Source organism: Abrus precatorius, unplaced genomic scaffold (assembly GCF_003935025.1).
Source record: "Abrus precatorius isolate BTA unplaced genomic scaffold, Abrus_2018 Scaffold5, whole genome shotgun sequence".
Taxonomy (NCBI): Eukaryota; Viridiplantae; Streptophyta; class Magnoliopsida; order Fabales; family Fabaceae; genus Abrus; species Abrus precatorius.
Window position 1 is genome coordinate 6,117,058 of NW_020874395.1, and position 72,089 is coordinate 6,189,146.

Here is a 72,089-nt window from a genome sequence, read left to right on the forward strand (position 1 = left end):
GGGACAAGGATAGAATAACACATGCAACAAGTGATTTCATGCATTTGAAATCAATTTCCCAGACTCCCCTTACCTTTGCAAAAACACAAGGAAAAGGGTGAAAAAGTTGCTTTTACTTGCAATGGAAGCCCAACGCACAGTTTGTGGGTGGATGGTGGGGTGACTGAAAGTAGAAGATGAAATTGTGCACTGTAGAGGTAGTATTTGTCCCTTAGTCCTCTTGGTGTACTTAAATCAGTGTGGTCTTGTTTGTCAAGAAGAAACCAAATTAAGGTGGAATGAGTCCCTATATAGGTGAGTTGGAATGTAAGGGCGAGAGAAGGTGGAGAAGTGTCGGTTTAAAGGGTCATTGAGGCTCCTTAATTTGATTAAGTGTTACTAAAGTAGCAACCACCTAACCAATAATTAAACCCACACTCACTCTCTCTCTATCTATCCTATGAGTCTTTGCTACATGAGTATTCATTTGCCTCCACTCAACCATTAAGTTGTTGCGTCTTTCAAAGTTACCTGCACCATGCACGAAGTTGCTATTACTAGTATTAATATGGGAATAAATTGAGAGAGAGGGGAAGGGTGGAAATAAAAAAATTCAAACGCAAGCTTTTTGGGATAACACACCCGAAATTTGAATAGTCAGCCTAGGGGATGCGTCGGTTAAAGCTTCTCATTAAATGCAGCTGGCTATAATGATTTCAGTTTGGGAGGGATTAATTATATGGTCTATTGGAATTTTCTCAGAAATTGAATGCAAGGAAGAAACAAATGAAGTGAGATTTAATAGTACAATTAGTAGAGTATATGGAAGGTTTTGATCAAGTGGAATGGAACATAAAAATTAGAGGAATATGTAAGGTCTGCACCTAATACAATGTCTAATATTAGCAATAAAATCACAATAGAAGCTATTATGGCTAGCGTCACTTTCTCCTGGGCATTAAAAGATTTTTGGCTATAAAATTTAAAGTGGAGTGAAGCAATCATAGTTCTGCCTCTTGGGGTTCTCACATGTGTTCATGACATGGGAAAAGAATGATTATCTGAGAGATAAAATGCTGGTGAGTCCAACAGTCATGCTGTCTCTAATGGAATTTGAAAGGTTGGACTCACGGTGGGCATAGGAAAAGTGGTAATGAAGGGATCTTCAATTATTATCATTAAATTCAAGAGGAGTTATAAGACATTCATGGCGAAAAGAGAATTTTGAGTAAATTTTAAAAGAGAAGTGGGAAAGTCACATGTGCATGCCTTTTTTAAATAAAGAATAATTTTTTCTCTTCTCTTCCTTGTCTCAGTTTTTAGCAAAATAATAAATAAAAAGAGAATGGAGTGAGTAAAGGCATGACAATAATAGTAGGGCCTATGAAATGCACGTATTTACATAGGCTAATTTTTTGGTTAGGCATGGTCAAAATTACTAAGATGAGATTCATCTTGCTCCCCTAGTATCCCTTAGACGATTCCCTCACGTGGCCATGAGGAGTCAGAACATAAGAGAGAAAGAGTATATAAACATAAATAAAACATGAGACCTTCTTTCTTTCTAAGTTGTGTATAGAACATTTTCACGTCATCATATAGAATCTAACTAATTTAGGACGACAAGGACTCTCCATTACACTCCAAGATGAAAATAAGGATCACAAACAAAAGAAAAAAATGAAATAATAAATAAACATCACGCAATAATAACATAAACTGTAGCATAAAACAAAATCAGGGAAATGAGAAAAAGAAAAAGAGACACTAGTTAACAGTAGATAATTCATAGAAGCTGATTGAATTTAGGGATGTTACAAGAACCGTAGAAATTCAAGGTTAATGGGTAAAACTAACTTCATAAAAGTGAATAATCAAAGATAAAAATTACATCAAAGAAAATCTAGCAACTAGTATTAGATCTTTGGTTATGAATTTTGTGATTCTCCATAAAAGGTTAGTTCTCCATGAAGGTTTTTCTCAATTTGCATAAACCCTAGGAAAGGAATTTTGAGGATTAGAATTAGTCATGATTTAGATTATAAGATTAATTGTCATTATCTCACTATTAGATGATGGTTTAGGATTCAATAAACAAAAACTTTAGACGCTAAAAATGTTAGGTTGCAAATCCATAAAACGATGAATATGGTGTTTTTCAAAATTTGAAATACATGTTTGCCTATGCTCATTTGCACATTTCGGGCATGCGCGACCGAGCTTGAAGGATGGCACGACCATGCTTAAAGGTTGTGTGACTGTGCTTAAATTGTAAAGTAGAATGTGCAATAATTATTTAGGGTAGTATAGTCATACATAATGAGTGGCACAATCGTGCTTCATAACACGACCATGCATGAGGATGGCACGACTGTACATGATGAGTGGTACAATTATGTGTTAAGGGCAACAGGACTGTGCTTTTTGGCGAATTGCAGAACAAATTCCATAAAATTCATAAATCGTTTTAAAATTAAAGCAAAGAAATTTTAATCATCAAAGTGATTGAACCCAAAAGTTAATTAATTCTAAATTATATGATTATAATGAAAAGTTCACAATTTAATGCTTAATTGTATAGGTAACTTATCAATCACCAAAGTTGTATGGCTTTAATAGATTATTTAAGCATTTAATTATGTATTATTAATTGTTCAAAAATGTTAATGTTGTTATGGTGATATAAAATTTAGGATGAACAATTTAACTCATTAATTATAATACCAGAAGGTTAACCAAAGGTGGATCATTACTTATGATTAATGACATTAAAGAGACATGTAGTCACTTGATAATGTGTTTGTATATCCAAAGATAATATGCATATTGACTTGAGTGTGACTGCTTGTCTATTAAAGCTTATTTGTTTTAGCATCATTATAGATAAATTATGTATTTAGATATTGCCCAAAAGTGAACTTAAATGCATAATTGGTGTTAGTTGATTGAATCCATTAAATTTACTCAAAGCATCGATGATTAAGTGTGTATTATATATTGCAGTCTCTATGAATATGTTTGGTATGGGCAATGACATAGTCAAGTTCAATAGATTGAACTATAAGAATTGGCTTGAGCAAGTTTGATTCCAACTAGGCATTATGGATAAGGACCAAGCGATGATGATGGAAGAAAAGATTATAGCCATTTCTAAGACTAGTATGAATGATAAAAAGATTCTTTATGAGGCTTAAAAAAGGTTTGATAGGTTGAGTTTGAGCTTGTTTAAGATGATTATGGCTAATGTAAAGTCATCAATGCCAAAGACTGAAAATGTTAGAAAATTTATGACAAAGATAAAATAGCATGCATAGTTGAACATCACTAATAAGGTCTGTCTCAAACACCTTGTTGAGTGAGTCGACTACTAAAAAATTTAATTGGTCATAACTTATTTATGAGCATGTGACTGAAATGATCAATCATGTGACAAATTTATTATTTCTACTTGTTACTTGTTATTTGAATTATTTTATGTACATGTATGGTTTAAATATGATAACGGGTTGAGTGTTAAAAAACACATCAAAGTTACAGTTTATAGCATAACTTATTAAAGTCATTTTATTAGAGTTGGTTATGTGATAATTGAAAAGATCGTGTTGTTGAATGACTTGTGACTATCATGATCCAGTCATTTCAAATCAATTAAAGATGATGACTTAATAATTTCAATGTATATGCACACTTATAGTTCATTGAATTTTCAAATCATTACATGAGTCAAGTCAGAGATTGTTGGATTATTTTAATAATCTACAAGCTTATATAACTTATGGTCTGATTCTAAAATTTAATGTGATAATTATTAAATATAAAATATAAAGAGTCAATAGGATATAATTACAAATACAATTATAAGCAACCTTGCTTTTCAAGTAAATAAAAGAGTAATTATCAAATAAGAATAATGACTCTAAATTATTTTCACGTAATCAAAAGGAACTTTTTCTCTCAACCATGAAAGAGAGAAACTAAAAGAAGAAGGAAATGTTAGGAAAAATATTAAGAGGTTAAAAACATCACAGGAGAGATCACATTAAAGATAATGGATTCAAGTTAGTACTAAACCTTAAGTTTACATCAAAGTTAATGAATTCAAGTTAGTGTTCTCTAAACTTTAAGTGTAAGAACCATAAAAATTCAAAATCAATGAATAAAATTAATTTCATAAAAAATAATAATATCATCTAAATAATAAATGAGTCAATAATACGTCTATAAAGTGATGCAAAATCAAAACATTAAAACAACTTACGTCATTTGTAATATTGAAAGCCAGAAAATAATTTATATAACTTTTAAGGTAATTTATAAGTCAAGCAAGTATTTGTTTAACTACCAAAATTTTACTATGTACGCAACTAATACATAACATTCTTAAACAAAAATTTTAAATATAAAAGTTTGATCGATACTTAGTTTGCTAACAAATAGAATATGTGATAAGTTATCCAAGTAGATATTTAATCTATCAGCCTCACCACTATGCCATGTTAGTTTGCTGAGATAGCCTTTCTGCTAAGAGTGCTTTTTTACATGAACAACTTTATGAGTTATTGCTTACCCAAAAAAGAAGTTTTTAGTGTATTTGGATAAAGACTAAATCGAATGAGTAAGAATAACAACTGAATTCAAAATCCATGATAGATTTAGAAAGATTAAAAGTGATACCTAGTGATAAACTTCTTTTTCTCAGTAACATGTCACCCTAGTTTGCTAAAACAACCTTTATGAATACTTAAACATTTATAAACATAGTATTTAATGATATAATTTAAATTAATTATTTATTATGCTTGATATGATCCATGAATTTTGAAAGAAGAGATGCCAATCAACTAGCCTTTTTCAATTCCTCTTCTTATGTTTTATTATTATTTTATATTTAACTAATAAATGACATGTATTTCATAATATATTCAGCTTCGTCCAGCACATTCACTTAATTTCCTAGTCTTTGTGATGTGTAACATAATTGAAACAAGTCCTTTTAAGTTTAAAATTTTTAACATTATCCTATGAAATTAACAACTACTAATCAATTTAATTTTTATTATTAAAAGACTTTAAAATAAAATAATACAATAATAATTTATCACGTCAAGTAAAGCGTTAACATCATTTGCATTATACTCCAATCAAAATCTTTTTTTCTTCTTTTCTTCTTATGATACATCTTCTTCCTTGGAATGTCAAAGTTCACCACTCCTTTGATGATTAAATATAAAAAAAACTAGATCAAAAGTTTACAATTGTTGTTGTGGCTGACTAATCAGTTTTTGTTAAACACAAAGGGACTTAAGTTGTTACTCAACATTTTTGCCAACAAGTTATAAGTGGTTAAGATGTTTTGACAGTGGCCATGGAAAGATGACAAAGTAGAAGTAAAAAGAAAAGAAAATAAAAGGATGTTAAAGCTAATAATTGTAAAAGTCTAAAATGAAAATGAATTATTTTTTGAAAATCCTAAAATAATATCATTTCATGTTTTATAATAGACTCCAACTTGTCGTAACAAATCATCGTTCTCTTATTATATTTTAATATTTCATACGGGAACACCTCATAATCTTAAAGAATAATGTTTAAAATTTTAAATGTAAGAGACTAATTTAAACTAAGTTGCACACTTCAAGAACTAAAGTGAAAGTTTCTTTGTTATTTACCGTTGCAATTCTTAAATTTTCAAAATTTTGACTTAGATGTATGTTAAAATAAAGCCTACCTCATGCATTGTCATAAATTCCTTTTTGAATAGAACTAGTCATACATAATTCAAATGATAACCTGTCATACTTTTAGAGTAATTATAGACCAAGATTTCCAGAGACATTACAGTACCAGCAGAGAAAGTGAAAAAGAAAAGCATAGGCCAATGGAAAGAAGTTCAATCAAAATAAGAGAGCAGAGTTGACTCAAGCTGAAGGAACAGGAGTATCCTTGACTGATTCACGCCATGCATACTCTCTTGCACCATCCTTGTCAACAATTTTAATAACAAAGTTAGGTGGTGCCACAACCAGTCTCGATCTGATTTCCATAATGCACTTATCAACGAGATCAATTGCTTCTTCCACTGACATTCCACTATGGTAGTGTCTGTCCATCATCGCCAGTGAAAAATAGGAGCCATAACCAAAGGCCCCCTTTTCAAGCTTGTGAAGTGTTGCAATGTAATCAACATAGTATAGTGAAGGACCCGTCTCTTTGTCATAACCCGCAAGAAGAATGTTCACAAAGTAGGGATTCTAAAGAAAACCAAATTCAGACATAAATAAACTGACTATCAAAAATCAAAATGCAACACGGATAAACGAACTATAGCCACAGAACATAAATGTGAGAACAAGAATAGCTTGGGCCCTGTTTGGTTTCTGAAAAACGTTCTCGGTTTTCACTTGAAGTTTTCACTTTAAATTACAATGTTTCGTGTAAAAAAAATATTTGAAAACATAGAAATTAATAAAGAAAACACTTTCCAATACCAAACAGCACCTTGATCTTTAAAACCATTTTTAAATTGCCACCTCCATGGATCAATATCCCGGGGTTTCAAGTCTAATACGGTGGGAATACACATATTTTAATTTCCGTTTATAGATAATACAGATTGCAGCACTGATAGCAAATGAAACAACGGAAGTCCAATCAGAATAATCATCACAAAAACAACTACATAAAAAATTATTTTATAAATACATATTTGATTTATCAAAAAAAGGGAATAAGAAATGGGAGTTAGGGTTGGGAAAAGGGACCTTGCGGAGAGCAGTGGCGAGCTCGCCACGCGTGAAATTGGCAGCGGCGGCAGTGGTGAGAGGGATTCCGTTACGGAACTGATACAAAGCGACGTTCTTCTGAATGTATTCGGTGAATTGAACCCTAAGATGAGAGGGAAAAGGGGAATGAATTGAGATAGAAGGCATAGATAAAGAAAGAGGAAGAAGGGGAGAGTGAGGTACCTGTCACCGGACTCACCACTAGCGGCGATGAGTTTGTGGGAATCGAGAACCATAATCTTGTCCTCGTTGGACTTGTGAACCAGTATGCTGTGCACCGCCGATGTGTCCGCCACCACGATCGCGAACCCATTCCCTACCAAGCCGAATACACACTCCATCTCTCTCCTCTCTCTCTCTCTCTCTCTCTCTCTCTCTCTCTTCTCTGGCTATAAGGGTTTCTCTTCACCTCTTCGCTAGATCGATGCAATTAGACGCAGAGCAGAAGTGTTGTGTTAAATTTATTTATTTATTTTTATCAGAACCTCCCCCAATTCCTTTGTCCCTTCAGCAAGTCACTATTACTTTTTCCTTTTTTCTTTTACGTAAATATGGCACTTTTATTTTAATTAATTTTCATATAAATAAAAATAAAATTCATAATATTGTGACATTTAAAATTTATATCCATTATATTTTTAAACGACATTGTTAAATAGTACAAATGAATTTAGCACAAGTGACGAATCTACTTATTTAAATTTTATTAGTTAATCAACAAAATTAAAAACAATGTTAAAAGAAAGTGTTTGATGGAAATCATAAAAGATTATTATATAACAGTTCTCGTCAAATTTCTCTTTTTAAATGATATATAAGACTTACGTGAATGACTCTAGATTACATAATACATGTTAATTTTTATTTATTCATTTATAATAAATAAAAGTTAATTTAGAATAATAAAGTATAAAGAATAAAAGGAAGATGAATAAAAATTATTAAGAGAAATTTTTTCACACATCGGAGAATTTAAAATAATTAAGTATATAATAAAGTTTCAAGAATTCTAAATTATATTGATAGGAATTTATTTTTATATTTTAAAATATTTTATGATTGACAATAACTGAAATAAAATATTTTAAATATATATTTTAGATCAAAATAAGAAATTTAAAATGTGTGCAGTAATATTTTCAGATTACATGTAGGATAATTTTGTGAGATGATTTATTTTTAGATAAAGGTAAAATTTTTGAAAATTTATATATTTTTCTATTAAAATTAATATATTTTTTAAGTTACTAAGTTTTATAATTATAATATTATAAAAAAAGTATGTTAGATTTTAAGTTTCTTATTTCTACTCTATATTCTTATTATAATATTCTATTTCATGTTTATCTCATTTTTATTGTTTTTATTTTTATTACTTATTTTTATGTCTTTTTCTCTAGTGTTGATCCTTATTTCTGGTACAGAGACTAAACTATAGTAGAAGTTTAAGTTCTTTTGGTTCTAAGTATTAAACATAAGTAATAGTGAGAATTGTGAATACGTTAGTTAGCTTATACAGTAGTCTTAGCAGTAAGGCCTGCCTTTAATAATAAATTTGATGGTCAGTCGGGGGATCTTGTAACTACCTAATTAGTCTATATCATAAATAAAACCTTCAAAAATTTATAAATTACGATCTCTTTTGAAATCAAAACCAGATGAACAAATACATGTAGTACAATATTCACAATCAAGAACAACAAATAATAAAGAAATCCAACTTTTGAAAAATAAATTATTAGAAAAACATGTATAAGAAAGAAATCATTTCGTCCACTTAGGATTAATTCAAGTAGCAGTTTAATCTAACTATAGGATAGGAGTTGAAATGTCTATTCTTATATTATTACTAGAAATGAGGTTATACAAAATACAAGATTTAATAATAGCATTTTTAGATAGTAATCTTCATGACGGTCCTACATTATTTAATTGTTATCTTAATTTTTCAATGAACCTAAATAATGAAAAATAGCAAAAGTTATAAGAATTTTTATAAATTCTCTGATAGATGTTACAGATAAGTCTATAAATCCTTTTTATATAATTTGTAGGATATGTTATAAAGTATCAAAAGTAAATTATAATTTTAAAGCTTTAAGACAAACAAAGAAAATTGAAGCAATAATGGTAGAAGCAAACACAAAAAGAAGTCAATACAAACCCCCCACATCGCTTAGTCAAGAAGAACTAAGTAGAAGGATTCTGAAAGAATGGGTAATGAAAAAACGTAGGAGAAACACCAAAAATACATAATACAAATATAAGAGAAACTATTAAAAAATGATCAACTATTTGTCTTAGGATGAGTAGATCTAATTCTTTAAATCAAAACAAGCTCTTATAATAAAAGAGTCATCTACAAATTTAGCAGATAACTCTATTATTAATCTAGGATTAGACAACAATAGTAGACTAAGAATTTTTATTTGTTTTTATGAAAATTTTGAAGAATATTCAATCTTTAGCCCAATAGCATCACAAGTAATCAATACTCTGACAAAAGAAAAGTCTTTTGTTATAGATATGGCTTGGATTAAAGAACATTTAGATTATTTTTCTCTACTTATTCACATAAACAACAAGTGGAATTTAGAGAAAAATTTTATAATTATCTATACCAAATAGAAATTTATATTTACTTCTTTAACTGGTTAGAACAACATTTAGGAAAAGAATTTCATTTTTTAAAAGAAATATGTCAAATAGGAACATTTAGAAAAATATAGAAAACTACAAAAGAGAAAGAAGTATTTTTAGATTATCCTTCACATGAAAATATAATAAATCAAGTCAATGAAAAAGTAGGAGTAGAGGCATTACATTTTAAGAAAGCTAATTCTCAAGAAAAATAAATTGAGAAAAATGATATTAGCAAATTACATCAACAAATGAACTTTACTAATACTATATTAAGGATTACTTTAGAACAATTAACTATAATTGAAGATATGCCTAGATCCTATAAGAAAAAAGAAGGTTTAGAAAAACATATTCTAAAAATAGGTACATTACCTACAAAGCCAATAGAAACTCTCAAAAAAAAAAAAAAAGTGGTTTAGAACAAGATATAGAACAACTCAAAACAAAATATCATAGTTAATTATAGAAAAATCTTCTATGAATACAATAAAAGTAAATAAGTTGAATACAAAATATAACTGCTTAAAAATCAAACCATATTATAGGTCATTCTTACTGAATATACTTTTAAAAGAACAAGAAAAATTTGTACATAATTCTTATATTCAAAATGATTTAATAGAGTGGAATCTAGATGAACTAAGTGAACAAGCAATCTTAAATTTTACCATGCAAATGGCTATGGCAGCTACAATATATAAAATAAGAGGAAAAAGTTATAATGTCATACCTATATTTTTATATGTATATATATGTATTATTCCTTTAGTTCGTGTTGCAATTGTTTGACTATATGCATTGAAATAAAAATGAAATGTGTGAATTGTATAGTTGTTAGATGAAAGTTGTGCATATATAATATTGTTTAGTTGTTTATTTTGATACAGTAGTAATAGAGTTTGTAAGTAATTATTAAGTGTTTTATGTGTGTATTAATGTGAGAAATATAACACAGTTAACTATTCTTAACCCCTCATTTGCATTGTCTTCTCCCAAGAAAAAAATAGGAGTTTTGGTGCAGAGTTTCTCGCTCAAGCAAGGCAGAGTCATGTTGAACTGAGCATTTTGGAGCAATTTCCCTCAAGCAAGATCAATCTCGCTCAAGTGAGATAGGATAATGCTACCCCAATTGTTCTCTTACTCAGGTGAGAAGTGACATTGCTCAAGCAAGTTGAGTTTGCTCAGATGAGGAGTCGCAGGAAAAAACAGGGAACACTCTAGACTCATTCTTGCCCAATTAATAACGTTTTTCACTCAAGCGAGAATGCCTCTGGCTTAAGCGAGAATAAGAGAAAACTGAGTGATACGACTGTCTAGTTTTTTCGCCCAGGCAAGAGCAAAGCTCATTCAAACGAGAGTTGACTCGCTCAAGCAAGAACACGTGAATTTGGAGGGGTATTTAGGGAACTGTAGCCCTCAAAAACATATATTTTCTCTAGACAATTTTTCCTTCTCGTTTTCTCTCTATTTTCTCACCTTCTTTTCTTAGAGAAAACCTCATGAAAGTTGAACATGTTCTCAATTCGAGGATGAACACCACTTCCGTTCAGATATAGGTAAGTCTTTGTAGCTTAGTTCTCCTATTTCACTCTTTATTCTTTGTTTTCTTTTCTCAAGAGTTTTCTACTTTGTCATTCTAAGGAGATCTGAGTCCTTCAGATTGTATTTGATATCTAAACACTCTATCTCTCTCTTTGGGACCCATGAGGGGAGTGATCTTAGAAACCCATTTTCAGGTAAAGGGAGCTTACCTTTGATGACCATTATTCTTTATTTGGATAAATTTTAGGGTAGAACTCAGAGTACGCATGATTTGTGGAGTTCTTTATTATTGTATAGATGGTATGGAAATTGATCTTGCTTGAGACGATGTTTAGAATGTTGTGGTAAAATATAACATATTGAGAAGCCTCTTATAATGTGTTGAAAAGGTTCAATATATGCTGAAAATCTATTATGCTAAGATTGTCTGATAAATATTGTAAAGTATACATATGGCTATCATGCATCATGTTGATTTTCATCATTCTATAGCTGAATTACATGTTTAGGTGTTTAGACATATAACGATAGGATAATATTGAGTTGTGTTGTACTGTGTCTGGATCCAGATACTGAGATGAGTCGTTTCCAAACCAGAAAATTATAGGTTCCTTGTGGATTATTTGAGTTGTGAAATCAGTTGGAACTGAGCTGTTGTATTTGTATTAGATGGGCTGGGAATGAGCTGAATTGTTGCATTGATTTGCTAAATTTTTTTTATACATTTAGCTATATAAATAATTATATCTATATTATAATAGTGGTTATTATTTCGTAAGCTCACCCTTGCTTTCTTTCTGTGTTGGCATGTTTGTTGCGATGACCATAGGGAGTATGTGAGCATAGCATGTATTATAGGTGGTGCCTCCACTTTCCATGTTAGAGGATTTGGTTGAGAAAGGACTTGAGTTGATATTTTTTAGATCTGTAGCTTCATTTTTGTTAGTCTAGATCTTAGTTGTGAGTCTATACTATTTAGTTACAGGTTTTGAATTTGTATTTTGAGCTTCGTGTCGAGCAACTCTGGTGTAAATTTGGTTAAAGGATGATTATATATTCAAAATTCTATGATGGTGTCTTGAGGCTCTATTTTATTATTGAGATGTTGAATTTTTATTTTTCGTTAATCATCCTAAGTTAAATTTTTTTTTTTAAATGCCAAAAATTTATGCAGATTTTAATTGGATGGTATGTCACATATCTTTCCCAAAAAGGGATTGTGACATATAAAATTGTAGTGGAGACAATTGTTTAAGGATTTCCAAGACACTTAAGAGAATGGTGGGATAATATGTTATCTTTGAAAAGTAAAAATGTAATATTAGTATATTTTAAACAAGAAACACAAGAAGAAGATCCAACATTCACTCTCATTTTTAACATAATGCAACACTTTATCGGATATTTTAGCATTTTTAAAGAACAAATATCCATATAATTAGTAAATCTAAGATGCCCAACAATGTTTGACTATTAATGGTATAAAAACATGTTTTTATCTTAACCAATTTTAAGAGAAAATGTGTTAGTTAGGTTTTGAAAAGAAAGGTTTATTGTCGCTTCTCTACCATTATTTGCACAAAAAGTCATTCAAAATCTAGAAATGAAATGTGAAAGGCGTATGATCCCTTATGAACAATTGACTTATGGCTAAATACATAATATAATTATTAAGCAGGTATAAAAAATATTTATAGATACAAAACAATTAAGAAAAGAGAAAACTAGGAAACTATAAAGAAATAAGTTCTTTCTATAGAGATTTTGGTTTTCAACCTATTAGGGTACTTAGCAGACTTAATAGAAAAATTTATAAAAAAATTCCTAATAAATCAAATTATGAAAACAAGTAAAGAAAACAAAATTCCTTTTATAAACCCAAACAACAAAATATATCACAAATTAAGAAACAAGTAAGAAGTAATAATTGTTGGGAGTGTGGAAAACTTAGCGACATTGCAAAGCATTATTGGATATAACAAAATATTAACTCTTTAGAAAATAAATAGTTAAAACTGACGCTACAAAGAGTAATGATAAATTATGAACCTCAGCTTGAAAGTTCATGAGATGAATTTGAAAAAGATATGATAATGAAACATACCAATTAGATAATTCTTGTGATACAAATAATGAAGAACAAAAAGATTTCTGTTTAGGATCAAGACTGTGCGATTGTAATGATTATACTAATCCACAAATAAATATGTTGACCTCGAATCAAATAGGAGTCTTAACATCCATTATAAATAAGTTAGAAGATTCTCCTTTTAAAAATATTAAATTTATCGGTAAACTCAATGAACTAGTACAAAAAATAGAATCAATCGTTGAAGAAGTAAAACTAATTGAAATTAAAGAAATATTCTATAGATTTAAACAAATACAAAATCAAACGACAATAAAAGCCTTTCAAAATTAAGTGGTTAAAATAAGAATTTATAAAATTAAAATAAAGTCAGCTAACTTTCGAATATAGATTAATGGCACCAAAAGAAAAATAACTAATAGAACAACATATTAAAATAACATAAGAAAAGAGAGAAGTATTTCAAATGCAATTATTAAATTTAATTACTACTCATAAGTAGCTATGTGAAGTAGTCTTGATAATAGAAAAAGAAAAATTCAAGTTCATTGTACTAATTGATTCAAGTGTAGATGTAAACCGCGTACAAGAAATGTTCAAATCTACTAAATATTTTGAAAAAACTACAAAGAGAGTTACCAATGCTAATAGTAGTAAAATGATGATTAACTACAAATTATCTAATGAGATAATGCAAAAATATGTAAACACAAGATATGTTTTACAATGTTTTTGTAATAATAAAAATATGAACAATTAAATAATTTTAAGAACTTCATTTTTAAAATTATTATCCCTTTCTAGATTAGTAATATAGGAATTAATACACAAACATTTCTTGGAAAAACAATTGTCTTTGAGTTTCTAAAAGTTCCTAAAGTAAGGGAACTCAATTTGTTGCAAGAGTTTTCTGTAAAAGAAAAAAATATGATATATATAAAATAAAAATAAATAAAATTCCTTAATAAAGAAATTCAACATAAAAGAATTGAAGAACAATCAGAGTCACTAAAAATAAAAATAATAATAAAATATTTTCAAAAAAGAATTGAAAAAAAATCTTTGAAATGAATCATGTGGTCTTCCATAATAGAATATAACATCAACTAAGCCTTCCATATGAGGAGAATTTTAATGAAAAAGATATTGCAACAAAAAAGAGATCCATACACATGAATAAAGAATAAATTAAATTTTCTAAATAAGAAATCCAATAACTTTTAGATAAGGGATTAATTATACCATCAAAATCACCTTAGAGTTGTATCATGTTTTATGTTAACAAAGTTTGGGAGCAATAAATGGGAGATCCTAGATTAATAATAAATTATAAACTACTAAACAAAATATTAAAATTGATTAAATATCCTTTACTAAATAAACAAGATTTAATTAAAAGATTAACCAAATCTAATATATTTTCAAAGTTTGACATGAAATCTGAATATATCATCATATATATGTTAAAGAAAAAGATAGACATAAAACTACCTATTTAGTTCCTTTTAGGCATTATGAATGGAATGTAATGCCTAAAGGTCTTAAGAATGCACCCAATGAATTTCAAGAAATAATGAACAATATATTTTACTTATATATAATTTTTTTTATAATATACCTAGATGATGTATTTATCTTTTCAAAAGGAATAAATTAACATATCTAACACCTTAATAAATTTATAGAATTAATTAAACGGAATGAGTTAGTAGTATTAGCCAAAAAGATGAGTATATTTCAAATTTATGAAGAAAACTTTATACCAATACAAAAATCATTAGAATTTGCAGATAAATTTTCTAACGAAATTAAATATAAAGTACATTATAGAGATTTTTAGACTGTTTAAATTACATATAATATTTTTTTGTCAAATATAAGACAATATGTGTGCCATCGTATTCCAAGCTTAGAAAAGACCCTCCAATTTAGAATAAAGAGATAAGTGAAACCATAAAAAGATTAAGATCATATTCAAAACTTTTCCTTGTCTAGAAATTTCAAATCTAGATGCATCCTTCGTTGTAGAAACAGATGCATTAGAACTTGATTATGGTGGAATTCTTAAACACATATATCTTCAATCTAGAAAAGAGCAAGTTGTTAAGTATCATTCAGGTATTTGACATTCTACTTAATAAAAATATTCTATTGTCAAAAAAACGATTTTATCAATTGTTTTATGTGTAAATAAAATTCAAGATGATTTTCTCGATAAATTAAAAAAATTACAAAGCAACTCCATAGAGTTTTACAAAATGATGTTAAAAACATCGTTTCAAAATATATTTTTTAAGGTGGCAAGCTTTATTATCAAACTTTGATTTTGATATTCAACATATCAAAGTAAAAAAAAATGTATTATTTTTTTTACTAGAGTTTTTGTTGAGAAAGCAATGTCCAAAATGACAAAGAACCTATATAGTCCACCAAATGAGATCCTACAAAAAGACTTTAACAAATAATGAGTCAGCTAGTGAAGACAAGCCTACACTAAAATAAAAAAAAATCAAATTCAAACTTCAACTAAATTCACTTCTTTACCTCCAAATACTCAAAAAATAAAAATAAAAAAAATTAAAAGGTACTCATCAAGAAAAAGATTTTACAATATTCCTAATGGTAATTGAACCATAATGCTTTAGTTTATCACAACATGAAATATCAAAGAGAATATTTGTTAAAGAGTTCAATTTTATACTAATTTTTTTATGAAAAAAGAGACAATATTATGAATTAATTCTATTAGATAAATAGTTCATAGAATTAACTCATCAACAAGATTTTAAAATAGAAAAAAATATTTTTAAAAATAAAAATATTAAATATTTTGACAATACAAGATTGACAATGACTTCTCCATCAATTAAATTACAATACAATATCAGTCACAATAATATAATTACTTTGATCATATTAATGTCTCGAGTAACACGTTATTTATGGAAACACTACTTATTCTTGGTTCTTTGGTTTAGTAAAGAAATTTTTAAAATAGTTTATTACATGATTCCTAGAATTTTCAAAAAATATCTCGGTAGCTTTCCTCTACTTTTATATCTTAAATCTACTCACAACTCTACTTATATTGAATCCAACACATAGCCCACACCCTTAAAAAATATACTAAATAATCCGGGACATGAAACTAAACTCATTATTTAATTGTTGGTAATGTGCTGAGTTTAATGATTGACATTTAATCTCATCTGTGATTTTGTCGCCGAGGGAAGGAATCTGACTTTAATCCTTAAAATAGTGCTCTTGCGTTTGCATATATTGCACATATTTTGGATACCTTCCTCTTTCAGTATAGTATTGATAATTCGAATCTTCTCAAATTATTTTCTAACAACATTTTTTGGGAATATGTTTTATTATACATGCAAGAAACTTCATCTCTTTATATGGAAAAATAAGAAAATTATTAAAATAGAGAATTTTGGAAAAATTACCAATATATATATTTTTAAAATAAACTGGTCAGTTTGGATGAAAAATTATTTTATAATTTTTGATATTTTAATTTTTTAATAATTTTTAAAAAGATTGTCATTAACATATTTTTAACATTTTAAAATTTTTTAAAAGTGATTTTTGACATTTAATTTTTTAATATTTTTAAAAAAATTCCAAATTCTTTTAGCTTTAGGCAATATGTAAAATTTCTCCAAGTATTTGGTGGAGGCAATAACTTTGATTTGTTTCTAGTTAATAATTACATTTTGGTTACACAAAATTGACGTAAGAAAGAAAAACCGTAGATTTTATCAAAATAAAAGTCTAAAAAGTGAATATAAAAAAGATAAAAAAAATAAATTAAGGATTGGCACTTGCCGTTGCCGGGGACCACCACTTCAAAAACAAATGGAAATGGTGTTGGAGCTGAGTTGGAAAATATTAATTAAGTTAATAAACAAATACTAAAAAAAATATAAATTATTTAACCAATTAGTTAATTATTATTATTAACCGAAACTACATTCACTTGAGACCAATGTGTACGAGTGTTAACATAAGTGAAAGTTAAAAATAAACTTATGATCTATTTTATATTAAATTAATAGTATAAATGCTTTTTATTATATATATTTTACAAACAAACCAAAAATTTTATTTAAATTTTTGAATACTTTCACATTACTTTATAATAGTACTTTTACTCTATGACTAAATAAATTAAAAATAATTTTATAGATTTTTAATTATTTATATATGATTTATTAATTTGTTTATAAGAAAGCATTTAAATTCAAGATTCAAATCTTACACACGTTACTTATGGCCATGGGGACCCAACGGTCTTGCCCTGTCTCATACAAAACATAAAATAAAAAGTTATTATAATAATAATAAAATCTTAATGAATTTTGTTTATGTTTATGAATTATAAATTTATCGTATGTAAAAGCTTTTTAGCTAATGACAATTATAAATTACGAATAAAAATTAATGTTAGTTTTTAAAGATACTTTATGCTATCTACCTTTAGAAAAAAAATTATATACATTGTAATTCAAAAATAAAAATAAAAATTAATATTATTCATAAAAGATAAGTAATATTAATTTTTTAAAATATATTTTTTAATTATAAATTAATACTACTTAAGGAAGTCCATAATATTTGCCTTCTTTTAATCGGGTTAAGTTTAATAATATGTTTTATTACTTTACGTCGAGAAAAATAAAATAAATAGTAACTGTAAATAATAACTAATCATTTTTTTTTGGAAAAAGTTTAAATTTAAAAAATGATAACAAATCAAACGTTTCTTTTTATTTGGGTTCTCTTGTTTCCAGGTTCATCCATCATATGTGAACCAAAGAAACAACAGAGCGTTTTTGCGTTCTTCATCTTCTACCTTTCGCCAATTCAGGAACCCCCAAAAACCCTAGATCGAACGCTGCCACCAACGTTTCGTTATTCACGGTGGTGGAAATTTTCCGTTCTCTGTTTTTGAAATTCGAATATCTGCGAAAATTCTATTCGCTGTGATTTCAATTGCAGTTTCTAGGGTTATTCTGTGTGTCTTGGGGGGTTGGAAATGGGAAGCAGAAAGGAAGAAGAGAAGAACGAGAAAATCATAAGGGGTCTCATGAAGCTTCCGCCGAATCGAAGATGCATCAACTGCAATAGCTTGGTAAATTCAACTACTTTTTTGGAATTTGGTTTTCTTTTCTTCTTTGGTTTGGTGAAAGTGTGTTTTAGTTTCATTACTTTTATGTTTTATCGTTTTTGTGTTTTGTGCTATGTTGGAAGCTTAAAGTCTTAATGGGCTTTGAAGTGGGGATAGTTATTGAGAGCTGAGAAAGGTTGGAAATTTTTCAAAAATTTGATATAGCAATTTTTAATTTTTAGGTGCCACTATTTTTTTTTCAATTTTGTTTTTTGCGGTTCCCAAAATTACAATGATTAGGAGTTTAGAAAATTAGCATTTGCCAAAGGTTATTATAAAAAAGAAATGAAAATTGATCATGTGATTTTCTTTTTCTCAGCATCCTATGCAAGATTATATGATTTTATGATGTTAATCTCGATGATTTCTAGGGTATTTGTGAAAAGACCTTATGAATGTTTGGTCTTTCTTATAAGATGATTCCCTGTTAATTGATATGCTATTATTTGTGCAGGGACCGCAATATGTATGTATAAATTTTTGGACTTTTATTTGCATGACATGCAGTGGAATACAGTGAGTTCCTTTTCATTTTATTAGCTCGTGCTTTATATTCCTTCATTTTGATATTCATAAAATCTAAGAAAGATGTTTAATTTTTATCATTTGCCAAGTCCTAAATGTTCAAATTTGATTGGGATTCAGTTGAGAAAAAAGTACAGGCTTGATGTAAAGTTTCAGCTAATTGTTATTGATATATTATGTATTTACTTTTTAGTCATAACATGTTTGCAAAGTTATGGCATGCTAGATGCTCTTGTGGTTGAAAATAATCATGAGCATGCATTATTTTCATTAATATATTAAATTTTTTAAACTACTGCAGTAGTTGATAATAATTGATTTAAATAGTATTTTAGTCCCTCCACAAAATTTGTATTTTCAATTTGGTCCCTATACAAAAGAATTTTGTAAATAAGTCCCTAAATAAAAAATATTCTAAAAATAATTCCTGCTATTAACGTACATATAATGTCATTATCTTGTATTTAAACAAATTTGATTTTGATCCTCATACATAACACATTTTTTAGTTCTTGTCTGTTTATGAAAACAAATTTAAATTCTGTGGTTCAAAATAAAAATAATTTGTTACATATTGGGATAACAATAAAAAAATGTGTTTTGCATAAGGATAAAAATATAAAAAAGTGTTATGTAGAGACTAGAGAGGTCAAAATAAAATACACCATCAAAATAAGTTGAAAGAGATTATGACCATTATGACAGGTTACAAAAGGTGATTAACTAATTTTAAATAATGCACCTGTAGACTAATGTTGTTACAAAAATTGTTGTGAGAAGTTGGTGTTTGAGAGTTTGGTAAAAGATATTTTGGTGTTATAATTATACTCTTAGGATCTTTGAGAGATTATTTAAGAAATTGTTTGAATACAAAACTTAAATGCAATACTTTAATTCTAACCTTTATTATGTTGGTTATTGAGGTAAAAATTTAATATTAATTGGAGGCCATCACTTAAAGGACTGTATTTAAGTGTTGTTCATAAAATAAATAGTCGCACCATAATTGTACTTGGAAATATGAACAAATTTAATTATAGATTTGAACCTATAAGATGAATGAACAAAACTAAAAAGGAGGTTGTCACTACTCTCTCAACTCTCAAGTGGAAAAAAGAAGGGCTTTAATATTTGAAAATCAGTGTACATTCTCTCTTTTCAATCTTTCACAATAAAAAAAAGTAAAATACTTTTTACCTAAATCTCAAACACCATCTTCTCATAATAACCTCTATAATCACATTAAGTTACTATTGCATTGTTTAAAATCATATTTTATAATCTATTATGAATCACCATAGCATAACATTTTTCAACTTGTGTTTGATGGTGAATTTGTTTTTTACCTCTATACAAAATAATTTTTGTTTTTTTCATTTTGGTTCATTGTGAAGCACATTTTTTTATCTTGATCCCTATAATTGAATTTTTTAAGTATAAGAATTAAAATAAAAATTGGATTATGTTAGGGATTATGTTAGGGACTATGAGATAACAGTTCTATAACAGAATTTAATGTTACAGACTATTTTGGAAATATTTTTTATTTAGGGATTTATTTGCAATTTTTTTTGTATAGGGACCAAATTGAAAATGTGGCTTTTGTATAGGGACTAACATAATATTTTAACCATAATAATTTGAGAAAATCTTTAATTCCAAAATGGAATTTGAAAACATTTCTGCTTGACTTGTGGACATTTTGGCATGAGAGATAAAATTCCTAGAAAGTATGAAAGCTTCCTAATAATTATTTCTTGTTGAAGGAAATATTTGAACATTATGTTTAATAAATTGTATCATATACATATACTTTGAATTGAACTTGTAGTGAATATTGTTACCCTTGTTTGTGCTTCTATAGCATCTACCGTTTCTTGTGATGTTTTATACTCATCCTACAATGATATTACATTCCTCTGTTATCATGGTTTAATGGTTGTCAATTATTCTTCTTTATAATGCAATTAGTGTTAATTCCTTTTAATTTCAATTCCATGTAGCCTTCTTCTCCTAGTGGAAAAAGGCGTGGTTATTATTGTAGTTGTATTCTATGTATGTGGTGATTTTGTATGATTCTTGAAATCACCTGTTTATTTTCATGCCTTGTAGTCGTGAATTTACCCATCGTGTGAAGTCTGTGTCAATGGCTAAATTTACTTCACAAGAAGTTGATGCTCTTCAAAATGGAGGTAATCAGGTAAAAGGGTGATTTTATTTTTATTTTTTTTTTGGTATTACTTTTTGACAGTTTCCTTTTTAAGGGTGAATTTTCTTCATTTGTAGTTAAAAGTTTCCTTGTTGAAATGAAATTAATCTGTGGCTTTCTTATTCTAGCGGGCAAGGGAAATATACCTGAAAGATTGGGACTTCCAAAGGCAACGGTTGCCAGATAACAGGTGTAATTACATGGTTTGCAGTTAAAGCTAGATAATTAACCTGATTTTTTAACCTATTAATATGCATAACTTGTGTGACATTATCACATTATGCTTTTGCAGCAATGTTGAAAAAATAAGGGAATTTATAAGAAGTGTATATGTAGATAGAAGATATTTTGGAGTGAAGTCTTCAGAAAAGCCTCCAAGAGACTCACAGGTAATGTTTTCTTAGATACTGATTTATTTCGCTCTTTCTCTGTATAACTATTTCTTCTTAAGCTTAGTATAGCTTATTCTTTTATCTACTGTCCCTTTTCATCCTTTGCAAAAGAAGTATTAGGTTTCTAGATATGTTTGTGGTGTATGATAATTATTTGTGGTTCCTTTGTTCTAAATATAATATTATATTCAAATCAATATAAAATTGCATAAATAAGTGAAAGAAAAGTAAATGCATAAGGTGATCAGTTACATTGATCTTCTTTCAGGTATTGTGCATGTAATTGTTATTGTTAATGGTTTAAATTTTTGAATGTGATGAAGTAAACGATGCCTTAGCAGTCACTAAGCAATTCAGCTAGACATAACTAATTAATTGCATAAGTATCTATCCTCATAGTCCAACTTTCCAATTTAATATTGCCCTTTAGTTAAATGCTGAACGTTTTATGTTTGGAATTAACTGTAGAGCCCAAGAATTCATGAAGATGAAATTAGACGTGCCAGTTCGTATCATTCATATTCTCAAAGTCCTCCATATGATTATCAATATGAGGATCGACGGTATGGAAAACAAGCAGCTGCATTGACTAGGAAGCCTGGTTCAGATAAAGTTCGCTATGAAGGGAAGATGTCTAGTATTATCTACAGTCCTGGGCGCTTTAGTGATCATGCATATGATGACAGATTTGCAAATGAGGGATCTGGTCCAAGAATTTCTGACTTTTCTGTGTCTAGTGCTGGTGACCAATTCAAATCTGATGTTCATTCTCCCAATTATCATAAGGATAGTGGGATTAGCAGTCCTTCCAATCAGGGTTCTGGTTCCAGTTCAAGTGAAGATGTGTGGTCCCAAGCAAGAAATACATCTCTAGAAACCAATGCCAATGTCAATGCCAAGAGGGATGCAGATGGAATCCATCCTCTGCAGGTCTGTTTTTCTTGCTCTTCTTTGATATATAAATATGTGTATTCTTAAAAGTACTATCTTTTTTTTCTCACTAGTAAGATTATATTTTTCCTGAATGTTTCAGAACTTGGTATTTTCATGTTTTTACTTGTTATGATGTCGTTTAAACCAAATGAGATGTTAGGTATCTAATAATTATATTCATATCTAGTGGACTGTATTGGTTCTCAGAATCGGAATATTATCCACAGAAAAATTGGCTTTTACTGTAGGTATCAAATAATAGATTGCCATAATGTTTCTGGTTTGGGATGAAAGCTGTTATCAAGTAACATAATGCATAGAAAGTTATTATTGTGGTAACATGGTACAAATCCCTATGGAAAGTGGGGCATTACATTTTCTTACGGTAGTGAGATCAACTCTTCAGGGCAGCAGTAGTGGGATTAACATCTGTATTCAGTGTCTTTGTAGTTCTTATTTTTTACTACATCTTTCTGCCTGCTAATGTCAATTATAGTAGAGAAAGATCTATTGAAAAGTTGAGACTTGATAAGTAGTCTTCTTCATGATTGTCACATCCAAACATTCAAATGATACCTTTCTTAAGTAATTAAAGATTGACTTAGTTTGAGTATTATTGTTCAAACCCCTTGGTGAATAAGCATTCTCTTTGAATGGTTGTGTGTTTTCTTCATTTTCTGAATGCTTGTGGCCTTATTTCTGTTGCAAGCTGATCATGTATTCTCGATTTGCATGACATTGATTCACACTCATTCTGCAGAGAACTGCATCAACACAATCAACAGACAGAAAATTTTCATCCTTGAGATCTTATCATTCTGGCAGTTTAGTTGATTTTTTATCAGAACCAGTCCAAGCTTCAGAATCCCTTCAGAATAAAGCATTTGGAATTCCAAGACCATCTGGTCCTACAAGATCTACTAGCATGGACCTCTCCAAGGCACCACTGGAATCAACTTCATCTGTTGATCTTTTTCAGTTACCAGAAGCACCCTCACAAGCTCCATTAGTGGATCTGTTTCAATCATCTGTTTTGTCTGAAACTCCGTCTTTCAATGTGAATCAACTTACTCAAACATCCCAACCTGTATCTGTTGACCTTTTTGCAGATCTTTCTCTGCAGTCTTCTACAGTATCCTCAAATAAGAGCTCCCTAGAGTTATCTGTTTCTAAAAATGAAGGATGGGCAACTTTTGATATGCCTCAGGGTACATCATCTACTGCACAAGTGGAAAATCCAGCCACTGTAACCTCAAGTGCTGAACCTTCGCAGGAAAGATTTGATCCATTTTCAACCTCAAATCCAAACATGCAATGGCCATCTTTTGAATTTTCTAGTGTCAGTGTACCTTCTTCAGTAACGTCTAATTTATGGCATGATGGCTTGGGGAATAGGAAAGAACAAGGTTCTGTTTCAGCAACAAACTCTCAAGTAAGTACAAGAAAGTTTGATTGATGGCTGGTTTGGCATTATTGTGCCACATATTCCTTTAGAAATAAATGGTGTCCTATGCTTATGTTGCCCTTAAAATTTTAAACACATTATGGAATAAATTGAAACTCATTGGTTTTGTAGCCATGGAATGCATTTGAAGATTCTGGTGGCGATCTTCCTGTGGATGCCCATAGTCAAGAATTACAAATGCACAATTTTCCATCAGCTGATAATCGATTTTGGGGTTTAAGAGAGGCTGAGGTAGATATATGTATACTGTATACCATGACAGTCTCTATGATCTTGAAGAAATTCACAAGTTCTCCAGTTTTTCTTCATCCGCCTTTATTTATTTTTTCAAAATCAGGGATTCAATAAAGATGTAGTTCAAGGTACTGCCCCTATTGGTGGATTTGATAATCATGACATACCATCACATGTCAGTGGCTCACCATATCCCCTGCCACCACTTCCTCCAATGGTTTGTGCTCTTAGGTTGCTTGAGAATTTCTTATTTTCCAAGTGGAAGGTTTTCATTATATATATTTTTGGTTATTAATTTTGTTTCTTCTTTCAGGGAGATATTCAACAAAATGTAGTCAATTTTAAATCAACTAATCCATTTGATTATCCCTATGAATCTGATGTAGATCACAACAATATGGTATGTCGTGGACAGTGAGTAGGTGTTTGTCTGTTATTTAATCATTTTAGTATAGTTTTGTTTGTTTCTGTGGACCTCATTACACTTGTTCCTAATGACTCTTCTTTAATATTTGAATTCTTATATTAGTAATAATTCCTCCGATCATACCTTTGAAGGTTCCTAGCCTGTGATCGTAACCATGTTGATTCTTCATTGTAACATCAAGTTTTATATTCAGTATATTTTAGTGATCTTAATAGAAGCTCCTCCATTCAAAATTTGACACTCCACCACACAGCTCTCAAATTCTAAATGTTTGAATTTAAGTTAATTCTTGTGGCATGAATTCCAATACATAGGTATTGCTGCCTACTGAAAAGATACAAATTTGATAATGTGAATCATGGGATATAGGAGACAGTGAGATAATGACTTATCTTCACTTTCGTAATATACTTTACATGTTTGATGTTTCCCTTGCAGTTTGTTGATATGAGCTCTTTGCAAGCTGCCCTGCCAGATGCCCTGTTGCCAGCCACCTTACGTGGTGGTATAGCTGAACCTTGGCTTCCTCAAAATACAGTGACCCCATATATTTCCTCTGCTGGAGAAGGTAGTCCTTGAAACTAAGTTCAAACATCATTGACCTGAAACATTTTAATATACACATTGTCATATTGCCTATTATTTCTTTTGCTGTTTGAATAATCATGTAAGTGTTCAGTATCACTTTTCTAAATGCAACTCAAATATTGGTGTCAGTGCTATTTCTTCCTGTCACCCTATTTTTATTTTGATAATTTGAGTAATTTGTGTAGGTGGTTTGTCATTCATGGCTATGCAGTCTCCAAGTTCTCAAATACAGTAAGTTGCATACATGGTCTTTATTCTATGTTTTTCTTTTTCTCCTATGTTTTTGGATATGGTGGTTGTGAACTTGTGATTCATGGAAATCTATGTACACACTTTTTCCTTGTTGATCTTATTCTTTCTACCAAGATAGAAAATGTTTGGCATTTCTTATGAAGCAGTGACTGTGATCATTAGATGATTATTGTTTATCATTGTTGAAAAGAGAGAGAATGTAGAAGGGGATGAATTCCTTGTGTGAAAAATTGAAATACATAGTGGAGCATATATTTATTGAGTCAGGATCCGTTGTCACCAAGGGTTAAACTTAAACACTTACATCATTTAATAACCTTTTATAGAATGCAAGATTGATATCAAATTTTTCATAATTTAGATACTTGTAGGTATATTATCCAAAATTTGATATTTTCTTATATTTTGAAAACATATCACACGCTGAAATAAAGTAATGTGATGGAGTACTTATTCATTTTGTTTTTATATGAAATTTGAAGTTGATTTATTTTATAAGAACTTTCAAACCAATGGCTAGATTAATTAATCCCGCATTCTATGAAAAGCTAATAAGTAGTGTAAGTATCAAAGTTTAACATATGGTGTTAACGTATCCTAACTCATTTATTAGGAGTCATAAATATATCACCATAATTACAAGAATATATTTTGCCCAGTTTGCATTATTACTATAATTACATTATTTCCAACGCACACTCGAGCAAGAGTGTATAAATCATTTGCACTTAACTTATAATAAAATTTGAGGACCTCAATAATTTGGTAAAAGCATCTTGATGCAGAACAGTAGCTCCAAAGTTACACCTTTTAGCAGGATACTCATGGATAAACCTATAGTACTCCTTTAGAATGAGTACTCCTCTTGGGTGAGTTCTCCAATACTTATGAAGAATAGGAAAAATTAATTATCATAAGTCTTTTTAACTATTTACGAAGAGAACCTATTTATAGGTTACATAAAAGCTTAACAAAATATAAGTAACAAAATTGAAGAAAATCTTAATTTAGGAAAACTAACTAAAAGTCAAGTCATAAATTAAGATAATTTAATCTACATCATACTCCTGAGTAAGAACTCTCTGGAGAGGTATAAATCCGTAGTAGTTGAAAGGAGCAATAGAAGAACCAATGTACTCAAATCCAAAATAGTCTCCATCTCATTTGATGGTGGGGGAGCAGTAATTCAAGAGACTAGATGGGATTTGGAATTTGGGAAAACAGTTGGGGACAAGAGAGGTTAAAAGTTGCCTGTTAAACTCTTAACATTATAATCAGGGCTAATATACATATCACTAAGAAGATCAAGTAAGTATTAAAACCATACTTGTCCAATTAGCAAAGGCTTAGGAGTTCTAGCATGAAGATAATGCGTAGGTCAAAGCATATTGCAACATAGTCACCCACATCAAAATTGATTTCTTAATAGGGACTTTTACAGATTGACCTAGGAACAAAATTGTCATAAGCAAACTAACCCATTGGGCAAAATTAAATTCCAATTCCCTAGCATCTTCCTAACAAGGCACCTAAGCAAATCACTCAAACTATGGTCAACAACTCTAGTTTGAACCATCCGTTTGAAGGTGGAAAACAACAGAAAACTTCAATTAAGTTTCAAGTAACATCCATAAGGGTTTTCAGAAGTAACTCAAACTTCAAATCTATATTTGACATAATAGAACAAGACAACATGTGAAAATGAACTACTTGAAATAAACCAAAAGGCTTGGCAAGCCACTTGTAATAGTCATTTTGAGTCTTGAAAGTAGTTTCCCACTCATCTCCTAGCCTAAGTTCAATCTAACAGTACTCACTCGAAAACCAGCTAGCATTCACAACCTGGTCCAAATTAACCTCCAACCTATGAATGGTGAACCTATACTTGATGGTGATCTTGTTAATGGCCCTACTATTAACACACTTGTTATCCTTCAAGCAAGTATACCCATTGAGAATAGTAAAAAGGAGTATTTAAAATCTTTAACGTCCCATAGAAACTATTCCAACAAATACTAGATCTATTAAATTTACTATTATTGAGATTAACCAAAGAACTGATGAAATTGCAAATTATAATAATAATTAAGAATAAAAAATAAGATGAAAGCAAAGTAAAAGAGCAGCGAGACAAACAAACATGTGCGAAAAGAACAAATTATGAATTGACTTAGGGCTTTGGTTTCACCTATAAGCTCCTTGATTTTTTTCCCTTTTATCTTTTCACGGATTAATCCTTGTCATATGGTTAATCATTTACTTCAATTCTACAATTATTCAGTGATCATGCAATAATACTATTCTTTTTTCCTTTTATTAATTTTTTCAATGATTATGCAAGGCAATTTATAATGAGGAAAACTCAAAACTCGAATAACCAATGAGTTTGTTAATTTAAACTAACTAGAAATTTAGAATTCCAATTGATCTTTCAAAACACTAAGTTCAATTTTATCTCATGAATCCGCTAACTATGTAATGGCATGATTTCATCTTATCTAATTATTTAAGGATTATTTAGGTGATCGATTCTTATGAATAAAAACAATGAGACAAACTATATATATACACACACACACACACACACACACACACACTCCAAGAAAGAGTTAAAAACCAATCCCTAAACCTTGGCTATGGATTTAGGTTACTCATATAAATGAAAATATAAAATCAAACTATATCACACACACACAAAAAAAAAAAAATCCTATTTAAAAGAGAACTAGAAAGAAAAACCCATGTATTTAGATGTTTTGATGTCACGGTGGCAGGTTGATTTTTAAAGTGCTTGATAGTTCCAAAGCTCTAATACTTCTGCTACTGCTAAGGGAGAGTGATGAAGAATATGTGACGTATACATTAAAAATGACTCTCCTGAGTTATATAAAGAGATAAGATAAGAGATAAAAAGTAGTAGATAAGAGATATTTCTAATGAGAAATGACAATATAAGAGAAAAGATAGAGAAATGAGAGATAATAAGATATGTCTATTTTCCATATAAAAATTCAAATTTTGAATTATGCACGGCTGTGCTGACTCTAAATTCCTTAAAATTGGCTCAGATTTGAATATATTTGCTCCAAAAAGTATTGAGTCTTTACCTGTATTTGTAATAAAATAGGAAAAATAGGTAAAAGTAGATAAACTAATGAGCTCAAGTAGATGATAATTCACCTAAAATTCTATAAATAAACTCACAAAATGACAGTTTATCAGATGTCCCTCTTTGGTGACAATTAATTAATTGATCAAGTTCCTTAGAGGACCTATAAGTTAGGGTGCTGGGAAACTCTAGTACTAGGAATGATTGTTAATTCCTCAATAGATTCCAAACTCAAACTCCTTATCGGTCCACAAAAGTGATTTTTTTGTTTTTTTCAGTGCACTTTGTTATTGTTGCACCTTTAGAGGAGCTTTGGGTTGGACAGAATGCATTGTGATATTCTAGCTTTGATGGCGAAAAGAATAGGTGTTCTGTCGGTCTTGGTTGAGGACATCGTGGTCATATAACCAAGGACGTCATTGACTGAATGAACTTCATTGAGCAACATGTTTGTCCAAAGATTATTTACATGTTTGATATAATTTTTGACAGAACATTATCTAACAATGTAGTCTATTACCTCTTCTAATGTTGGCGAAAGACAATGGTCTATTTTGTGACAATGTGTCTTCATTGACTGACCTTTGCATATTTACAGGAATATCCAAACACCCGAACCAGTTGCTTCGTTTGGGGGAAATCCATTTGCATAAAATCATTGTCTAGAATGTAGTGTTGCTTTCATATAGTAATTTATTGGTAGCCAGTTTAAGATGCTCTTGGAAGTAATTAAATGCTTTGTTAGAGCAAAATGTAGTTCATCACTTCCCCTCGAGGAGGGCCTTGCAATTCATAGGCCGTGTTATATTCAGGCCATGCATTTGTAATACTGCAATTGAGTTACATTATAGTTAGATAACTAATGTTTAATTAATTTTCTGGCTGGTATTGAACTTCACCACTCAGGAGATTATGGAGGGCATTCCACTCTGTTCATAATTGTAATGTAATTGTAACTGTAATTATTAGGGCATCTGATGTTGCGCCTGCCTACCCGATATAATGTATAATGCGGGTAACATTGTTATAATCATTATTATGATTTTGGTTTTTGAATATTTTTCTTTATCTTTTTTCTAGTGCAAGACTTCATCAAACTTAAGGTTGAAGTGCGGTGACTACGGTCATCTGAGCATAAAAAAACAATGTTTGCGGTGATGCCTAATTTTAGAATTAAATTTCCGAACTAGTGTTGAAATTTTACGGGTCAGTTGTTTCAGCCTGAGATTCTAAAACCCTTGGTTTACTTCTCGCTTTGGGTTTAGGGTTTTCGTTAGTACACTAAGCGTGTGGGACACATGCAGAATTTTCTAGTTAAGTCAATTTGTGCTTAGAATTGCAATTAATGGAGTGCAGTTATTTAGCGTTGAAACGGGATGGGATAAGTTGTATCGTTTTATGCAGTTCTGTTATTGTTAAAGAGGTGTCAAGAAGACAGTGAAGAAGTTAGTTTGGCGTTAGGTCATTTTGGTTTTTGGTTTAATAGGAAAGTTGTCTCGAACAGATTTGATTCTTGCGACTTCAGAATTGGCTGTTCTTGATTTGATCATTGTGAAAAATTATAATCGGTACTTAGCTAAAAGGAGAGCATGGACTGTTTGACTCGTGTGGGTCCTTAGTATTGCCCAAGTCAAATTTGAACGAGTATTCTTTGTATCATTGTATAAAATCTTGCTTATAAAAAAAAATCCTTCAAATTGATGGTATAAAATTTTAATAGATGATTTTTTTTATTTTAAAAATATAGCTTGTTAATTAAAAGTTAAATGTATAATAAATATGAAAAAAGTTGTTAAAAAATATTGAATCTCATCATAAATCACATTTAATATAATCTATTTTAGATTAGCGTATGTGCAATGGTAGAATAGTAAAATTAATATATTTGTTATTTAATTGATTCTGTTTTGCATATAGAAAGGGAAATAGTTTTATTCAGTTGTTTAATTAACAGTTCATTTTTTTAAAGTTTAATTTAGCAATATATAACTGTTTGAATTGATTATTGAACACTCTTGTCAATAACTCTTGTTAATAACCATAAACATTTTATTAAACCATTAATAAAGAAGTGAAAATCAAGATTACAAGAATCAACGTCAAATACAAAGCAAAAGGAACGGGAAAGTAGCGCGTGGTTATATTTGCTTCAATGACTGTGTTTCAAGTTGGCAGGTGTGCAGCAACAAAGGCATTGCCAAGCAAAATCTGAAAATTTGTATTGAGTTGTTGTTCGAGAGAAATGAAAAATTCAAATTATAAGGGTTATTTCTCGAAGTGAATGAACATAGAGTTTTAATTGAAATGAAGAAATATTTTTAACTAAGTTTTATACGAAAGTTGTAACTAGGAAAATATGATTTTTCGAAAAGTATTATTTCAATAAGTTTTTAGTCTGATTATGAATAGTTATTTTTGGATAAAATTGCGATCAATCTTTTTGCCTCCATTCTTCAAGAATCAGAAATATCATTTTTAATAAAGTTTGAATTTATTCATTTGGAATTTGGACTTTTTTACTGCATTTTTATTTATTTATTTTTCTTTTTTGAAGGTACAAGAATGTCAAAATTGGTTAAGAGAGAATGTTTCGAGGTGTTTTCAGAAAGTATCATAATTATTAACTATGGTCAAGAATTGGTGGAAGACTATTTTGTAGGAAGTCAAATTAAACTATTTCTAAAGTATTTCAAGTAATAAAAGCTTTAGAGATGAAAGATTTGGGTCGAATTCCAATATATCAGGAGCGGTTATTAGCAGTTACAAGAGCAAACACTTAGAAAATATTGTAGATGTTAAGTAATAGTTATGTTTAGGGTTTAGAGTTTTAGGTAGTTATGTTGTATAAGAACATGTTCTAGATAGTTATTATTTTTTTTTTCTATAAATAAGCTTTCAAATCATAGTTTATAGGTTACAGCTTTTACACTAACACTTGCACTTAGTATCTTGAGTATTGTCAACGTTCTACCTATGTTAGACCAACATATACTTTGTCATTTTGAAAGTTGTACTGATGTTATTGCAATTTAATTTCAATCTAGTGGTTTTTTTAAATCTTTCATTGTTTTTAGATATTTTGTTTCTTTAATCTTCCTTTTTATATTTCTTTGTGACTTTTTTTTTCTTCCTTTTTTATTTTTACTTTTACAATTTATTTGCGATGTTCAGTGATTTACATTGAAAATATACTATAAAGAACTCGTTAAGATCTAAAATTCAATCTTAGGTTATTTTTGAATTTATTTGTTTGCTGAAAAAATTCATTGTAAATAGTTGTCGAGTTCTTTGTCAGCTATATGGTCTTTGATTCACAGTAAATCATGCTGCAAAAAAGGAAAGTAAAGCAAAATGAAGATAGGTTTAGAGAGTGATAGTGCCTAAGTAAAGTTTTCTAAATACACTGTCGCAACATGGGTCGCATGAAGGAACAACAAGGGTGCTTTTAAAAAACATTAATTTTTAAGAATAAATATTTTTTAAAAATCAAATAAGTCACCATAAAAGTTTATTAAATAAAATTTTGAAAAAACTATTAAACCAGTATGATCTTTGAAATCAAGATGGGTTTGAGAGTTATTTACATATAAAGAAGAATGTATTAGCACCTTATAATATTTGTTTAAATAACAATTTTCTTAAATTAACTATGCAAATTCATTATGATTTTGAAAATATTTGTTTAACCTTTAAAAAATAATTTTTTCTATTTTATTTTAAAAGAAAGAAAATTTATTTACTAAAATATTAATTGACATTTTTAAAAAAGTGAAAAAATTATTTTAACTAATGAGTCTCATTTTTACTCTTAGATATCCCAGATGTAATGACAAACTCAAAGTCATGTAATTCTATTTAAAATATTATAAAATTCATCAATTAAAATTATTTTTATAAGATTGTAACGTTTAAGATGTAAAATAACGTGACTATATAAAAATATTATACGATAAATAATACAAAAAGAAAAAAAATGTTACACATTTATATTTTAAATTATTAAAAATAAAAGATATATATATATATATATATTATATTTGTAAAGTAAATATTTAAATATTTATATTGAAAAGACTTTAAAACAACATAAGTTGTACATAGATTCTTTATAACTTATTTGATAACCAAAGTAATTTAAATCATACATAAATTTTGTAAAGCATTATATACAAGACCAAAAATAATTTTAAGTAATTCCATATTTATTTGTTTAATTTATCATGTTTAAGATATGACTTAAATTTTTAAATAATTAAATTAACTATTTATTTAAGAGGAAAAATAATATTTAAATAAAAGAATGAAAAGTATATTTAGATTAATTAGTAAAAATAATTATTTTATTAAAAAAATTTAAAATATAACTTAATAAATTTATATTGCATAGAACTCAAGGTACTATATAAAAGGTCTTAAGTTTCAAGTACGCAAAGATAAAGACACTGCACAAATGTTATAAATAGTTGTATCAATATGATTTTAACTTAGTTAATAAATGAGTAAATTAATTATTTATTATTTTAAAAAATATATATATAAAAAAATATATTTTGATTAGTTATCTAATTAATTAAAATTTAAAATATAATTTAATTTAAGATAAACTTGTATTATTTATAATTGAAAGAATGAATATTTAAAAGAATATATTTTAGTTGATAAAATATATATTTAAAGAATTTAAAAGTAAACTAAAATGTACTTTAATATTTTTTTTAAAAATATCTATATATTGTGTGCGACTTAAAATAATGTAAGTATATATAAGTTTCAACGATTTACAATATATTAAGATAAAGACATTATAAATTAGTATTGTAAATCCTTGCATTAATTAAATAAAATAGTTTTAATTTAATTTAATAAATAAATAAATTATATTTGATAAATCAATGAGGTAAAATTAAAGGAGACATACTTTGATTGATTAATAAATTATATAATTAAATAAAAATGAATCTTGATTCAATTTTAAATTTTTTATATTATTTAATAATTTAAGAGAAAGAGATTTTAGGTAAAAAATTTAAATTAAATGAAAATTATATAATTTATTAATTTTAAAAGTAAGATTTATTTTTTGAATATATTAATGGTATATGAGACCTAAGGTAGTATTGGTACACATAAACTTTGACAATTTATAATGTATAAAGGTAAAGTTGTTATACATTAATATTATAAACTATTGTATTAATAAAATAATTGTCATAATTTAATTGATTGATTAAAAATTTGATAATCAAAGAGAAAATATTTAAAGGAATGTATTTCAAATAATTGATAAAATAATTACCTAATTAATTAAAGGTAGAATATGATAAAGTGATATCATATGAAGTCTAAAGTAACGTCACGTCAACCTTATCGATCTATAGCACATGGTAATAGAGAAACTACATATTAGTATTATAATTGATACAAATATTTTATTATTTAAAAGAATATAATTTTTCAAATATAGAATAGGAGAGCAAAATTTAAATCATATTAAATTTACGTCATACAAGAATAAAACAATAATAAGATAATGGTGCTAATAAATAAATATACAAAGATAAATAAAATAATGACAAGAGAATACATGAATATTATATCAAAGATAGTATTTTTATTTTTAATATTCTTTTTACCCACTCTACTACTACCACTATTATTATTATTCATAAAGACAGTAGAAAACTAAAACTATGACCCAAATAATCAAATATTAAAGTTAATAACTACAAATGCATGATTCTAATATCAAAATAAAACTAAAGTAAGAATGGATGTATTATTTTAACTTTAATAAAAAAAATTGTTTCAGCCATTTTTTATTATTTAAAAAAATATAAAAATCACTTGAAAAAATAAAAAAAAATGTTTAGATAAAAAAAAAACAATATAGGTATAAAATAACAATACTAGAATAAAGGTAACTTTTGGATACAAAGTTTTAGTTTTAAAAGTCTATTTTATATTAGTATTATCAATAAAGAAAAGAAAATTGTTAATAAAAATTAAAAGGGTAGATTTAGTAAGCAAAATATAATTATAAATATGTGTATAATCATTATTCTTTATGAGAATGTTTATAAAATATGGGCTATAACAAAACAAATACCATGTCTTTTTATTTATTTTTTATTCAACCGAAAGTGATAAAATGAATAATAAAAAATAACTTAAAATCTTATTTAAATATTTTAAATAAAGATAAATAAACATTAGAAAAGTTTGAAAATTGCTAAGAATCAATGCTCTTGTGTTTTATGTTTTGGTACTTTTAAAACAAAAATTCTTTAACTTACAAAACTCTTTTTTTAAAGGTTTAAACAAAGTTTTAGTTTATATAACTGACATAAATTTATAATTTAGTCTTTACATGTAAAAAATTTGTAAATTATATTTAGTCTCAATTTAGTCTTTGTTATTATTTTCCATTCTGATATTGCTTACAAAATTTGCAATGTAACTAATTAATAGAGCTATCAAAAAGCCTATTTGACTCAACCTTATCCCATGTGAGTTAGGGCCAAAAAGCTCAATAAATCAAAAAGCTCTATAGGCTAAAAAGTCCTGTGGGCTAAGTTTAAGATTTTGTGAGCTAAAAAATTCATGCAAAAGTTACTATCAAATAATAACTTCTAGATTACACAAGGCTTGACAATTCCACACTTTTGTAATCTTTTCCAATACTCCTCAACAATCCTAATTATAAATGAGAAAATCACAATTTTAACAATGCACAAAATTATATTATTGTTGTTTCTCTGTCTTTCACACTTGGTTTTTGGAAACATTAACGAAAATTCTCAATGGAACAATGTAAGAGTGCTTGTTTTGCTGGTGTTGGCATATTTGGCCAAAATGTAATCTTAGAGACTTCAAACAAAATTCTCATACAACATATAATCTGAACTATGAAATATATAAAGGATTAATGAATATATCATTTTTCTTCAATTCATCATTCCAATGCATTTGTAACAGAATAACAAAAATGAAGATATATACAGTTACTTTGCAGCCAAGCTACAAATATAAAATATATCAAAGCTTTGAAACATATAGTTTCACAAAAAACTCAAATGCAATAATGCATATAACTATAACCAAATTCAAATAACATGATTTGATTACATTACATGACATCACATGCTTAAAAAAACCTACAATTTTGAACATTATGAAACACAAGAAAGAAAATATCATATAAAGAACCAACATGCCATATGAAGATAGTGCTATCTAGCAAGTACTATGCTTGGTACAATAAAGCAAAGATTTAAGTGTGTACATACACACATAAGAAAGTTTGGAAGATAAAAGTAGATCCATATCTCTAGCCGATAAGAGCCAAAGGTGAAAATCTTGGCATTTCCTTCTTGCACCAGTTGTTCATTGAAAACATAATCATCTGTTTGTTAGTCTTTAATATCTTGTTGGATAATAGACTCTAGTGTTTTTGTTTCAAAGCCAAATGCTTGTTTCTCATCTTCATCTAAAACTTATAAGCAATTAAGATAAAATTAAACAAAATTACATTTGTACAAATTATATAATAATCATAAAGTATTATTAAAATAAATACTACCATTTGAATTTTCAACAAAGGCTTACAACCAATTCCTAATATAAATTAACATTTGTATATTTTCTTGAAGTGTAGAGCTTTTATATTTAATAAGAACACGTCCACCAATGTTAAAATAGATTCTGATGCTACTATGATGATTGGAATACTAAGCACGTCTTGTGCTAATATAGAGAGTGTTGGAAACCTCTTTTCATTATTCTTCTAGTAATGAAGCACATCAAAGTCTTCAGTGTCATCAAAATTTAACTTGTGACTCATCCAAATATAAATCTAATTTACTCTTACCAATAATAGACTTACTTTCAGCTTGAAACATTTTAAACTCGTACAAAATATAACATAATAACTGTTTAAACAAAATAAAAATAATAAAAAGTAAGAATCACATCATGATTAAAATAACTTACTTACATGATTGATTTTTGTTACAATATTGTTATAACTATTAATTGTTATAAAATAGATAAATTTTTAATTTGTCACACTTCCTGCGTTTATTCCTTCCAATTTCAATCTCCTTTGAGTTTGTCACCAATAGTAATCAACGCATTATGTTTCATTCTCTAATCCACACTCACACACCAATGTAAGAGATTATTTTTTTGTATTATAAAATTATCAAACCAAAAAATCATGAAATTAGGAGTTTGTTAGTATTAAAGAAAAATTATTGTATAATGAATCATAATGTCGATAATCTTGACTAATCATCACAAAACAGATGACCAAAGTTTGAAATTCATGAAAAAAGATTATTTAATTATTATGCTATAATAATTTATGAGTTGTGATACTTCAGGGGTCTAAATATAGTGAAGATATCAAACTACCAATTTCTAGTTACTATAAAGGTTTTTGTACTACATAGGATTTTCTCACAATGAAATGAAAATATCAGTACTGTAAGAAAGAATGTACAGTCAAAATAGATATAGAGTCATTATATCACTAATGATCAAATCCAAATAGTGGATTCCTATAGACACATATATTGTGCCTCTATTTTATAGTTATCTGAACCACTGATCTTTCTTTACTATGATTATGCAATTTATATTTTATAGGTTACCCTCCAAAGTGTACCATGCATTTTAAAGAATCTTTTGCATGAGCAAGCAAAAGTATTCAAGTGTCATGACTCATGACATAACAAGCCCATATTAAATATATTAGATACCTTACATTAACTGAATTCAAGTTTAGCCCTCTCAATTTAATTTCACAATCTTTTTACATTTTAATAAAATTCATCAATACATATATGGGATAAACATAGACCTGATTGACAAACTTACATCTTAACCTCAGTTATACCTTTTTGTGTGTGTAAGATGGATATCTTTTACCATAACCCAGACATTTGTCAGTACGCACCATACATTCCTATATGCCTAGCACCTTACAATACTTTCACTTTAAAAGTGAAATATTTAAAAAGTTGTTCATGTTTATACATAATAATAGTTTTGTTCACTTAAAATGTTTCTCTTCATAGTTTAACCATACAAACTCTGCAGCAAAAGATCAACATAAGTTGAATTCAATTTGGTCACTATCAGGATTTGATCACTTTTGTTGCGTTCCAAAAGTGAATTAGCATAGCAAGAACTTCACACAATTCACAACCCTCCCTTTCTCACACACACACACGCGCTCTCTCTCTCCCTCTCTCTCATTCCTTACTTCCCTTGCACCCAAAAGGATAGGAAGAGAACCTTTCCCCTCTCAGAACTCTAGTAGTGTCGCGCTTCACTACCACACTCAATACACCAATTTCATAAATATTTTATAAGGGGTAGAGTAGTATAATTATAATAAATATTGATTAAAAAAATAATATTAAATTAACCATATTGTAAAAACTCTTGATACATATAGCTATAGACATTCATATCAATGTTCCAAAGGAAAAAAAAAAGACGAGATAACTTTGTTTGATTGTGGAATTAGAAATTCAAAAATTAACCATTCAATCATTTGACTCACTTGCATCCATCTTTAACATTTGGGTCCCATTAACCACCACAAATGGCCATGCATTCATTAAATCCTTCTTTACTTGTCAAGCCTTACACAGCTATATAAGCATACATACTAAATTATTCCCAATTCCATAATAGAACAAACAAAGCTCTTAACAATCACTGTTTTAGATAAAGAGGATTGAACTATTACCTTGTAGTATGACTTAAAAGGTGAAGCCTCGCAAGGAGCTTCAATTTGATAAGTATTGAATAGGCACCTCATAGGGAGCTTTGAATATGAGAAGTATTGAATGACACCTCGCAGGAAGCTTCGAATCTGAGAAGTATTGAATGAGCACTTTGTGAAATATAAAAATAGATAATTTAGGGATTAAGGTTTGTGAAATCCGTTCAAATGAATCTGCGTATGATTTAGAGAAAAGGGATTAGGGTTCTTTGTATGTTAGAGAATTGGGACTAAGTTCTTATGAGAATTCTTATTTAAAACCCTGTTTGATAGCTCTACTAATTGGTTTGACATGGTTTTATATATCTATTTTAAAATACCCATTCATTTCCCTCCCTCCTCTATTTCTAAGCTTCTCTCACAAGAAATTCAGTCAATGGTAGTTGTTCTTGAAAGCGCATCATGAACATGTTGAAGTCTAGAACAAAAACCACGTCCCTGAATAATAGTGGCACTGTACTGACATCTTTCTCTAATGAATGTAAGAAACATATGTGGTGCTATTTTTATAATTTGTGTTAACATTTGTTATGATGATGTTATCAATAACAAGTTCATTGCCTTAAGTGTTTATTGTGTACTTGTCTCATGGGGACACATTTTTAGAGTATTAACAGAAAAGGAAGTGTATTGACAAACTTATGTTATAGGGTTAAAAGGCAATGTTTAGATTTTCTATCGCATACTTGGAATTCATCTTGAAGAAGAATTAATTAAGGTGTATGATAATGAATGAGCAATGAAAATTGCTCAAACTGTTATGAGTATTATTGGTGAAGAGGTGTTTATGTTATGCATTTAAGGGACAAGGTTCATGGTGTTCAACTGACTCTTAATGAAAAGGAATATGAAGAATGTGATAACGATGTTATAGAGAAGGAAGAAGTGGTGAGGGAAAGGGAAAGGGAATGTGATGTTGATGTTAAAGGAAAGGAAATAATTGTGTGAGAAGAGCAATGAGAAAAGGATTCTGGTGGAGATAACATGCATGAAATTACTTTTAGTGATAGTGAAGATGTTGAAGATGGTGGGTACTAGTTACACTACTTAATAGAGGACTTACCAAGTGAAGGTTTTTGTTGAAATGATTAAAGTTGCGAGAAATATTGATTTGGATTACAGCAGTGATGAACTTTGCAATGAGAATAATGGAAGTGATAATGAGGGTTGTGTTAGGCATATTTACGCCAAAATGAAAAAAGATTATGGTGAAGATGTTGAAGATGGTGGGTGTTAGCTACACTACTTAATAGAGGACTTACCAAGTGAAGGTTTTTGTTGAAATGACTAAAGTTGCTAGGGATATTGATTTGGATTACAACAGTGATGAACTTTGCAATGAGAATGATGGAAGTGATGATGAAGGTTGTGTTAGGCATATTTATGCCAAAATGAAAAAAGATTATGGTGGAGATACTATATTAAGCGATGGACTACTTGTTGCATGTCAGGCCACCTATCATGCAACATGGATCAAAATGATGGAAGAAATAAAAAAAATCTCTCAAGCTCATAAGTTATTGGCGACTAATCCAACACATTGGGCAAAATTTCATTTCACTGAATATGCCAAATGTGATATTGTAATGAATAACATTTCTTAGGCTTTCAATGGTAAAATATTAAAAGTAAGGGATCAAACTATAATTAACATATTTGAATAGATTTGAATTTACATAATAAATAAATTTGCAAGGAATAAATTATTGTTGGAAAATTATAAAGGAAGAGGAGAGTTATGCCCAAAGTCACGAAAAAGGCTTGATAAGAAGGTTTTAGAATACAGAAAGTGGACTGCAACTTGGTGTGGAGGTTTAAAGTACAAAGTGGAGTGCAAATCTCAACAATTTGAGGTTGACTTGGAGGAAAAAAAATTTCATTGTAAATTTTAGGACTAATGCACTGTTATTTATCTTTGGAATGCTTACTATTATGCCATTCTGCATATTTTGATGTTTTGCTATGCTTTGAATTCTGCTATTCTGCTATACTTAGAATAAGCTTATTTTGCTATACTTTGAATTATGTTACTCTAAATATTTTGTTATTTTGTTATTCTGCTATTCTACTAAACATAATATATATTGTTGTATGTAGGCATGTTGTTGCAACTATATATGCTAATAATTGTGATCTTCAAGACTTTGTTGAAAAATGTTATCACATTGACACCTATGCAAAATGTTATGAATATATAATTCATTCAATTAATAATGAAGAAATCTGACCAGCTACTGGGTTACCTGCACTTTCACCACCAAAAGTGTGAACACCTATAGAAAGGCCTAAAAAGTTAAGGAGGAGGGAGAAGGATAAAACTCCAAGACTGTATAAGCTTAAAAGGAAAAAGAGATTCATCACATGCAAGGTATCATATGTATGGCCATATCAGAAAAACCTATAAAAATATGTTATCGGCTAAACAAATGGTTGTAGCTATATCATCCAAAAGAGTAAAGAAAACTAGATTTGCATCACAAGCATCTACTGAATCTGTATTTGTCAAATCTGCATTAATTACTACTTCAACAATGATTCCACCCAACAAAGTATGACTGCTAGACTATGTTCTACGACTACTAACTCTAAGGAAAAATTCCTTATACATAAAGTCATTCAAATGGAGAGAGAAATCATGTATAGCATGTAACCAACTTCAAGCTGTTGTTAGGCAACAGATGCAACAAATTATTCCAAATCAAGAGTCGTAATATCTTAAGAGTACGACATAAAATTCAACCTTTACTTACTAGATGCAAGACTTTTATTTATATTTTTTTTTTTACCTTCTAGTTGAATGTATATCTTAAGGGTCTTTTAGGCCATACTTTGTGACATGGACCGCTGTTTTTTAGTTTTGGATCATCCAGTTATTGTTTTTTGGACATATTATATTAATTTTATATACTATTTTTTGGAAATGTATATGTTAACAACAATTGGAAATTACAATATAATCCTCTTTTCTATTTCAAGTGATTATCCTTATTGCCACATAATATTTGTTGGATTATTCTTTACCATTTTAATCAATTTTATCCTCAAGTCAAAATTTATACTTTCATAACATAAATGAGTGAAATTTACAAGATGTTTAACCCTACAATTTGTTATTATGTGAATCATGCTCACATATATCCCTTTAAAGTCAAATATTGTCTGACCCTACTTTACGCTACCATTGCATACTCCAAACTTCAAGTTTCAAACTCCATAGATTTTGCATAAGTAAAAACTCAACACTAACATTATCGTAATGCAGTCTAATAACAGTTTTATCATCTTCTACTAGTATACTAATCTTTTAATTTCTATAAGATTATTTTTTTTTTTGTTAATTGTCTTTATTGCACAATCAGAAAAATGGTTCATCCACACACTAAAAAAAACTGCAACTAAAGGCAAATATTGTTTGACCCTACTCTACCCTACTAATACATACTTCAAACTTCAAGCTTCAAACTCCATATATTCTGCATAAGCAAAAACTCAACATCACCATTATCGTAATGCAATTTGATAAGAGTGTTATCATCTTGTACTTGTATACTAATCTTCTAATTTCTATAAGATTATTTTTTGTTTGTTAATTGTCTTTAGTGCATAGTTAGAAAATGGTTCATCCATCCACTTAAAAAAAACTGCAACTCCATTCATTCTACATGAACAAAATAAAACATAACATGAAAAAACTATAGCAAAACAAAATGAAAGAACTAACAGAACAACTTATCTTGAAATTTAGACACCTACGAATCCTTCTATCTAGATTTTGAGGAGTTCAAAATGTGTAAATCTTCATCTAACCCTCACAATCATAGAATGACACTTCATTTGTCTAGTAGAAATATTTGTTGGAGCGAACTCCATATCTTGCTCAATTGCAAGTAAAGGAAGCAAGGCAAATAGAGGAGCAATGTAACCACCATTTAATTTAGGGTTTATTCTCAAGCATGTTATTGTGGCAGCTGAGTTGTTTACCCCCATCAATGACTACTTAACATGTTGGATTCATTTTACATGCAGACAAATTTTATAAACATCATCAATAGAGAAAGTAATGGCAAAAACCAAATTGAGACTAACTTATTTATAAATATTTTACATGTTGGAACTAAATTACAAATTTGTGTAAAGTATAGGAACTAAAGATTAAAAAAAAAAAAACTTTGCTTAAAGTACATAAATGATAATAAGAAAGTTAAACGGGAGGTTAAAAATGTTCTATGTTGAAAATAAATTGGAAATTTCATGTGTAATTCGCTTATACATACCTCTGGCATTCAAGTTGACGTATCTACTAGTGGTTGGTGTTGTTGTTGCTCCAAGCAAAAAAATGACACTTCACTCTTTTTTCAGTTGTTCCTCTAGTCTTCCCTTTCTTTTATTCACTACAAGAAAAAACAAATTTAGCTATGAAAATTAGCTATGAAATTATTCTGTAGCAAATCCCTAGCTAATTAGCTAGGGATAAAAATTCCGTAGCTAAATTCACAAAAATAAGTGACGTCTTATGGTTGGAAAAAATTGCTTTGATTTAGTTACGGATTAGCTACAGGCTTTTGTGTTGCTAAGAAATTTTTAATTTATCTACGGATTAGCTAGAAAAAATTTTCTTAACAAAATTAACTTATGGTGGGAATAAGTGGCGCCTTATAACGGAAAAAATTTGCTTAGGATTAGCTACAGACTTTTATGTAGCCAAAATTTTTTTAAATTAGTTACAGAACTTTTTCATAGCAAAATAAACTTATGGTGGGAATAAGTGGCGCCATATGCCAGAAAAAATTTGCTTGGAATTAGCTACGGATTAGCTAAAGGTTTTTGTGTATCTAAGAAATTTTTAATTTAGCTACGCATTAGGTAGAAAAAATTTTCATAGCAAAATTAACTTATAGTGGGAATAAGTGGCGCCTCGTGACGAAAAAAATTTGCTTGGGATTAGCTACATACTTTTGCAAAGTTAAATTTTTTTTAATTTAGCTACGAATTAGCTACAGAAATTTTTGTAGCAAAATAAACTTATGATGAGAATAAGTGATGCCATATGACAGGAAAATTTGTTTGGAATTAGTTATGAATTAACTACAGACTTTTGCTAACTAAAAATTTCTTAATTTAGCTACGGATTAGTTATAAAAAAGTTTCATAGCAAAAGTTAGCTACAAAATATTCTTAGTTTAGCTACGGAATAATTACAGAATAATTCAATAGAAAAATTTACACTTAAAAAATCACAAGTTAGCTACAAATTAGTTTTAGAGCTTGTTTGATTTATAGTTTTTAAAGATAATATTTTAAAACAATTTTATAAAATTATTTAAAGAAAATAAAATAAAATTTGTTTGGTATTTTGATTTTCAAAACTAATTTTAAGATGAGAAAATAAAAAAAAAATTGTTTGATATATTTGTTTTTAAGAAATAAGTTTTTAAAACTAAAAAAAATACAAATATTTTTTATATTTTTATTTAATATTTTAAATTAGATGAATATATATTTAATATTTAATTTTAGTATTTTTTATTTAAATATATTTTTATATGAAAAATAAAATATTTGATTAAAAAATTTTAAACCATTAAAGTTTAATATAATATATGAAAATAATTAATATTAAATTAAAAAATAATAATTAATTTTAATATTAAAATAATTTTTAATAAAAGTATAAATAGTAAAATTTTAACGAATTATGAAATAATGTGAATTATTAACCCATATAAAACACTCTAAAATCTATATAAATTAGATAACTTGCATTCATCATTAAAAAAATTAAATAAATAAATAAAATTAAAACTCCTTAAAAGTTATTTTTATTTTTATTAATATTATTTATTAATTTATTGATATTATTTATTAACCAAATCTGGAGTTTTATTATTTATGATAATTGTAAATACAATTTCTTATTAAACTTTAATTTTAAATCATAAATAGGACTAATTAGAGTTAAATAACAATATAAAAATATTATAATAATAATGTTTTATATTTAATAAATTGTAAGGTTAAATTTAATTTTCTCTGTCTTGAAATTAAATGGAGCACTTTTTTTTTCTGAATTTTTTAGCATGACGTGCTCTGGTGGATTTATTTTTTATGACTGAGAAAGATAAATACAACAGAATAAAAAATAAACTATGCTCAACAAGTTAAATAGTTTATTAACATATGTTAAATTTACTTAAAAGTTTTTCTCTTAACATTAACTATAATTTTTAATATATTTAATTATATTTTGTTAATATATTTAAATAAAAATATTATTCTTAATTTTTCTTAAGAAAAATAATTATTAATATTTTAAAGTATTTGCAAAATATATAATATATTTTATGACAAATACATTATTTCATTAACTACATAGACAAGAGTTTATGAAGTTTATTATTCGATAAGTGTTTCTTTTTTAACTAAATACATATAATCTATATCTATATCTTCTATATTTATATGTAAAATTGAATATACCTACTTATTATCTTATGCATTAAATTTTAAAATGTATAAAGTCATCTTTATATATGTGACTCTATTTACTTATTAATCTATGCATTAAAATTTTGAAACGTATAACTGATGAATTAAAATTATATTTTATTCATACTTATTTATTTTTTAATTGTATTTAAATAATTTTTATTAGAATTAATGAATTATATTTAAATAATTAATTCAGAACATATAAATTCACTCATATTAAGCGCATATAATTATTACTCTCAATATTAAAATTTGAAACGTAAAATTTACTGATTGAAATTATATTTTATTCATACTTATTATCTTTGAATTGCATTTAAAGAATCTTTATTAGATTTGATGAATTGTATTTAAAAAAAATTATTAAAATTGATAGTTATATTACGTTTTAAATGCCAATATAAATATTTATATGATAAATTACCTTAAATTATTATTTATTAAAATTAACTATAATATTTTTTAAAATTTATGAATTAAAATTATATCTGATTCATACTTATTATGAAATACATTTAAGAAGAATTTATTAGAAGTTATGATTATATTATATATGTTGAATTAAAAAATTACACCTATAATATTATTACTTTATTTTATATATTATTATATTTAATTTATATTTCAATATTTACTTCAAATGTTAAATTGTAATTTGAATAAAAAAAATATATTTATAAAATTATTAGTTTATATTATATATTATTAAATTAAATTTCTAATGAAAAGACAAGTTTACATATTTAAATTATTTTAGTAATTAGTTTAATATATTATATAGTTCAATATATATCTCAAAAATTAAAATATTTATAAAATTATTAGTTTATACTATATATTGTTAAATTATCTTTCTAATGAAAAGGCAAATTTACATGTTTAAATGATTTTATTAATTAGTTAAATATAATATATAGTTCAATATATATTTGAAAAATTAAAGTATACGTTGAATGTGAATTATTGTTTTATATTATATATTATATTATTAAAATAAATTTTGAATGAAAAGGCAGCTTTTATTATATTAAGTTTTTATTTTCTGACTTTTCATATATCTTTAGGAAGGACTTTTTCTCTACTTATATAGGTCATATTTACATAACTTTTGAAAACTTGCTTATCTTCTTTTTATTGTCATATTTTTTTCTTTATATTTTGCAACCATGTCCTATCCATGTAAGTATATGTGTTTTCAAGTTTGATATTTTTTATTTTGTTTCACTAAATTATGTTATATATATTTTAATTTATTTTCTTGAGTAAGCATAAAGTCATATTATTTTAAAATAATATAATGTATTGAACCTTATTTTTAATTGATTAATTCGTATCAAATCTCTTATTATTTTCTTATATTCATCACAAGTAATTATTTACTTTTATGTTTTTCATAATGTTGTAGGAGAATAATAAGTTCCAACGAAGATAAGTGGACTTTTCTTAACGATCTGAATTCAACAACAAAAGAATAGAAAATAAAAATGCGAATATATGTGATATTTAATTATAAAAAATATGAGTGTATTTATTATAGATAATATTTATATTTTTGCATCAAGATCAACAAAGAATTATGTCAATATTGACATACCAAAAGTTACTCATTTTATAGATTCATTCAGGTATTGAAATTATTTAAAATCTCTTTATTACGTTAATTATTGCTAATTCTTTACTTTTTATTTTAATCATATTTTCAAAAATTCATTATCACTTTATTGAAAGAATTTTAATGATATGCATATTGCTCACAATGTTTATGATACAAGATCTACTATTCTTCTTAAGTTAGAAAATTTCAAAAACATATGAAATCTTGATAATGACAAAATCAAAGAATGATATGATAAATTTAATTTCTCTTATACTTTGTTCTTCTTATTTAATTTTTAAACTAATTTTTTAATTAATTTTAATGTCATAATTGGTTGTATTACAACTGTGAAGATGTAATGCTTAAAAATGGTTGGTATTATATTTCGTGCCCCTATTGCAAGAAGAAAGTTTCTTTCACAACTACAAATTTTAAATGTGAACTATGTTATAAAGATGTTGAATATCCAATGACAAAGTAATTAATTTATCACTATGTATTCTAATTTTTAAATTTTCATATTAAAATAAATTGAATTATATATCATGACTTTAATTTATATACATTACATGTTTCATCTTGAACTTGATGTTAAAGACTCCTAGGATTCAACTATATTTGTCTTATTTGATGAAGTTGTTGAACAATTAGCACAAGTAAAGTTAAAAGATCTTATTGTAACATTTGAAATTGTAAGCAAATGTGTTAATTTTTAATTTCCTAAAAAATCTAATTAAATAATTGATTATATAAGTAAAATATATTAAAATATATAACTATTTTTATGTGATAATTTTTTTAAATATAATGGTGAAGTGTTAAAGTTGTCTCCATAACTTTTAAAGATCATTAGCACTTCACATATTGTTCAAATAAAAATGAGTACTTACTTTGAAAGTCGTGGAAGATAAAGTTTCAATGTAAATAAAATTGTGAAGTCAATAATGAAAATAATATAGAAGATTAAATTAGAGTTTCATTACTTTCATTTATATTGTTTATAATACAATGATGAATAACTTTATTTTCATTGTTTGATATTTACATATTGAGAAGGAAGAAGGTTTAGATAATAGAAATGTAAAACTAAAAGAAATTGATTTGGCAATAAGTTGTTCACCTATATCTCTAACCATGGAAACACCAAATTTACCAAAAAGAAGGAGAAAATTAATGTATAAATTATAAATTTATAATGTATTGTTCAAATTTTTTAAATTACTAATTTATATTTGAAATTTTCTTTTCAGTTGTAACTTGAGAAAGACAAAGTAAAAAATGATGAACAAAAGACAATAATAGAAGATTTAGAAGATTGAACCATTTTTATTGCAGTATTATATAAATACTTTTAATATTAGGTAGAATCTGAAAAGTAAAATATCACTAAACATTTAAGTATTTTATAAAATAATTTTGTTATTTTATTATATATATTTCTCTTACTTTATTATTATTATTATTATTATTATATATATATATATATATATATTATGTATTAACTTTGTTCTTAGACAAATCTTATATGTGATTCATAAATTTTATATTATATCAACATCTGTAAATTTAATTAATATAAAGATTAATTTTTATATTAAATACAACAATTTTTCTTTTTTACTTTCTACCTAAATCTTAATTAAAAAATTTTAACTACTATTTTTTTCTCTTCTTCTATTATTTTAATTTTTTTAGAAAATAATTTAATAGGAATTGATATATCATAATTATGTATAACCTTAACATAGGCAATATTTTATTTATATTTTATATTATAATAAATATAATGACAAATTTTATTTTTTTAAATTAAAAATTAACAATATTTATATTTAATGATTTTGTTGTTATAATGATGATGATAAATTTAAAATTTTCCAATTAAAACTAATTAATTATAATAATTAAAATAAATTAAAATTATTAAATATCATTACAATGAAAACGAATATGATTTAACCATTATATTTACATATTTAATAATTTTATATCGTAATAAATAAATAAATAAAGAAAATATAACGTTTTAACTTTAAATTAAGTTCAAATGTTATATTTAATTTCTATATATATCATTTGTTTTAAAATTTTATAAGTATGAAGTCTAAATCTTTATAACTATTAAAGGACTTTAATTTCAAAAAAGATAAAAGTTAGTATTTAAAATGTTATAAAAATATTTTTTATATTAACATATCAAATATATTTATTTATTAAAATTTCATATTCTCACTATATAATTAATCAAAATTTTCATATTGGAATATAAATTCTAATGCTTTTAAAAAATTTTATGATAACATTCAATTACAAATGCAAAGAAGAGTGCTTCCTAATGAAAAAATTTAGTCATTTTGTAAACTTACAATTAGTTTCTAAATATAAATCAAAATACAAATATTATATATAAAAATATAAAATTAGTACAAATATTTTTTATTAATATAATTTTTTATTATGTTATATTCTTAAAATTATACATTTTTTATTTTAAAAAAAGTTAAATCAAGTTCACTGAATATTAACTTCTTTTTGTAGAACTACTGAACTAGGTAATATATTAGAGAGATAGACAAAAAATATATCTGAAAATAAAAATAAAATCTCTAATTCATCATATCTGCGTCAAAATGGTTAGAATTCATTTATTTTTTTAATGGCGATATAATATTTTAATATATTTATATTAAAGTTATATTTATATATCTTTAAATTAATTAAAGACCTAATAATAATATATATTTTTTTACTTATTTTTAGTTCAATCTATATGTTTCTTTTTATATAGCATTTTAAATTTTATTTAAATTAATATTTGTTCTTTAAATAAAATTTTTAACATATTTTTTTTATCATTAAACTAGTTTATAGATAAATTTATTTTTATTAATTCTTAATTAAAATGATAAATAATAAATAAACTATATTAATTATTTTTAAAAATTAATATATTTATTATTTTAATTTTATGACCCAAATAACATAATTTTATTATACTTAATTAGTTACTAAATAAAATTAATTTATTTATAATATCAATCAATATTAATTCTATTAAGTTATAAAAATATAAAATAATTTAATCATTTGAAAAAAAGTCAATTCTATATTTTTTTTTATCAAAAAGTAAACTTTTAAATTTAGTATATATATATATATCCTACATTATTGTTAAATTTTATTTACAATATTTTTTATGGTAATTTTAATTATATATAAAATTTTTAATATATTTTTATTTTTCAATATTATTATATAATTTTGTGTATATTAATATTTAAAGTAAATTTTTAAAATTTCATATATTAATTAAATAAATACCTTTTTTTTATATATTAGTCTGATAAGTTATTTTTAAAAAATATGATATCATGTTGTAATAATTATATAGTAAATTTTTATTAATAATTTAAAATTATAATTATAAATAGATAGTTATCATATAAATTTAATTCAAAAAATATAAACAAATATATACATAAAAAATTATAAAGCTTTTTATTTACATTTTATAACTTATATTGAAAAATTCTTTATATTTAATAATTTTTTTTAATTATTTATTTAAAATTTTATAATAATGAATAATTTATGATATCATAAAATAATATAAATTTTATTTTTAAATTTTAAAAATAAGATATTTATATGCTATTTTTTTATGTTAAGAAATACTAAATTATACATATTTTAAATAATTTTAAATAATAATTTATTTTCACAAATAAATTTTTTATTATATTTTTATATTTAAATTATATATTTTATATTTTAAAATAAATTAATTTAATAAAATAAAATCGTGCAATGCACATACATATTTTCTAGTATATATAAAATTATATAATATTTGATAATCACTAAATATCATATATTTCAGTAAAGAAAAATAAAGAAGATTCATTTTTAGAGTTTTGGAGCAGCAGTCACAGTTTTAGAGTTTTGTTTAGTCGCAGAGTGCTGTCAATCACTTTCTCTCTCCTCTTTTTCGTGCTTCACTCATTGGTAGAGTTCTCTTTCCAATTTTTCTTTTTTTTCTTCTTCTTTTCAATTCATGTTTCACACTTACGATTGTTAAATTTTTCGTTATAGTACTTTCTAATTGATGTTTAAATTGGGAATTTTAGTGTTTCGTTGTCCTAATTCATATTTTCGTTTACCTTTCGAAATTAGTTGTCCCAAGTGAATTTCGTTAACACTTATACAATTATGTTTATGATTAATTCTCATTTCTTCCCTTTTATCTTTCATTAACTAGTTTGTTTTTCTTTTTGTGAATTTTTATTTTTTTCTTCTCTTCATTATTTTTTTCTCTTTTCAATCTCTTTTTTTCTTTTATTTTATTTTATTTGGGTACCTTTTGTTTCTCTTTTTTTTTCCCTGTTCCTATACACAAACAAAATCGATTTAAGGGATTAAGATGATATAGGATAAAATGAAGCTGGAATTGAAAAGTATGAATGTTGAAAGATGATATAAAGTCAAAATAGATAAATATAAAATACATAAATAATAAATTATTTATAACAAATCACATTTAATAATATATTAACATATAAAAACCCATTAAATTATTAAAATATAAATATTATATTATACATTTATTTATATAAAGTTGGGTTAAGTTTATCAAGTTGTAAAAAGAAAAAAGTCTACATGACTCAAAATGATCATATTCATTCTTTTGAAAATCTACTATACCTGATTATTCGTATTTTAAGTTTTATTTGAATTGAGATGGTTAGATTGATAAAGCATACCTCACCCATGATCACCCTTATTTCTTCTTTTGACTAGAAAAATATAAAAAATAAAAAATGCAAAATAACTTGTTTTAAGAGAGGAGTGAAAACTTTGTTTTGAATTTTCATTTTGAGAGTAAAATCAAACAAATTAAAAAAAAGGCAGTATAAGAAGGAAAAAAGGGATGTTAGTGTGAATTTTTAAGCCTTCCATCTTGCTTGAATCTATGGTGTTTGATATATTATTTCTTCTCCTCATGCTTGAATCTGTTGGTAACATTCTTGAACAAATGACAACAGTTTTTTTTTTTTTTTCTTGTTTATATTTTTGCTTGATATTCACTTTTTTTCTTTGTTTATATTCTTGCTTCATATTCAATCATTTTCTACACTTACAACATATGATGCTAGTGAACTCGCACTGCACATTATTACAATACATTGTTCCTCAAGTGTGTTCTCTTTCATGAGTTATGAATCCACCCATACTGTCCTAATTGGCACTCCATTAATTAATAACTTATCAACAATGATTTATTATTTTTATTTTTTATGATTATTATTATAAATCAACTTGTATAAGATTGTTACAATACAGCGTACGTAATTTTTAGTTCAAATTTAAAAATACAGTTTATAGTACTCTTTTCTGGCTCACTATTAACAAATTTATTTATTTAATGTTATATTATATTTAAATTTTAGATGTGTTATATAAGGTATGTGCTGGCACTTTCACGATATGCAAACTAAGAAATAAATACTGTTTATTGTGTGGAACGTGGAAACATTACGTAATCACAGTAGAAGTGGGCCACAATCATTATATGGAGCCTATGGCGTTGGGTTTTGCATTAAAATGTTGGTGTTAAAGCTCAACAACCCTAACCAGTAATCATAAAGACTCCAAATCCAAAATGTAAAAGGCTAGTGTGTGTATTAATCGTGAGCTAGATAAGACTGCTGTAAGGTTAACTATGAGCATGTTCTTGAATGTAAAAAATGTTATAAAGGGGTTGAAGTTTAAACAGATTAATCATTAGATGAGTATGTTTTGATGGAATTTAGATAAGATATCAAGTATTTATTGAAAAGATAAATTAACTTAAACTTTTATCATATATTAAAATCGATTATACACTATACCTTTCAAAAGTTATTTTTTCAAACTTTTCAAAATGATGAGATATGTAATTTGATTTTAATTTTTAGAAAAAAATTAATTTATTTTTACCTCTTCTACAAGTGTTTGTTAACAAGTTTAATAAAATTGGTCTTAGTCAAGATTTGAAACTTAAGAATGGCATGAAACACATGCATTAATTTTCTTTGAAACCTGGACAGTGTAGAATATGAAGATCTAAGCTTCAAGTACTCGTGAGAAGGTGGAACTTAAAGTGATAGAACAGAGGTAGATGTGCAGCGTGAAAGAAGAAAGAATGGTGTGAAGGTTTTATATGATCTATTTAGGAATAAAGTGTCAATTTTTTTTCTCTTAATTACTTGCATAATTTGATCTTTGGGAAACAAAATCAAAGAAAGGTCTGCTAGGTACAACAAAATTGTTATTAAAAAAACCGGGAAAAAAGTTAAAACATTAAAGTATTAATTTTACTCATAATTTATCTAAAACTTATAATATATGTTGGTTTATTCCTAAATATTTACGAGTATATATAATTTAGTTTTTAAATTTTGTTACCATGATAAGTATGAATCAGTTCTTTCATTGTAACTAGTCCCTAATTTATTAACTTCACAACCCAAAGACTGATTTGTCATAAACAAATTTAAAAATAAAGTGTATAAATATATATATTTCAAGGAATTAAGTTAATATAAATTATTTCCTCTGATCTTTTTTATAAGAAACAAGATGAAACAATTTTTTATTCTTATTATAACAAACAAATAATATATTCAAGATATATTAATTGTTAAATATTTTATATCTTTTTTATTAATATCGTTAAATATATAAATTACTAACTATGTGTATTTTTAAAATAAAATTTATATTTATAAAAAATATAACATACTTAATTTTTTGTTTTTAGTTTTGATGATTTAGTTATTTATTTCTTATAAAAAAAATAAGAAAAAATATTATTGTAGTGCATAAAACGATATATTTATTCTTCTTTTGTTAATTGTTAAAACAAAATAGAATATAATATTTGTGACTTTCACCAAACCTCAAAAGTTTGTGTAATTTCATTAAGAAAATAATGTTAACGTGTGAAAAAGTCAAAATTGAATTAAAGCAAAGGGGTTATTTATAGTCCTAATTTGATATAGAATATTCGCACTGTAAAAAGACTATTATGTAAATTTATTAAATTATATATCGATGGTCATGTTGGAAATGTTTAATCTATAACTATATATTATTAGCTTTTTTTTGAGTGAATGTTATTGGAGAAATTAATAAATTATATAAATGAAATTATAAGTATGTTTTAACAGTTATCTGTTTTTCTTTCCTTCAGCAATAATAGTCGTCTATAAAATTGAAACCATGGTAGTATAAGAGATCGATGTGTCCATAGTTGTAGAAAGCATCACTAACAAAATTTCTGTTCATATCATTTATTTATTTATTTTGTTTAGATCGTTGATATATTCTATTGTCCTGCTCGAGCTGGTAATATCCATTATTAGTTGAGTAATGAAAACTTGAAAAGTTATTTAATTAGGATCTTTATGATTAACATAAATAAAGTCAATTTTAAACCATCTTTAATTATTTTTGTTCTTGCTTTAGTGAACCTTTTTTCACTAGAAAAACCCCATAAACGTAACAGAATACCCAGAAATTGGACACAATTATGGGATGTGAGATGCAGTGGTCCTTCACACATACCCTTAACTATCTTCATATGTATTAATTAATTGCCTGAAAGGTGAATCTGTCTTTACAAGCTGACAAATACAAACACAAATTAAAATTAAATACCAATTCTGCATAACCCAAAATTGTCTTTCATCCCCTTCAACATTCTACAAAATCCCCCAAGCCTTAGTGATTGACTTCGCAACATTGGAAAAATCTTTTACTGAAATTATCAAACTATCAGATTTGTTTGAATGCACACTTTAATTAAATGTTTATTTATTAAATGCTTTTATATAATAACTTATACCATATTTTAACTATAAAACTTATTGGGATAAGTTAAAAATAACATTTCTTAATATCAAATTGTACTAAAAATATATAAAATAAATTTAAAAGTTCTTTGTAGAAATTGTAAATTGTTTCTAGAAACTATGCAAGCTTTTTCACCTGACCCCTTCGCTTATTGTATCAGTTTCACAAAATTTTAGCAATACCAGATATTGAATTTGGCTGTTTGTTGCGGAAAACAAAGCCAAAAACATGGCCATTTGTTGAAAACTCATGTCATAATTGCTTTCAATCTTATGATTGGTTGTTCATGTCCTTTAATTTTAATAAATCAAAAGAACATATTTAAAAGATATATAATTTTCTTTGAATCCTCAATTATGTGATGTCTACCAAATTTATGTATAAATTTAATTTGGCAGATTAGTGTCGACAGATTATAATTAAGGATCCCATGCAAACGACAAACGATTTAATAGAATAAATAAAGTTAAATTATTAATTACTACTTCTCCAAATTATTTTTAAAAAATTATATAAATAACTATATTTTAAAAGTTTGTAAATAGGTCTTTAAATTTTGAAATAATTTTTAACTGGTCTCTCCTTTAGTTCATAGGTTTTTGGTAAGTACAAAATTCGAATTCAGAGACTTCAATTATAAACTTTAAAAGCATAAACTTATTTTACAATCTCCCGATAATATTTCAGACACCTACAGATTAAATTAACCAAAAATTAAATAAGAGTTATGTGCTGACTTGATGGATTATCAACCAAATTGTTACCTGAATAAAGAAAATCAAGGCCAGGAAAATGAAATTTTCTATACCTTTGGTGACAAGAGCATGGCGAGCCACGTGACCCATAAAGGGCAAAGAAAAAATGTTGAAACTCTCCGTTGACTTTGGTTTCTGTATTGGCTGCATAATAAAGTTAAAATGAGTAAATAGGGTTGAGGTGACTCGGCAAGTTACATCACTGAGTGCAAACATAAGTGTTCCCTTTCTTTCAAAGTCTTTTGAATATAAATTAAGCACTGACATGAATTGGTACTATTTGAAAACTCCATAGAAAGCTTTGTCTAAAGCAAAGAAGTGATGGAGTATTGAGGTAAAAGGTGAGGGTGTATTGAAGCCATGGTGAGGCCTCCTTGTTGTGACAAAGTAGGCATCAAGAAGGGTCCATGGACACCAGAAGAGGATATCATCCTTGTCTCTTACATCCAAGAACATGGCCCAGGAAATTGGAGATCAGTGCCAACTAATACTGGTAAATTATTCATCTAATTTATTTATTTTATCCAAAGACTTCAAAAATTAATTTTATGTTCATGTATAAGCTCTCAAAGGCCACCATATAAATATACATAGTTTTGTCTATATATTTGAAAACTGATGTGTATAATATGATATTGGTTTGTTAATCTTTGTTAATCTTCTCTCTCTCTCTCTCCCCTTATATATATATATATATATATATATATATATATATATATATATATATATATATATATATATATATATATATATATATATATATATATATACACACACACACGCACGCTTTTTCTTTGAAATTAATTAAATTTTTTTTAAATAAACTGAAAAATCAAACATTTTTCCTTTTGGTGGATGAAAAGGGTTGTCAAGATGCAGTAAAAGTTGCAGGCTTAGATGGACGAACTACCTCAGGCCAGGAATCAAGAGGGGGAACTTCACTACTCAAGAGGAAGGCATGATAATTCATTTGCAAGCTCTACTGGGTAACAAGTAATTGTCAGATGCCTTGTTTTTTTCTCAAAAAATATGAAAAAGATATAAGTGATGAAAGAAATCTGCCTTTATTGAATCCGCATGAAACATACTACAATCTTTACAGCCACATATATGAGAGGTCAAGTCCTTTTCAAATTTTATCAAAATTAATAAATTACTTTTTTCCAATTTATTAATTTAATTATTTTAATTAAATGGTATATATGAATTCATGGAATTAGTTATTGGTTGATGAGCAGATGGGCAGCCATAGCTTGTTACCTTCCACAAAGAACAGACAACGATATAAAGAATTATTGGAACACTCATCTAAAGAAGAAATTGAAGAATTTTCAAGGAGTGTTGGACCCCCACGTTGGATCAGACACAACAACAACCACTGGTCACCATGTATCCAAGATTTTTAATGATAGATTAAATCTCAATAGCAACCATGCCTCATCTTCCACCTATGCCTCAAGCAGTGAGAACATCTCAAGACTCTTAGAGGGTTGGATGAGATCTTCTCCAATGTCCAAAGGAACCCAAAACATAGAGCATCCAAGCTATAATGATTGTGAAAACAATAAACTAGTGAAGTCTTCAACTGTGCCTACTTTAAACATAGAGTGCTGCTCCAACCAAACCAAAGATGAGAAAGAGGGTGGAGATATAGTGCCACATGAAGAGTTTGATTCTATTTTGTCATTTGAGAACCAAAACAATAATGCTGCTTGGGACAAGTCCACTTGTGATTCAATGCCTGAAAGAGATTCTGAAGAATGTGCTGAAGATAAGGTTCAAGTTATGGCGGATAAAAATAGACAAAGATTTGACAATATTAATGCTCCTCCATTGTCAATTCTTGAGAAGTGGTTGTTGGATGAAAATGTTGCTCAGGTAGAGGAGATTGTGGAACTGTCTCCAATGTTCTAAGGGTGTAATGCAATCACCAATCCCTATGTTTGGGATATGACAACTCAAAACATGATTAGTTGAGGAAAAAATAAAATAAAATAAGGAAAATCCTTTACAATACTAGGGTTTATTTGGTTCCTGTATAAATGTTGAGGTTCTGAGAAGTTGGGATCTTTCAACATGTAACATAAAGTGGATGAACAATTTGATTATCTTAAGTAAGTTTAGTGCGTCTTGCACCTATGCCTTGTAGAAAACTACACACAAAAGTTCATCACTTATGTATAGTAAGCAATATATTCAAAATATTGCAAAAGGAGGCACAGTTAGTTTAAATAAACTTCCCAAGCTTACTGTATTGCATTTCCTTTTTCAGTACCCATTTAAGATTCATAATTAACGTTTAATGAATTGTATGTATTGATAAATAAAAGCGGAAAATAGAAGGAATTCAATGGAAGACATTGTTTGTATTAGAAAAACGTTTATTCTGACTTTTTAGGATAAATTTTTGTGTTATTGAGAAATAATTATTTTTACTGTATATTGTATATTCTTAGTCAATAATTGAATGTAAAATGGAAATATGACGTGACCAAAGTGAGCAACTGTACAAGGTAACTGATACAAAATGTCCTTGATGTTGTCGTCAATTAACTTTATTGGCTAACTTTTTGGTTTATTATAGATTAAATCATGACTTCAATATTACTAAAATCATTAAATCTACTAAACCAGCCATGTCTATTTGTTATTGTCAACGTTATATTTTTCTATCAATAGTTCAGATAAAAGGCATTTGAATTTGTGACAAAGATATGGGCAACAATGACAATAATAGGCATCAATTTGTCATCAAGGCGCATGCTACACTACAAAAAAAAAATTATTTATTATTAAACTAAATTTAATAATTTTGATCAATATAAGCTTTATCTAACAAATTTTGAATTATTAAAATAGATTTTAAAACAACAGATAATGCATTTTATACTAACATTTAATATATTGATAATATATATATGTATAATACTAATAAAATTATATTAATGTAATAGGTCCTATTATTATTATATTGTAAATTCGTATTATTAGTACTAATAATTTATTTCATAGAGGCTAATTTAATGTTAAAATGTCAATAAAAGACAATTTTTTTAATCGATCCATACGTTAAACACCAAATATTTTGATGTTTAGTTATAAGATGAGAACACGAAATGAATTATACTAATTAAGCAAAAGCTGAGTTCTAGAAAAGAGGGGAAGATAGGCATATATGAGTAAAACACACGGTATCACGAAAGTCTTGCTAGCAAAATAAGGTAAATGGGTGTTTCAAAGTCCTTTCCCTTTTAGAAAAATTTTGAATGGAAGCATTTGATCTTCTTTCACCTTTCGGTGTGTGAAAGTGGCCACCATTGCTAATCCTCATGGATGCATATATGTATATAAATTTCACACTACAAAGAAATGGGAAAATATTATTGTCATTTCATTTAATTAAGTTTAATAATTTTTAAGAAAATGTTTATTGAAGTAACAAAGTCAAAAAAATAACATTTTAGATAAAATTCATTTAAAAATAAACTACATGAGCATTTGACGATCTTTAAACTAGTATTATCAATAATTTGATGATGATAAAATTTCATAGGGTAGCTTGACTTTAAGGTAGTAGTTAATACAGCCATTTTTGCGACTAAATGCGTCATGTTGGGATTGACGGTGGACAACTATATATGAGAAGCATCATTTAATAATTCCAAAATTAATTGAGTTATATTATTTTTATAAATATTTTATTTTATTTTATCTTCCTTCATCATCACATTATTCAGTATATCTTTTTTTCTCTTCTTATATTTCCTTAATTTGTAAAAGAAAATTTTATACATTTATAATAAAAATATTATTTTCAAAAATAAAAAATAAAAAATCTAGCAGCTGTCTTAAAATTAACATCTTCACGGATTATAGTTTTTTATCTTCACATGTTATCTTAATTTTATATGAAGTTTTAAATTTTATATTATTGCAAATTAATTTTAACAAAATCATTCTTCAACAAATTAATCTAAACAATGATAAAATAGTTATAGGAACTAATATTATGTTTATTTAGTATATATTTTTTCTACAATTATAATTTTACATATGTCAGTAATCTCTTTAACAACATGATCATAAAAAGAAGTTTGACAATAATCATCATCAATATATGACACATAACAACACCATACAAAGAGAACAAATCGATTCTATTGCAGTAGTAAGTAGTAACCTACGTTTATCTTCAAAATAAAAATACATTTTGCTAATAAATTAACATCAACAAATGAAAATTTAATTGGAGTTGGATTTGCTTTTATGAATATAATATACTTCTGACAAAAATTAAATTAATAATATAAAAATTAGTTAATGTTCTACATTTTTTTGTTGTTGCTATTTTTGATTTCTACATATCATCACTACTATGTAACATACTATAAGATAATTTTATGTTTGTATAAGTAATTTGAATACATAAAAAAATTAAAATGGATATATACGAGTCCCTTATAAAGTTAGTAAAATGGATAAGCTTAACTAAAATGATTCAAACTTGTTAGATAAATGTAGGGTTAGGACTTTAAAATTTTAATTCAAATTAAATTTGACTTTTTCAACTTGATGTGAGTTAAGCTTGCAAAAATCCGTTTAAAACCTAAAAAATAAAAAAATAAATTTTACCTGTTTTAAGCACTTTTTTGTAAGTGATACTATTGTACCTTATAAGTGATAGCAATTTTCTCAAAATGTGGAACTACATAAAAAGGATATCGTGTAGGGGTCGAGCAAAATGAGCATATATAAGATGGTTCATTTGAAAAAGACTGAAAATTGAATGAAATGTATAGGACTTGGGTACAGTGGGGTGTTGCTTCATTGTGCTTTGTTGGGATGTATATCTGACTTTTCCACGTTGCCTCCTTACACGGCTAATAAATAGTAATTTGCAGCCATAGCCATAGTTCTTTTTTTTATAGCTAGAAAAGATCACTCTGAGTGATAAAGCTCATCTTCTAAGTATTAAACACAGCTCAATCAAAATATTTATTTAAACTATACATTAAAACATATTCTTATTTTAATATAATTAAAAATATATATTTTTAAAAATGCTTGTAATAAAATAAAAATATGTTAAAAACACATTATTATTTTATTACAAGAGCTTTTCTAATTGTACAACAATGCATATAATAAAAATCCATATATCATAACATTTTATTACAAATTGCAAAATTTAATATAATTTAATATATTAAAATGATTATATGCTATAATTTTTAACAAAAATATATTATACTGTATATAAATTGTTATTATGTATAATATTATCGAGAATAGACATACCATTATTACAAACATATTAATAACACGGCCAATCCACCAAACTGGAGGTGGCAATAAATGCACTTAGCCTCTGAGGTTTGATTTTATGTATAACTCAATAGTGAAGATTTATTATTGAACATCATTAATTAGTTTCTACCATACGATGAAATTGTGAGTCTCTGTCATCTGGGAAAAGACTGAGACAGTTGGCCTTCATTTCCCACATATTTTGCATGACAGATATATCTAAGTACACCAATGATGTGTGTCCTCGTTGCAGTTTTTAAGCCATTTCAAATGTACAGCTATCTTTTCCACTTTTTTCTTTTTCAATTTGAGTGAGAAAAATGTCAATCAGTACAAAAGTATGCACACAAAAACTCACAAATGCATATGGGATTTTTTATTCAAAGTAATTTTACACTTTAAATATCACAATAAATAATTATGCGTCCATCCCCAACATCCATTTCATCTAATGGATCAAAGTTCCTCCTCCTTTTATATATATACACAAACGTATGTTATATCTTTATATTTATAATTGTAAAATGAAATGTCAATCTTAATTTTAATTTATATATAGAAGATCTACTCACAAGTTTAAAAACTGATACATTTAATTTGAATATTTCATTTAATTTATATCTAATAAATTATAATTTATAACTTCACTTGTGTTAAATACAAATTAAATAAAAAATTAAAATTAGAATATAAAAATTTTTAAATTTATATTAGTGTGAAAATATCATTCCATATATATATATATATATATATATATATTATACTTTATAATAAAACATTGAGTTATCAATAAAATTTATATTTTAAAAAATATATAATATGCTGAGATTAGTATATTAATGAAATTAAACTCTATCACATGATTATATATTAAGAAGCTTTAAATAATAGCATATTAAAATGATCAGTAATGAGAATGTGACATGAATAATTTTGTCTTAAATTATTGATTAAACAAACCTCGTCAATTTTTACTATAAAAAAATAAAAATTTCTGTAATTTTTTTTTTTAATTTTGTATTGTCAAAATTGAAAGAAGACTTAGGACTATTGGGGAAGAAAAGAGCTCGATTTTGAAATTTCCTTCAGTCTCTTTAGGAGTTTGGTGGAACATAACCATCTCGAGGGTAGTGTTGCTTTGAATTTAAAGTTCAAAGGTGACCAAACATGCTTATGGCAATGGTTAATTGGAGACACAAGTGTGTACGGAGTGCATCTTTTATGGTCATCTTCCTTTGCTCCCTATAGGATCCCAATAAATTTTGCCCTCTATATACGTTTTAAAGAGTTCTCAATAGGTTAGGTTTCTCATTATATGATCCACAAAACTTGTTTGCACAATCCATGAAGATATTATCATTCATATCTTGCATTGCATGGCTCACATTAGATAAGAGTGAGAAACTTACTCCCACTTGTAATTATCCTCACTATGTGAAGCTTCAACATACGTATATTTTAAAAAGAATGCGTTAAGTTTGTCTTCATTAATATAAATTTTATTTTACTCAAAATTCAACTATTAATATAAATATATTTTTACTTTATACTAATGTCATAATGCATTATACTAAAATAGACAATTATGTTAATATTAAAAAATATATAGATATATATTATTAATGTATCATACATTAAATAAACTCTCACACAATGCCTATGCATTATTAGTGTAATTTTTGTTAAGAAAATCCTATCACTTAATGCTTTTTCTATTATTGTTTGATATCTTTTTCAAGTGATACGTCACTTATTAAATGAGAGGCACTTTATAAATAACATCTAACATCGTAAGAAAAACAACACTGACTTGTGCTGCTTTATAATTGAGTCAAGAAAAAATAATAATAATAATTAAGAGTTAGTTTGGATAAAATCTTTATAAAAAAAAATAAATCTAATAAAAATAAATAAATTTTATTTTATAATAAAAATAATTTATATTTTTTATTTTTAAAAAATTCTCTTATTTAACTTCTCTTATTTTATCATTCATTTGAGAAGATAAAAACTTTAAAAATTTATTCAAATTATACCTAAATCAAGTTATACACGAGTTTTAAGGCAAAGACTCTATGAGACTATATATTAGAGGTCTTGTTACAGGACATTAATTAACAAATCAATAAATAATTATTTTTATTAAAAACTATTAGAATATATTCAAAATTGTAAAAATAATATGTTTTATTTTTAATAATAATTATTTTTAATTCTTTAATTAGTAGCGTAAGAGTACTTGATAGCATTTTTTTATTTACTGCTCTCTCAATATAATTTGAGATTGTTTCACACAATTTGAGAAAATTAATTAATGTTGTAATTTATATAAAAAAATTTATCTAGGTTTGTAATTTTACCTTTCTATTCTCCAATAAATTAACTTCTTTTTTATTTATTAATCCTATTCATTAAGTTCTAGTATCAGAAAAAATATATATTTTATAGATTAATGTGCAAGTAAGTTATAAAGAATTTATGATTTGATTTTATTAATTTTTGGACTGTACAATAATTAATTATCTATCTTATGGTAAATATGTAAAATAATTAAAAATTTTATAAAAATAACAAGAGTATAACAGAAAAAGACAATAAATATTTTCTTAAACTTTTAAAATGATAGATAAAAATAATGAAGAAGTATACAATTATACATTATGATTATTACCAATTACTGTGTGATCCCACTGCCTTCAATGCAATTTAAATTCTGCCATTTGCTAAAATCATTCATCTCTCTCTCTCTCTCTCTCTCTCTCTCTCTCTCTCTCTCTCTCTCTATTATTTTTTGGCCAAGTCTTTCTCTCGTTATTCAACATCAAGGTTATGATGCACAAGAAAAAGAGTGGGCTTCTTACTACGACTCCATAGCATTGAATTGGCCTCCGTATTAGGCTAAGCATGTGGACCAGTGATGGCAGAAAAGGAGAGCATGTATTTAGTTTTATCATGGGGAAAGCATAATTTGATTTTTTTTTATTGTATATAATAAATAAATAAATAAATATTAAATTTTTATTTAAAATTATAACGTTTAATATTATTAGTGTATTAAAATTTATAATATTTAAGTAGTATTTATTTAATTTAAGTTTTGAATGTTTAATAAATACATACTAGTTGAATAGAAGTCTTATATAGTATTATAAAACAAAAAAAATATTAAAGGTTAATATATATACATACATATATATATATATATATATCATATTTACTTTATTCAAACTTAAAAGTATAAAAAAATATTATCAATTATGTGAAATAAAAACATACTCGTATTGTTCAAATTTAAATTTATATGTGGAATATTACACTCTAAAAATTAATCAAAGTAAAATTACCAAAAAAAAAAAGGAATTTTAATTATAAAATTAACTAAAATTATTAAATACTTAATTTAGAAGTCATATAATATATACAAAATAAAATTACTTCTAATATACAAAGATAGATAGGAGTTTAAAAGTATTTTATTACCGTTCTTCTTACACATATCACATGTTTTCATGAACTGATATTTCCATGTGCCCCAATTTAATTTGTAATCGAGATACTCACATACCTAACCAATATGGGAACTTTAAGAGGAGCGATGAAGTCAATTCAATATGCCAAAAGTCTAAAAAATTACATCATTAATTGTAAAAAATGATAGCAAGAACCTGATCTCACAAAACAAAAAATCTAAAGCATAAAGATCCTTCTCCACATCTAGTATATCTAAGTATACAAATATATTGGAACACAAATCAGAACCAGATAGGGAGACATATTGCTTGTTCGTGCTGTGAAATGTTACTTATTGAAATGGGTTGAAAAATGAAAAATGATATACAAAAGAAGTCATCATCACAAATTTCTGGTAAGAACAATAAAGTGACAGTGAAAAAAACTTTATAATAAGAAAAAATGTTACTATATCAGTGTCAAAATATAAGAATATTCGCACATTTCTAAAGGTAAAAACATTATGACATTTTTCATATCCGAAGTCTAGTATGTATTATCATTTTTACCAAAAATTCCTTGGTGCAGGTATTGATTTTAGTCCATTGTCTATGCTTGGAGGCGACTTAGAAAATCTCCTAGACCTATTTACCTTCAATTTTATAGCAGGAACTTTACGTGCAACAGCTTGCCAAATCATTTGGACAGCATCATTTTCCTTAGAAGGGAAATGAAATTCAAAGAAATGTTCAACCTGTTTCAACTTGTTCCACATTTGGGTCCATTCTTCTTTGCCAATACCCCTTATGAAGTTTATCAGATAATTTTCTCTGATGGCATCACTAATACGAACAAATATGCAAAACTGAGAGTAATCAAGGACATCTTCATATGGTAGCTCAATTTGATCACTGATGATGACAGGAACACAGTGACTAGCAATTGCATCAAACAAGCGATTTGATGAAGGGGTGTCACCAGCTACGTTGAGGCAGAACTTGGAAGCACGCATGCCTTCTGTTGCTTTCTTAATTCCATCTTTCTGAATGCTTCCAAAGGAAAAATGTACATCCTTTTCATTTTTCAAAAGATAGAATAGTTCTTGCCTTGCCAAACCTCCCTGATCATATGAAAACAAAAATTCAAGCTAAGCACAATTAATTTTCTAAACAAATATACACACACACACACACAAACGTCCAAGAAAGGAAATATATGGTGAATTTGAAAAATATTGAAATTTTTTCATCAGATATGCTTCTATAAGTGAGATAATGTTCAATTTGGACCTTGGGTACAAAATGAAACCAGAGGAAGTAATTGATAAAATTCTGAAATTACATAAGATAAAAGCCAGACAATAATTCCTGATAACTTCAGGAAATAATCAAGTGATGAAAACCACAATAATTGTACTTAGTTTTCACTCGGAATAAAATTTCACATACAAATGATGGAAGTGGTTTACTAGCTAAACTACATTAATTTTCTAGTTAGATCAATAAAATCACAATTCACAACTCTCCCTATTTTAATTCTTCCTTAGAGAGCTCAGACAATCAATCATCTACATAACATTGTGCAACTAAGATGGAAACCCCAGAAAGAAAAGGCCATGTGATTGTTACATCCAAAATTCACATAGGAAAGGTTCATCTTACTGTGCTAAACTTATTTGAGCAAACATATAATCATTAACAGATATATTGAAAGCATGAAGAATCAAACAAATATCTAACAAAAACATACTTCTTGACAATGAACTAATGTTCAATCAACTTTGTTTCACAGAAACTCAAGGGTTTAAATGTCACCAATTTCAGAAACGTTGAGCCACATAAATAACTATAGCTTATCTTGCTTCCTTCTTAGGCTCAATACTATGGATAAATAACCTCTGTAGAGAAACAGGAGAAATGTGGCAGACCCCCAAGAAATGATCAAAAGTCATCAAAGATAACTCATCATTTTAGATTCCTATCTAGTGGCTCCTTCAGAATAGGGACCCCATTAGGCCCCTTTGAGCATTGTTCAATTATAATAGAAAAAGTGAAGTGTTCTCTAATTTAAAAAATTTCTGGAAGTAAATGCAGAATAATTATATTCTCTCCAAAGATAAAAGATGTGAAGGAAACAAAGATATTAAAGATCAAGAGGACCATACATCTTTTCTATATATAGCTCCTTGGAAGTACAGCAATGTTGGGCGGCTATCAAAGTCCGAGTTGTCATTGACATAGGAACTGATTAAATGTTTATAAGGAGCAATCACATCCTTTTCAACATTAGCTATGTTTGGAGGATATCTACCAAAATCTGAAAGAATGAATGTAGCAGGCCATAACTTCATTCTTGCATCCAACATACTATTGGGATGATGAGCTAAAATCAAATGATCCTTTCCTCCTGATCTCTTCCATTCCTCTTGAGCTTTCAAATACTTCACTAACTTCTCTTGCAAGACCATGTTCCTAGTCTTCTTCTCATGCGGGTTAATTTTTGAGTACCGATTATAGCTCAAGGATGAAAAGAATGGTACAAATATAACATCGGCATCACTAGAGTTTCTAACTCTGATTGCAGTCTTAGCCTTAGATGAATGAGGAAATTCTGAAGCAAGAATATCCAATGTAAGCCAAAACTCTATACTATGTTGCAAATTCAAGCCCCCAGGGTAACCAGGTATGTCATTTCTAACATCAGGCCAAACACTATTCCCACTTGGTTTCCAATCCAAGAGTCCAAAATGGAACTCTGGTGGTAAATCATACATGAAAACCTTGAGAACAACATCATCATTTTTGCTGCATAGTTTCCCTGTATAATATTTTATTATATTTTCCTTCTCATTTGGAGTTTTGGTCTCACTGGTCTCTTCTACATCTTCACTATCCACAAGAATTGCTCGGTTCCCAAAAGAAGACTCGACATTTTGCTTCAGACCCTTATCAAAGGTAGATAAAAGCTTTGAATTGGGCAACTTGTTATCAATAAAATGAGGACCATCAGTGGAACGCAGAACATAGAACCATGACATGATAAACAAAATTGATGTCATTGTAAAGAAGAAAAACAATGACTTTCTAGAAACAACCTTGAATGAACATGCCACATTTCTCTCAGCCATTGTCATAGGACGCCAACAGCTACTATTTCAACACCCCACTTCTCTATTTGACACAATCATAACCAGGGTTTAATTAGCTTTGCAATAGCATGAGAGAAAATGCACACACTACAAAGACAAAGAAGAAAGGAACCAAAACCAAGAGATTAAGATGTGATCACACACAACATGAACCTCAACAAGTGATTAGTCTATAGATAACATTAATGGCATAATTCATCATTTATTGAAATCAACAACCATATATGTGATGAGTGATTACTAGCTATATATAGATTAACATTTTGCTAATATGTTGAAGACCCAATTGAGAAGAGAAACGAGGAGATCCATGTTGCCTATTAGCTCAACATAGCAACAATGAGAAGAAAAGATTGATGTTGGTATAGTGTAGTAGTTGTGGTTGTTGACAGAAGAGAAAGACCATGTAGTTTGTGTGTCATTGTTGTGTGTCTTTGCTATGGTAGACAGTGCAATAGAATCGAGAAAGAGAGCGTGTGAATAGGGTCTAACGGTGGAAGCGGGCTTCTATGCTTTGAACTCCACAATTTTGTGCCTCAGATTATTTTTTGTTAGAAATAGGATTCAATGAATCACTCTCTCTTTGTAATATCTCTTCTTAGTTTCTCTTTTTAATTACCAATCCCAAATCGAGGACCGTGTTTAAAATCTTTTAAACCTTAATCAAAATTATTAGAAGAAAAACTTATTTAGTTGCTTTTATAATTAAGGAATTATAAAGTTTTATTCATAACAAATAATACATAATAATTATTATCATCAAAGAAAACATTAAAATATGTTTCCTATAAATTTTAAATAAATAATAAAATATTTTAAAGTATTAAAAATTATATACATAGTTTAAAACGATTTTTTTAAATATAGGTTTAAGCAAACGAAATAAAAATTTAAATATATAATTTTTATTTAAAAAGTATAATAACATTGAATATTATACTTTAATAAAAAGATATTATTTATTATTTTTTAATTTTATGTCATTGAATGTATATTAAAAACTTGATTTTTAAATTATGTAACTCTATTAATAAAAATAATACAATAAATATATAATATAATAATTCTTTAAGAATATAAAAAATATATTTGAGGACGATTCGAGACTTAGGGCAACTCTCTTGCTTACCACGTGAAAGCCACGGCACTGCCCAGACCAGACATATCATAGTAGATCATACGATTAAACGTTGTTACGATACCAAGAAACATAGGAATAACTTTAGATTCGTCTATGTGGACCCCATCTCGTTTGTGTTTTCCAATGCTAATCGATGTTATTTTTTAAAATGGGGTTTAGTTTAATGTTTGTTGTTATGTGGGGTGGACATTATTTGAGGAAGGTAGAAACGACGTTCGATTTCGTTTGACATTCCCAATTAAAGTAGCTGTTTGATCCAAAATAATTTAGTTTTTGAGGAACAAAATAATATAGTTATAAAAGATAGTTAAGAAAATTTAAGAAAAATCTAATTTGCACTTAAATGTGTCATTAAAATAATTTCGTTTATAAAAGTTGAATGGTTGAGTCACGGCTCATTACATTCATACGTTTCAGGTCAATTTATTTCGTGAGAACTTCTGTATTTAAATTCTTTGATTCAAACAGTTTTATTTATAAATTATAAATAAAAATTAGATATGAGCCTTTTAACTTCGGGGATACTTTGTGATTTTTTATTTAAAAAATTAATATTAATTTTATTGTTTTACTAATTGGTTGGAAAGATATTTAAGTAATTATTCTAAATTAAGATTATGAAATGATTCAAGAGTAAAGTAACTTTTTTAAGACATTAACTCATACTAGATCCAAAAATCTAAGTTAGCAAAGAGAAAATGAAAACTTAGAGATTGATGAATTTGACCACTAGTTGAAAATCAAGAGAAACTGCATAATTATAGACTACTTCTAATATGCACTCTTTATTTTCCTCAAAATGTACCCTAAAATATAGATGCATTACATGTTTATATTCTAAAAAAAATAGTTTAATTTACTACTAGCAAAGATATCTACTACATCAACTCGCATGGGATGAGTTGTCATCTTTACTACCTGCAGGATGGTGTAAGGGTAAGCATCTATCCTATTTTTCAATACAATGTAAAGATATCATAACATTTTCATAACAACATCATGATTATTCAATTAGATGATAATTTGTATCATATTACCTCACATTATATATATCTCATTCATCACTCACATTCACACAATTACATTGGCACTTCCATTCTCAAATTCGCACTTAAGTACATTGTAATCACAGTTATTCGATGCCTCCAGCAGTTCTCGAGGTCTTACTCAATCATGTAAATAGTTGTCGGTTAGCTCATGCAATACGGATACAATGTATGGAATCACGAGTCTCTTAGTAAAGGTATAGTCAGAAGTTTAGTAAAAAAACGAGTGTGAGGCCATGGAGCATATTCGCACTTAACAATAATATGTGCATAATCGCGAATGTCGCTCACCACCCTACATTTTTTCAAGATTTTCTTATCATCTTTGAACTCTATACTCCCAGTGTATCTTTGTAACTATTTACACCAATTCATTCAGTACTCATATTCATTCCACATTCCAATCATGAAATCGTGTTTAATAGCATTTCCAGACTAATTTCATATTGTTTATCATTGACTCATGATCTGAATAATTATATCATTAAACAATTTATCGATGACATATTCATCATTTTCAAACATATTTCAGCAATAAGGTCATATCACATCCAATACATTCATCAAACTTATTCAATTATAATGTTATGCTTTTTATCATATATTTCATATGTTCACAGTAGAATCAGTCAACCAAACTATCAAACATATACATATTAACAATCTTTCTTCATTAATACTCATTACTCATACATACATCATCAATATTTGTATATAAACATGCTCTCATGAACTCAACATATAACTCACATCATACAATGATAAAATAGAGCTTCCCTTACCTTATAATGAAGATCTAAATGAAGGTTGATGATAAAGAACGTCATAAGATAGCACTTCTATCTAGCTAACACGAATTTGTCTCTTAAGAACGAGATTTAAAAAAAATGAATGGTAAAAACATGATTAAACTCAGAAAAACTTACTTAGAATCGTGTAGAATGATTCTATGATCTTAAATTCGAAGAATAATCAAGGTTTTGAGAAGTTTTATCTGAAAAGGAGTGGTGAAGGTTGAGAGAAATCAAATGGAACATGAAAATGGTAGGAAATATGATTTTTTATGCAGAAAAATTCTTAAATTCTCTGAGAATCACGACATTCTCGCTACAACGAGTCTTTCTCACTACAGCGAGTGATTACTCGTAATACTCCTCGCTACAGCGAGTTAATTCTCGCTACAGTGAGAGACTATCACTATAGCGAGACTCTCTTTCACCACAGTGAAAATATCAGATAAAATTATATTGTGTTTTATGCACTTTTCGTTATAGCGATGGACCTTTTGCTGTAGCGAGAACGCTCTAGAATGTTATGTTGCATTTGAAGCCCAACACATGACAAGAGCGTCAGTCCAAAGAAGTGAAGAATTTAAAAAGTTAAAGAATCAAAAGATACTTAGAAACCATTTAATGAAATTAGTGCCAAACATTTAATATAAAGATCAAGTTATATAATAGGAAATTGTGCCCACAAATATAAGTTTTCAAAAGGAAAAAAATGCTCAGAGGAAACCATGCATGTGAAACTTAATTTATGGGCACAAGGGGGCAATTGTTTGGCATGACATTCTAGTAATTACTCTAAATTAGGATTATGGCATTACTTAAGAGTAAAGTAATTGATTTAGACATTAACCAAGAGCAATATTAGGAAATCTAAGTCAACAAAGAGAATAAAACAAAATTACATTGATTTCTTTGTAAGCAAAGCATACAATAAGGCATGATGCAACTTTAAAACACTTGAGGTAGAGGCAAAGCATCAGAAACAGAGGTCATGTACTCTCAAAATGTGTAATGCAATATCAGTTGTTCACAAGAACAAAGATTAACTGGAGCATCCAACTTTTTGCAAAGATCAATATACTTATTCTAGGAACATACATTAAATTGTTCTCAAATAAAGGAAGAAATGTCTACTCTCCTTCTCAGCATAATGGATTTTAGTTAAGGCTTAGGACTTATTGCTCCTATCTAATGAAAAATGACTTTTATTTGTGTTTATGTAATAAATATAAGTTTTATTTGCATATATATATGAATGACTATAAAAACAAGATGACATGTACTTAAGGCATCAAAATAATAAGTGATTTCACTCAATAACATTCGCTTTATTTATTTGTTTCAAATGTCTCGAGTTCTATTACTTATTTTTCTATACTTCTTTAGCTAATGAGTATTCTTTCTTTTTTTTCATTAAGTTTCATCTTGCAACACGAATTATAATTGATTTATTTTTAAAAATAATATTTAATTTTTAAAATTAAATTGTAGTATATCAAACATGCTCTTGCTATTTTTTTTATATTTAATTTTTTATTTTTACAAATTCAAATAATTAATAAGCTATTGAAATTGAGTTGTTTTTTTCTATTAAAATTGAGTTAGAGTAAAGAATTTGAATAATTTGTGAAAGACTATACTTCATTTTTATTTGTCTATTTAAAAACATTATGCCCATGTTAAATATAATTAATATCTTATTTATATTAAAATTATTATTAATATTTAAATATATTTTTTATAATTATTGTTCTCTCATTCATAGAAATTGTGTAATTAAAGTATTTAAGAATTGAGTAAAAATAAAAAAATAAAAAAATATTTTGCCATTGGTCGTAAAAAAGTTAATTATTAGTTAACAATTAACATGTGATACTGCCACACCTAACCTATTTTAAATAAGATGAGGAATTTTGAATGTTAGGATCGAGATAGATACCATGAGTAATATTATATAGCTATTAGGTTTTTCGTTTTTCGTGCCCTATCCATTTTTATTATTTATACATAATTGTGCACTCTGCTGTTCGTACCATCTCATCTTAAGATTATGTTCAATATATAAATCTCTTAAATTTGTATTTTATAATCTTCTACTTCCAAATTCATTTCAAATAATATTTATTAACGAAGAAGGTGCTTGAAAATTCAAATGCCCCCTAATTTCTATTGAACAATGAATGTTGGATTACAGTGTGTAATTTATAATTTATTGATTAAATTGTAATAAAATTTGTTATAAGATTAGTTAAAATATGTTCAATAATTATAAAATATATATTTAGATTTACATAAGAAATGGTAGAGTGAACTAGGGTGTCAGTTTTATGAAAA

General features: G+C 27.1%; 4 protein-coding genes across 7 annotated transcripts; 2 read left to right on the forward strand and 2 right to left on the reverse strand.

Moving 5' to 3' along the window:
- Positions 1 to 5,622: 5,622 nt before the first annotated feature.
- On the reverse strand, positions 5,623 to 7,245 carry LOC113867312 (proteasome subunit beta type-2-A). The gene is made up of 3 exons (XM_027502559.1): positions 6,945 to 7,245; positions 6,741 to 6,864; positions 5,623 to 6,230 (listed from the first exon to the last, which is right to left on the reverse strand). Exons 1-3 carry the CDS (start codon positions 7,100 to 7,102, stop codon positions 5,898 to 5,900), a joined length of 615 nt encoding a protein of 204 aa, XP_027358360.1. The 5' UTR covers positions 7,103 to 7,245; the 3' UTR covers positions 5,623 to 5,897.
- A 10,560-nt stretch (positions 7,246 to 17,805) lies between these two features.
- Positions 17,806 to 29,401, forward strand: LOC113866985 (probable ADP-ribosylation factor GTPase-activating protein AGD14). 4 transcript variants are annotated; one of them, XM_027501858.1, is made up of 13 exons: positions 17,806 to 18,178; positions 18,669 to 18,730; positions 20,852 to 20,939; positions 21,077 to 21,138; positions 21,241 to 21,337; positions 21,809 to 22,270; positions 23,034 to 23,705; positions 23,850 to 23,969; positions 24,076 to 24,189; positions 24,286 to 24,372; positions 24,838 to 24,967; positions 25,173 to 25,218; positions 28,947 to 29,401. In XM_027501858.1, the coding sequence occupies exons 1-13, from the start codon at positions 18,083 to 18,085 to the stop codon at positions 28,999 to 29,001; spliced, it is 2,091 nt and encodes a 696-aa protein (XP_027357659.1). In that variant the 5' UTR covers positions 17,806 to 18,082; the 3' UTR covers positions 29,002 to 29,401. The 4 variants fall into 4 exon arrangements, with proteins under 4 accessions (XP_027357659.1, XP_027357661.1, XP_027357658.1 ...); XM_027501860.1 differs by having other exon boundaries at positions 17,833 to 18,350; positions 18,669 to 18,680; positions 28,947 to 29,400; XM_027501857.1 differs by having other exon boundaries at positions 17,833 to 18,178; positions 23,850 to 23,970; positions 24,071 to 24,189; positions 28,947 to 29,358.
- Positions 29,402 to 55,141: 25,740 nt separating this feature from the next.
- Positions 55,142 to 56,891, forward strand: LOC113867495 (myb-related protein 306-like). Its single transcript, XM_027502859.1, has 3 exons — positions 55,142 to 55,368; positions 55,739 to 55,868; positions 56,114 to 56,891. Exons 1-3 carry the CDS (start codon positions 55,236 to 55,238, stop codon positions 56,787 to 56,789), a joined length of 939 nt encoding a protein of 312 aa, XP_027358660.1. The 5' UTR covers positions 55,142 to 55,235; the 3' UTR covers positions 56,790 to 56,891.
- Positions 56,892 to 64,197: 7,306 nt separating this feature from the next.
- On the reverse strand, positions 64,198 to 66,759 carry LOC113866569 (probable arabinosyltransferase ARAD1). Its single transcript, XM_027501394.1, has 2 exons — positions 65,797 to 66,759; positions 64,198 to 64,752 (listed from the first exon to the last, which is right to left on the reverse strand). The coding sequence occupies exons 1-2, from the start codon at positions 66,757 to 66,759 to the stop codon at positions 64,198 to 64,200; spliced, it is 1,518 nt and encodes a 505-aa protein (XP_027357195.1).
- Positions 66,760 to 72,089: the final 5,330 nt, after the last annotated feature.

Coding starts and splice junctions, on each gene's coding strand:
- LOC113866985 (XM_027501857.1), top strand. CDS start 18,083: ATGGGAAGCAGAAAGGAAGAAGAGAAGAACGAGAAAATCATAAGGGGT. Junction 21,139..21,240: donor CAACGGTTGCCAGATAACAG/GTGTAATTACAT, acceptor ATGCTTTTGCAG/CAATGTTGAAAAAATAAGGG. Junction 23,706..23,849: donor TTTCAGCAACAAACTCTCAA/GTAAGTACAAGA, acceptor TTGGTTTTGTAG/CCATGGAATGCATTTGAAGA.
- LOC113867312 (XM_027502559.1), bottom strand. CDS start 7,102: ATGGAGTGTGTATTCGGCTTGGTAGGGAATGGGTTCGCGATCGTGGTG. Junction 6,865..6,944: donor AGTGGTGAGTCCGGTGACAG/GTACCTCACTCT, acceptor CTCTCATCTTAG/GGTTCAATTCACCGAATACA. Junction 6,231..6,740: donor TCGCCACTGCTCTCCGCAAG/GTCCCTTTTCCC, acceptor GGTTTTCTTTAG/AATCCCTACTTTGTGAACAT.
- LOC113866569 (XM_027501394.1), bottom strand. CDS start 66,759: ATGGCTGAGAGAAATGTGGCATGTTCATTCAAGGTTGTTTCTAGAAAG. Junction 64,753..65,796: donor GAGCTATATATAGAAAAGAT/GTATGGTCCTCT, acceptor TCATATGATCAG/GGAGGTTTGGCAAGGCAAGA.
- LOC113867495 (XM_027502859.1), top strand. CDS start 55,236: ATGGTGAGGCCTCCTTGTTGTGACAAAGTAGGCATCAAGAAGGGTCCA. Junction 55,369..55,738: donor ATCAGTGCCAACTAATACTG/GTAAATTATTCA, acceptor GTGGATGAAAAG/GGTTGTCAAGATGCAGTAAA. Junction 55,869..56,113: donor CAAGCTCTACTGGGTAACAA/GTAATTGTCAGA, acceptor GTTGATGAGCAG/ATGGGCAGCCATAGCTTGTT.